This window comes from Cajanus cajan, chromosome 8 (assembly GCF_000230855.2).
Source record: "Cajanus cajan strain Asha chromosome 8, NIPB_CcT2T_4, whole genome shotgun sequence".
Classification (NCBI taxonomy): domain Eukaryota; kingdom Viridiplantae; phylum Streptophyta; class Magnoliopsida; order Fabales; family Fabaceae; genus Cajanus; species Cajanus cajan.
The window spans coordinates 14,869,595-14,941,683 of record NC_138524.1 but is presented as its reverse complement, the minus strand read 5'-3'; the positions used below and the strand labels follow the sequence as shown (position 1 = coordinate 14,941,683).

Sequence of the window (72,089 nt, the reverse complement as noted above, 5' to 3'; positions counted from 1 at the left end):
ATTATGTAAAATATCAATAGGAATTAAGTTTACAGGTTAATTCGGACAAATAACATACCTATCAGGTCATTCCACCAACGCGAAGACTCAACCAAGTTAATTAAAGACCTGGTCGGCAAGCGCCGAGGAAGACGAAGTAACAACTTCAAGTCCTCCCGTTCTTCGGTCGTCAGCATTTTCTTCGGCACTACGTCGTACGGCCGAGGGGCTCGAGTCCAGTACAGAGGAAACAAGGGCTTATCGTCCTTGTTAAAGAAAAAGCGTCGTCCATTAGGCCTGATGGTCACTCGGAAAAATCCAGCCTTGAAATTTTTGTACGACGAAGTGAAGCTATCCAACAGTAGTCGATCGCCTATTCGGCTTAAGGAATGCCACTTCGCCAGTATAGAAGGCCGGGACGAGTAGAAATATAGAAAGAGGAGCGGAGAAGGCTTAATGTTGACACACTTACACAAATGTTTAAAACCTTGCAATTGCGCCCAGCTGTTCGGGTGCAATTGGGTAGGGGCAACATTCAGCACCCTCAACACCCCCATAGTAAATTCATCAAACGACAGCTTGACTTTGAGATCCCGAATGAGGCAGTCGTACATATAAAACGATTCCATCTTTGCACCACTTTGATCAAGACAAACCGTATCCGGGTTCGGAAAGGCATTATTCCGGCATGACCGAACCCCAATCGGATAGGGTTCCTCGGCGGCGCCAAAATTCAAACATTTGGTGTAATCCAACAAGTTGGTAATCATGCCCGTGTCTCGGTAACGCGAGTAATAGGAGGTTACCTCCCCGTTTACCCACTCATAACCCGGCACTTCGGAAGGACCGTACCGCTGCCGATTCGATACGCGCTTTGTCTTTTGTTCGACCTCTTCGCTCCCACTAGTAGAAGTCTCTCCTGATGAAGAAGCACTTTTATCCGGCCTTTCAGCATCGGTAGGGGACCGAACCGTGCTAGAACGACTTGAGGCGTTGGACGAAGACCCCTCGGACGCAGACGACCGAGAGCTGCTGACCGAAGAGCTCGATGAAGTATTAGACATGACGATAAAAAACTTACCAATTTCTTCTCAAAACCACAATCGTTCTTCGGATCGGCTTCTCAAACCTTCAGCTACCACAATTCGGATGAGAGCAATACGTGCGAATGGCCCTACCACTCAACTTATTTATAAGCTCAAAAAGAGGCGGGAAAATTCAAGATTTAAGAGAAGATGTAACCGTTTGATCTCCGAGATCTAACGGTTACAATTACGCAACCGTTCACTTTACCCTGGCAACCCTCCTCGTTTTACCCTTGAAGAAAGCCTCACCTTCCTTCAAGGCTGGGGGGCAGTGTACGGGTAGGGGCGTTCGGCCACCTCTGGTCGGCCGCCGAATGGCAGTACTTGGTGGCCGAACGGCAATCGGCCACTAGGACCGAACTATCATTACTCATTGCTCTTAACCCATGATTAGGGGTTAATCAGATGATTAAGGTGTATTACCTGATACGGTAAATACGTTGTAGGGCCCATGGGGTCCAGGGCCCATAAATGTCAGTATAAATAGCTCAGGTCAAAAGGTAACGTCACTGTTCATTAATTACTCTCGATATTGGTGTTTGTCCTGACTTGAGCGTTGGAGTGCCTTTTGCAGGTACCAACTCTTACTCACATCGGATCGGAGCAAGACGTTCGGCCCTCAGCATACAAGAAGATCATTGGTGTATCCTCTTTACAGGTACATAAAACATTAATGAAGAATGAAACTGAAAGACAGCAATGTTCAAAAACAAGATTCACCTCTAAATAACATTATTTCATTCTTCATTTATTTCTCTATCCTTCTTTGTATTAACCCTATTGGTTTTGATTATCTTCAAAATTAACTGAATTTACTCTTATTCTATTTCACATCCTTCGGAAGTGTAGTTTTACGTTTAATTTGCAGTAAACTAAAAGTATCATAATCAAACTAAAAAGTCAAACTGAGACATAATAATACCACTATAAAAAGGATGCATGTACACAATTAACATACTTTACAAACACAATCGCATATAAATTTATTAATATGCATGCTGACCCAAACTTCCAAATATTTTCATGCATTAGTACATATGTGGCTAGTTTCTAACATCATCAGCCACCACCACATCCCCCACCACCACAACCGCCGCCACCACCGCAACCGCCACCGCCACCGCCACCGCAACCGCCACCGCGGCCCTTGGTACTTTTGTTGTCATCATCGCCACATGCAAATATGACCATTGAAATAATTGCAAGGGAAGTAAGAATCATGAGAAAGAAAAATAGAGGTCCAGAATGAAACACTTCATTTGACTCAGCTTCATCAACAAGAAACAAGTGTTTAGCCATCTTCTCACCTACAATTTTGGATAATATGAATCTATAAATGGATATAAATATAAACACTTGCGGTTATATCAAGGTGGAATATTCCTCAACTACAACCACGAAAATACTTGGAAGTTTCAATATTTGAATATTCAACCATAACTTATCTCTATCTTGAAGTTGACATTTGGGGCTCTCTTATTTATGTTATCTTCAAATCATTTGGGGTTATTTTATTTATGTTAATTTCAAATCATTTTTGATTTTGCTGATACTGGCTCAGCAACAAGCTATGCTTTGATATATGATATTCGTCTGATGCATGTTGCGTTTTTTGTACTTTGTTTGAGTTGATTAACCATGAAGATATTTCTCAAATCCATAAATAATATCAAAATGATTTTCAAATTTTGCAGATTTAATTTATATATTAAAAAATTTAAATTTAATAATTATATTATTAAAATTTAATATAAAATATAAATTATTTAATAAAGTAAATCAAAATAAATTCACTTTTAAAGTAAATAGATCATTCTTATATATATTATAAATTTTGAAATAAATTATAGACTTATTTATTTATTAATAATTTTAAATTGTTGAAATTAAACTTAAATTATATTATTAAATAATTTAAAGAGTAACTCTTAATAGTAATACATTGTTAAGAGTTGTTAATAATACATTAAATAATTGGAAGAGAAGTAAGAATCATGACAGAAAAAGATAGCTTCAAAATGAAACACGTGGTTATGTTGAAAGTTATATTATCGAGATCGAATTTTCGCCAAAACGCACGCAGATACCTCGAAGTTTTCAATCAGAAGCACGGAGACACTAATGAAAGTTATGAAACTACTAGGCAACTAGCTAGGCCCTAATTTTTTTTAAAGATTATACGTAACATATATAAAGATTATTATTTTTATTAAGGATATTTTAATGTCAAAATAATAACATTTTTAAGTATATTTATCTCTTTATTTATATATATTTTATTCATTTTTTATTATAAATATTTTCCTCTTTTCAAACAAATTTTGATTTTATTTTAACTAAATTATTATTTTTTTTTATTTTGATCATTTATTTTTTAAAATATTTATTTTAATCTTTTATCTTTTAAATTATAGTTGATTTGGTCTTTTTAATATAATGATTATTTTCAATTTTGAGACATGATTTTGAAACCATATCTTGACTGATTTAAAATTTAAAATTTGTTTCATTAGATCATTTATATAAAAACTATTGAACAACATGTGTATTTGAATAAAAAAGAGTCTTATATACGAAAAATTGTGTGAAAAGGAGCAGCAACTAAAAATTAAAAAAAAATGGCTTAAATATATTTTTAGTCTTTCAAATTTAGGATAAATTTATTTTTGGTTCTTTAAATTTAAAATTATTTTTAGTCCTATAATTTGAAAAAATCTTGTTTTAATTCCTCGAGTCACCAATAATATATGTAAAAGTAACAAATTTCAACAATTATGTAGTATCTACGAGGTTTAATGCGATATTTTCATTAACAAGGCATTAATAGATGAATTTTATGCGACAATATTTGACAAATTTCTTAACAAAATTTGAGTATAAGGATTAAAACAAGATTTTTTGAAATTACACGGATCAAATTAGTTTTAAATTTAAGAGACTAAAAGCAAATATACCTTAAATTTAAAGGACTAAAAACATATTTAAGTAAAAAAATTATTTCAAATTATTTTCTAATTGCTCGTGTGATCTTTATTGTGGAGATAATTGCAATTTTTCTATTTTAAAACAAATTATTAACTATAAATTATCAAATTTGATATATTAAAAATGAACTGTTATCTTGAACGAGAGTATTTTTATGAGCTTTTATTCGACAATAAGATTTATAGGAATTCTTTTAACTTCTTATATAATTCAGTCTTTATTTGTCATAATATTTATTGATTAAATATTAATATTTTAAAATAAATTATGAATAAATAAAAATAAATTTGTGATATAATATAAATTATAAATTATAAATTAAAATATAATTTGTGTGTTAAAAAATTATTTGTACAAAATTTTAAAATATGTATATATATATTAATTTATTATAAATTTTAATTATATATAATAAACATGTGCATTGTACATGCTAAAATACTAATTTTTTAATTATCTCTTTTCTTTAATTTATAATTTGTTATAGCAACTTTAAATATTCTAAATGACTAGAATCAATATATAGTAAAACAAAGAATTCTCTAAACAAACTATTCTTACTAAGAAAATTTTTGTTGCACCCTTTATCCCACATGCATCAAATCAATAAATATAATAAGAATTTTTTGAGTAATTTTATTAAATGAATTAAAAAACCTCGATGTAGAAGTATCACATTAAACTAAATTCAACAATAAACAAAACCAAATTCAAAATTGATTAAAAGGAAATCAAACTTAATACTAAAAAAAATTTTGTCTAATAGAATATAGGTGCCTAATGCAAATACTAATAGAAATAATTTTCTATCTATTGTCCTGATGTCACATTCTATCATAGTATTCCAAAGACAATATTTAAAACTCTTCTCCAACATTAGCATAATCAAATTCACCTATACTTATAGATCAACACAAACTACAAATGAAAGTGAAGTGAGAAACATTTCACCTCAACTACCAGTGTAAGTTGTGGTTAGATAGCGGCACACATACCAATAATAAATAATAGTATTAACTATTCCATACATCCAACATTATTCACATTTATAGTTCACAATAATCATGGCATAGTTAAACAACATACATTAACCATATGATACAACAAAGTCTATACTACACATCTCCACATTCATCAAGTTCATAACTTAAAAGCAATAAAGATGTTATGGTTATGTAATGGACAAGATTATCTAAGTTATATGCATGTGGCGCTTGTAAAATAACTTATCACAACTTGAAGGCATGAGTAGCCTAGGTGAACATGCCAGCTCACAACCATCACAATACTTTAGGAGGATATACACTAGTGGCGCGTTGAGATAGTTATGTCACACAAATTTCACCTCATACACATAAAGTTAAATATCTCCAAGGTCATGAATCTCCAAGCTTTTGCATTAGAGAGACGTTCCCTAATTCATCAGAAAAGCACATTAAACACATGATGCATATCATACAAAATTCAATGCGTATTTATATCAAGGTTATTCATCATCACATACTTTATTTCAACATCATAACAATCACATCCCGACTAGGCAATTTCGCTTAGACTTTTACATCGCTAAATTAGACTTAGACTTCACATCGTATGACTACCATCACAAGGTCTACACCCAAAACACCACATTATTATCATGCACACAAACACATCACATCACGATCACATATACCTTGATTAGTAAGTCCTGATATTTGAGATTAAATCTCAACTTACACACTCAACTCGTCACTTAATCATTCTCATAACACTATTAATATTATAAATCATGGTCCCAAGCCACACCACTAAAATACCCCAATTAGAATAAAACATTTAAAGGGTAAAGTCATTCATACGATTAAACACTTAAACAGTAAAACAATTCACTATCACTACTCACAAATTATATTTTTGTAACTTAATCTTCTATGACCTATTGTGGTTCGATCATGATATCTAGAGTTATATACATGCTATCAAGTTGATATTATTGTTTTATAAAGATAAAACAATTATCTACAATTTTTATGTCGACCTTAAGAGTTGATTTTGTCATCTACTATTTTTAAAATTATAAATCGTAACATTTCAACCGAAATCTAATAGCTTGATTTCCGCTCACTAATCCAATTAGAATAAAACACTTAAAGGGTTTAATCATTCATACGATCAAACACTTGAAAGGTAAAACATTTCACTATCACTACTCGCAAATTATATTTTTGTAACTTAATCTTCTATGACTATTGTGATTTGAACATGGTATCTAGAGTTATATACATGTTATCAAGTTGATATTATTGTTTTATAAAAATAAGACAATTATCTATGACTTCTATATTGACTTCAAGAGTTGATTTTGTCATCTACTATTTTTAAAATTATGAAACCACAATATTTTGATCTTCGCCCACTAATTTTATGAAGACCACAAAAGTCAATTTGAACTTTAATAGGGTGCATAACCCAACATAAATTTATAAATATTCACATATTAACGGGTTTATATCCATATATTAATGGAAAGAGTATAAATATTATAATACCGTATTTATAAATATTAAATTTATTTAAATTTATATGAATTTAATTTTATTTGAATTTATAATAATTAATTATTATACTTTATTATCTTTTATTTTTATTTATGTATAATTAAAATATTTTATTTAATAATTTTTGTTTGAATTTTAATATTATATAATTAAACGTTTAAAATTGGGTTTTTAAATTCACTTATTATTGTTAGTATAATCATGAAAAATATTGGAATTTTAATTTTATAATATTCAAAAAAATTATATAAATTATATTTAAATTTTGGTTATAATCTTTAAACTTTTTATGTAATTTTTTATAATTTAAAAAAAATTATTACAAATAATTAAAATATATGATTAAAATATTTTATTAAATACTTTTTTTAGTAAATATCCACAAATATTAAAAAAATATAAATACTCACTCAATAAATATCCACATGAATATGAGAATAAATACGAGACAAATAGTTATATCCAACTGAAAAAGTAACGAAAAATTATTACTCGTAACCATCAAACCCTATTAACATCCCTAAACATATATAATCTAAAATGCCACCTACAATTATATTTACACCCCCCCCCCCCCCTTTGTTAATATATAAAGAAAATAAAACTCTATATGACACCCAAAATTCATTTGCCCACCACCAGAATAAAAAGATCGTATGGTTTTGATTTTTAAAAGTCTACACATTAATATTTAAACTAAATCATTTAAATTGGAATTTTTTATATAAATCATTTAAATTGGTTTGAATTTAAAATTGAAATTCATGATTTTTTTTAAATAATTATAAACGGTTCTATAGTTCCAAATTAATTTAAAATTGAATTCAAAACTAATTTTAACCCATAACCAGTTTTAAATCAAAATCAATACTTTTTGTAGTAGACAAAGTATAAGGCTTGTTGAAAAACAATCAATTTCCCGTCCACTAACTGAGCCCAAAAGCCCACATGCACAACCAGAAAAGGAGCCCACATTCTATTCCTTTTGGGCCATACTATAGTAGGCCACATTATATAAAAGATTGCCACTGCTTCAGCTTAGATAGCAAATATCAATAGTATTTTGTTTGGTCAAGTAACAATATTTGCTCCAAAAACTAGCCGTTTGTCTAATTGTGTTTCTTTTCATGATTTTTTTTATTGTTATATTATCATAGTATATATATATACATATATAAGTATAAACTACGTATTAAATTGAACTAATTATTTAAATTGATTAATCATATTATTATATTATATATAGACTATTGATTCAATATATAACATTGAAAATATATATAAAACTGTGAAGGCCACAAATGCATCACAAGTTAGGAAGAGCATAATTATGGCTCACTCTTACCAAAATATGAGTTTGTTTCTTATGCTTTCATTTTATTTATTTCATCCATGTTGTAGCTTTAAAACTTGTTTGCTTTGACTTTGGAATTTTCACGTTGGGAATGGGGTGAAGACTGGAAAATTGCATTTCATCAATCACTAGGTGAGATCTGACTTCTTGAAGTTAAACAAATCCATTTATATCTTACCTTTGCTTCATCCTTCAATTTCAAACTATTATAATAATGAATATTCCCATAATTATTTATTAAAATATTTCTATAAATTCATCTTGGTCTTTGGTCTTCGCCTTTCTCAAATTCTCACCCTAAAAAGAAAGAGAATATGAAAAGAATGCTAATATAGGTTATAGCGTGGATGTGAACTCAAATGGGAAATGAACCACAATCATAGTTAATTATAAATTTATTGTTTGTTTATGTCAACAACTCCAGAAGTCCAGATGGGAGATATTACACAGAAAACATAAACAAAGCATGAGAAATCATGAAGTTAAAATGTGTCTACGTACGTCAAGGAAGCATCTCTATATATATTAAAATATCTTTCAGAAACCAAGTGTATATATGATATTTATTTGTCTGCCTCATATCATATGAACAAGCGGATAATGATCACAATTCTATATATTATATCTTAACTGTATTTATATTTACGAAATTATTAAATATAGTGATTTGTTTTTATGATGTATTCTAATTAGGATTATATTATATTATAAAAAATTATTAAGACAAATGATTCGTAATTTATGATATATTAGAATTCAATTCTTGATATGGGTGGATGTAGAATTGTAGTTAAATATATCACTTTATTTGTATAGAAATCAATGTTTAATGAGAAAGAAATATATTTATTTGTTAAAAGAAAAATTCTTAATTATTATCGATGAAGAAAATTTTGATTACATTTTAATTATATGTTTATTTTTAGATCATTAATCATATTGGTTTGCAGTCTGTTTTATTTTTTTTATTATCAAATTTTCAAATTAACGTGAGTAGGGCAATTATTTATACTTTCAAAGTTATTCTATTTATATGGTTATTTTGATTTATTAATTTTTCTACCTAAACTCTTCCTATATATAAATGATTTACATTGATATATCTATTTAAACATGTATGATAGATGGATATAATTTAGTGTTAAAGTTTAATTTTATACTTAAATTACTATTTTCTTTTTAAAATTATATTTTTAGTCCTTGTATAATATTAAATATATAATTTTGATTTATTTATATTTGATTTTACAATTTTAATTTCTTAATTTCATAAAATTGACTGCAATTTTAATTCTCTTGTCAAATGATTTTCATTAATTATTAAAATTATAATATTAGTGATAATGACATTAAATATTTTAAAAGTGTTTTATGTAATTTGATAATATCAAATACTTTTATATATAGATGTAGCATTCAAACAAGTTAAAATTTATTTACTTTTTCTGTAAAAAAAAAAACAATCTTTTTCATTTTAACAGAAATATAAATCAACTTCTGTCTATATAAGGATTTTTTTAAAATAAATTATTTTTTATAATTATTTATTTTAAGTTTAATCAAACAAGCTCAATTCTAAATTAGTGTAATTTGGTCAATCTTATGGAAAAATTAGGAAGTAATTGGTCTAATAAATTAAAGTGAACTATGACATATCGACAATGTGTGACAGATAATCTTGTCTCTTAAGCATATGGTCAAAAGATTGACTCATGGGTGTGTTTTATGAAAAAATATTTATTAATAAAAGATCAACTCTTTAAATAAATCTTAGTACACCAAATATTTAGATACCTTAATTTAAAAAAAAAGTGAATTAGTGACATAATAAGTTTTTTTAAGTAAATTGATGTGAAATAATTTTATTTTTAAAAAAAAAAATATTTTCAATATTATTTATAGTAATAAGTTTAATTTTATAATAATTTTTAATATGTCAAATTATACAATTTAACTAATAATTCAATATTCATCTATTCCAAATCCTAACCAAATCAATAACTTTCTCAAAACAAAATCAATAACCTGTGCGACATAACATTTTCTAGTGCTAAATTATACTTTTAGTATTTTTATTTATTTTTTAGATTTAATTTGATTTTATTATTGTTAAATTGTTCATTTTGGTCTTTTAATTTATTTATAATGTTCAATGTTATCTTTCTATTCAAATTGATACTAACAACGTTAATGCAATCGAAAGGAAGGACAACTTTGAAAATTAGATGAATAAATTAAATTTTTTAAAAATAGTGAGACCAAATTGAACATGTAAACAATGTACCTATAATAGGTTGGGTGAGTTGTGAGGGTCTCTGACTAAAGGTTCAATTGACCTAAAGAGGAAAGGTATATAAGATTTCTTTTGAGAGTTGAACCTTATAAACTCAATTTTTGAGAAACCTTAGAGAGAGAAACTAGAGTGAGAAGCTTTGAAGATTTTTGACTTCTTCTTCTTTCCTCTGGATTTCTCGGAGGCATGAGAGGTTCTTTTGAGCCTTGGGGTGGTGATCCGAGTTGTTGGAGTTGAGAATTCGGTGTGGAGCTCATGCTACCTTGGGCTCGGAGTGATTCTTCCTTCTCCTTCCTCTCTTTTGGTTTCGATTTCTTGGAGTAGAGGTAACAAGAGTGAGAACTTCTTGTTAAAAGATTGTTTGATGAATTATAGGCTTGGTTCTGAATTCAAACATGTGGTGATGGATGAACTTTTGATTTCCAAGTGGAGGGTTTGGGGCGTTGAGTGTTTTGGCTCATGGATGAGATGTTGCATGATTTTAGTTGATTTTGTGGTTACGTGTGTTGATTTAGCCTTATTTTAAGTTGTATATGATGTACATGTAGTGTTGGAGGCCTTACATGTCATGGATTTTTTGAGTTTCATATACTAAGGGTAATTTTTGTGATCTACATTGTGCAAAAATCATAGTCGTGTTGAAAGCGCTTTCATGACATCAAACATAGTTCCAACTAGAGGCCTTTGTCTCGGTCATACTAGGCATAAAATCAATGGTGTCGGACGTAGGATCGATGGTGTTGGGCCTGAGGAGAAAGACTCATCTCAGATTGGGATGTCGAGTGTGGTTTGAATGGAGTCAGACGTGATAATAGGGAGAGGTCTGTGACTTGGTCATGTCGAGCGCTATTGAAGTCATGTTAGACGTGAGTTAGGTAAAGACCCTCTACATGAGATGAGGCCAGACATGGGTTTTGTCACACTAGATGTGAGGTCCCAAGGGATCTCCACCTCAGTCATGCTAGGTGGGATTTGGATAGCGTCGAGCGAGAGCGAGGTAAACAGCTCCCTGCCTCAACGACATTGGGTGTAGGATGCTTGGATGATTGGTGTGTTTTGGAAGGTTGTATAATGAACATGAATAAATGTTTCGAGTTCTATTACATGTTATATGGTGTATAATTATTGTTTTATGTATGTTGATTGGATATAACATATATAAATGTTTGTATGGGGCTGGATGATGCTAAACGTAAGTATGCTTTATTTATGTGTGTATTGATGTTGTTGATCTCTATATGCATTGATTAGATGTGATATATATAGCTTATGTATGCGTGAGGTGTGGATGATGAAAATGTGGTATGACATTAAGGCATGATTGGCTAGCTTAGGACTTGAGAAGAGGAAATTATTTTTAAAACTGAAGATCCCATAAAGGGAATCTTGGAGTGGTGCTCGGGTAGGCCATTGTTTGGAAAACCCTCCATGATTAGGTGTATCTCTTGGAGTGGGTTTTGAGTCTCCTCTAGGTTCTTAGTTAGTGCTTGAGTTAGGTAAGAGGTTAAGAGTTACAACCCTTAACCAAGTATATAAAAAGGTTGCGTGGTTCCTTGAGGATGACCAGTGAACTAACTCTACATGTGACTTGGTAATGCATTATTGGATGTCATGTGTGACATGGTTTTGGATGAGATATATGTTAGCATTGAGGTGTTTGACTTTCATATATGTTTATAGTATGATGTTATATGTTATAAAATTACTTTCTATGCTCACATGTTTTTGAACTCTAGCTTATCCTTTTGTATTTTTGTGGTTTGATTGTGATGATCATACATTGTATGATGATAAATTAAGACTAAGTTGGAGGAGTTGTTGCTGCTTGGAGGTTGGCAATGCCTTTTTAGTTGGTGGCAGTGTTATTATGATAGTTTGTATAGTTGTGCTCAATCGGTACTAAGATATAAAATTATTTTTGGATTACTATCTACATGTATATGACTTGTTTATATTAGCTCGGGTGTTTTACTTTTATATTTAGGTTTTATATATGTATATGACATGTTTCCTACTTTAATCTTGTATGTTCTAGTAGTTTAGTTTTTGCTACTAGTTGTTGTGATTTTGTTTAATATAAGGATTGCAATGTGTCATTACAAAACATTCTAATAGAGGGACTAAATTAAACAAAAAATTATCTAACTTTTTTTATCTAGATAAATTTGAATTTATTTATTTATTTAATAATTTCTTTTATTAGATAATTCTTCATTTTGTAATTTTTTTTTAATTTTAAACACTAATTTGTTGTTATTTATGATCTTATTAAGGTAATTTTTTTTAATTTATCTAGATAAAAAAATAAATTTTTATTCAATTTAATCATACTATTTTTAAAATGTTTAATTTAGTTTTTTATTTTTTAAAGAAAAATTAATGTTATTCTTTTATTTAATTTTATTAACACTGCTAGTATTAATTTTGTATGAAAAGAAAATATTAAATATTTTTAAAAGATGAAAATTAAATTTTAAAAACAAACAGAAGAAATTAAAATAATCTAGCCCATTTTCTTGACTATAAAACTGATTCGACTCCATAACCATAGGAATCTATTCCTTCCAGTTAGCCCCCAAAAGCTCGGATAAATAAAATATTACTATCATCCTAACGTGGTCCTTATCATCATCATTATATATAACGTTGATTATTGCTTTTGCAATTATTTATTCCTACCAAATCTATTTCATATATGTTTTCACTAATTATTATGTGACTTGGTCTTACTCACCATCCGTACATATGTATGTGACACGATGCAGAACTTACCTACTATATTGTCATATTCTGCATTTCCAAAAATTAGAATAAATTTTGTTTGAATTGTTTTGTACTATCAAAGTGTAAGAATATAGCATAAAATTGAGAATTTTTTAGTTTAACTTACACGTGGAATTTTTTAAAAAATTGTATCAATGTTTTTCATTATTACAATAATAATAAATAGCAATCACATGATTAATTTTTCATGGTGGTATATTCCAATCTGGTGTACAAAATTAAACTTAAAGATTTTAATAAAAATAAATAAATAAACTTAAAGATGAAAGTTAAAGAAGGTGGAAGATGAGGAGACACGAGATTTGCGTGAATGCAGAAAATAAAGTGGAGTCCATATGTTAGCTAAGGTGATGGCTCAATAATTGAAGACGTAAAATAAAGTTGGGGATTTTTCTTGTCTTTCCATTAAAGCTGGTTTTCTTCCATTCAGATTTTGCATTTTGGAGGCACCTTTCATGGTCATTGCTACCTGGCTTGCCTTTCTCTACCTTCTTCTTCACATGATCCCACACCAAGTGGCCCCTTAAATAAATCTTCAACATTAAAATACACTCAACTAATCTAAACTATTCTTTATTTGTTTCTCCAACAAAACGCGGTGATGACGTATTATTTAATTATAAATTATATATAAGATAAATTTATTAGGATATATAAATAAAATTTAAACTATTATACCATATATTGGAATTCTTAACTTGCAAGAGAATTGGTTTAAAAAAAAGAAGACAAACTTGGCAAGTGAGTTCTTATTTTCTGGGTACTGTCGCTTAGAAGTTCTAGCACTATAACATGATGAATTGAGGTATCTAGTGGAGATTGCTTATAAGCAATTTCTTGTGTCACATCACTGCTACATCAGTTCTGTTCATTTTATGGATTGCTTAAATTTTAGTAAAGTTGTTTCTACAAGTAACTTTGCTAAAATTTAAACAACTCATAAAATGAGTCAGAATTGATGTAACAATGATGTGACACAGAAGATTATTTTTCCATTACAGATATTATTAGTACATGTTTGGTTTTTAATTCTAACGTAAATTTTCACGTTTGCTTAAAGCAAAAAAATTTTGCTTCCACGTAAAATTGATATCTAACGTGGAGAGAGAATGTAAAATCATGTTTTAAAAGCTAATCCAAACATGGACTTAGTCAACACTTATATACCATAAAAATCTATTTATCAGAAAATATCATGTTCGATTTTTTATTATGTGTGAAAATCTTTCAAGTTAATGTTGATGACAATACTGCAACCAGAATTTATCTTTAACTTTAGTGAATTGGGATACTCAATAAAAAAAAAAAAAAAAGAGATTTTTCAATAAATATATTTTTTCTTTGTGGGTATATTTCAGATGTTACTTTTGTAATTAGTGAAAAAAAATTACCTTTAACTATCTTAACCTATTTTCTTTTGATTTTTATTTGGATATTTAATTAAATTTCTGAAATATTTATTCATTTTAATTTGAAAATATAAGTTATATATTTAAAAAAAAATATTTATTTTAAAAAATAATTTAAAGATGCTTATTTATTTATTATAGATTACACTTATAATTATATACAATTAAGATAAATATTATCTCCTAAATGTAAGTACGTGAAATAAAATATCAATTATTATTAAATGAGGACAGATTCAGTTATTTTAAATTTATATCAAAATTTAATAATTTAACATTAAATTAAAAAAATTAATTTATAGTTGAATCAAGTTTATAATTTTTTTAAAATATAAAATTATTTAATATTTTATTTCATTAATTTAAATTAATAGATATTTATAAAAATATTTATTTATTGATTTGAACTTATATCTCAAAATATTATATAATTTTAAAAATCTGTAAATTTAATTTATATATTAAAAAATTAATTAAACAACTAATTTATTAAATTTGATATTAATATGAACAATGAAGTGAAATGCAAAAGTTATTCTTATAATGGATGGATAAATTGTAATAGAAATGAATGTGCATATTTGATATTTGCAGCGTAAGCTGGTAAGCTCAGTTCTGCTCAGCAGCCAACCAAGCAGCAACAAACACAAACGTACAACACCAATTCATTCTCAAACACTCTCTCTCTCTCTTTCTCTTTCTCTTTCATTCTTTCAAGCTTTCATCCACCAACTTTCTAGGCCAAGAAAGTCATTTGATTTCTTAGACTCAGGTTCGTTCTCACTTCTCACAATCTCTCTCTGTGTCGGTGTTTCTTGGATTTGGTGAGTGGCGGTGATGGTACAGTGGGGTTTCTATGTTTGGTCGGAAAACGTGAAAAAAAAAACATCTTTTACTTCGAGGGTGCCTTTCATTAAATTCAAAACTTCATGGACCCTTTTTCTTGTGTAATAAAGTGGCTTTAAGAAGAAAGATACTTAAATTAAATAAAAGAATTCAACCGACAGTCTTTGCTCTAGCTAATGAAAATCTACCTTTCTTTCTGATGAGTGCGCGTTCTTCTTCAACGTTGTCGCCTTTGGTTTGGTTGTGATTTGTGAGTTGGCTAGGAATATGATACTGTACTTCCAAATCTAGTGTTGAAAGCTTCTCCTTGCGTGATTACTTTTTTAATGCTTCCTATTGTGCCAAATGGGTTTTTTGCCCTTTGTTGAATGGTATTCCTTCAATTTACCGCTCCATGTAATGCTATTTGCTTGATTTTGTTCCTTCCCTCTTCCATTGGAGGAATCCGGTTTGTCAGAAAATCCATATGCATGAGTGTAACTTATGACTAAGGAATGATTATCTTTGAGAAGCTTATAGCTAAGAGTTGTTTCCATCTTGTAGAAAGCTAATGGGATAGCATCCAATTCTATCATATGCCAATTATGATTTACTAGGTAGTTCAGCCTGATAGTTCAATAGGTAGTATCAGATTAAACACAAAGATATGAAAAAACTTGAAAGCTACTACATCATTTAGATGGGGGCTCAAGTTTCTTATTGATTCAACTTTCAGTCATATTGGATCACTGTTGTATCATCCATAGTCAAATAGAATTCATGAGAACTGCCAGGCCGGCCTAGCGGTTGGGGGTTGGAGTAGATGCATAAAGACTTAAGTCTGATCTTTATTATTGTTGTTGTAATCTTTCCTATTGATAGAATTCGTGAACCATGCAGAGTTGGTTCTGGGTTCTGTTGTTCTATACGATATATTCATACACAAAGTGCAATGAGATTATCTCCTTCAGCTAAGTCAATTTGATGTTTCACTTGTAATTAGTAAACAATTGACTAATGCAAAAAATGACAGTTTGTTTTCCTGGTATGTGGTCCATGCATATGAAAATGTCAAGTTTGAGTTTTAATTTCGTTTGACTTTGGGGTTTTGCAGAAACCAATTACATGATACTAAAGACTCTAATGGAAGAAAAGCAGTTAGATTTTAATCAGCCTCTTTTATCAGTAAGACGATTCTCATCAACAGTGGCCTCAGAAAATGACAATAAGAGTAAACCTAAGAAGTCATTACCCAAACGACCTCCTCTTCCATTTTACAAATCAGAGTTAAAATCAGGTCCAGTGAGTAACCCTGGAACTGTCCCTTTTGTGTGGGAGAAGTCTCCTGGAAGGCCTAAGAATGAAAGCAAACTACAAACACAGGCCGTTGAACAATGCTCGATTGCTCCAAAGCTTCCACCTGGGAGGGTTTTAAAAGTTGAACAGCAAGATTCTGATAAAGTTACATCAGTTACTCAATCCAGAACAGGAAACAGTCTTTCAGATTCTCAACGTGCATTGTCTTTAGAAAATAAATCGACAAAACATGAAAGCCCCAAAGAAGTAATTGAGGAAAAGGCAAGTTCGGGTTCAGATGATGGGGATGAGACCTATCTAGATGCTCAAGATACACTTTCTAGAACTGAGTCATTCTTCATGAGCTGTAGTGTGAGTGGTTTGAGTGAATGGGATGAACAAGAGGTTCAACCATCTGGGAGTTTTTCAACAGATCAACAAGCGCGTGATTTCATGATTGGTAGGTTCTTGCCTGCAGCAAAAGCAATGGCTTCTGAAACACCTCAAATTCAACACAACACTAGGAAGCCGCTTGTTACACAAGAACAACCAAGACAGGTAAGGAAACTAGTAAGTGGAGCGAAACCCCGTCCAGTTGATCAGAAATGGCAAAAGGTTTTGCCACATTATGCTCAAGATGTTGATAGGGAAGAAAGTGAAGATGAAAGTGATGATAATGATGGATATGAAAACTATGCACCCAAAGTTTGTGGGTTATTTCCTCGGTTCTGCCTTTTGAATCCTGTTCCAGGATTAAGAATGGAGGATAGGATTCTTAGTTCTACAGTTCATGGAGTGCAGAGTAAATCTGTGGCTTCTCACAGAAGAAGCGAAAAAGAGGTATTAATTTGCCCCTACATACTTTTATTTTGTTTTGGTATTATTTCACTTTAGGCTTTATTATCATTTGGTTCGCCTTTTTCTTCTGCAGTATGGTAGAAGTAGAACTGCAAATCATGGGAAAAAGTCTGTAAATTCCCAATCTGCCTCTACAGATGAGAAAAATTTTCTGGGTACTGCAGAAAAATCTAAGCATGGTATTGATCCACATCGCAGAGGTTTCAGAAAACCATTAGCCTCTGAAAGTACTCAATTTGAATCAATCTGTGAAAGCCCTGTTGTCGAGAAAACTCTATATGTAGATTCTGTACATAAGGTCAAATCTTCATGTTCTTCGGACACTGGTATTGATAAAAATCTTTCTATAGATTCTTCAATTGAGGATCGCAAACACTGTGGCATCGTGGATGAGAAGGCAGTAGTACAACCTAAAAATTCAGCATCTCTTGATTCACTTCTGGTTTGTTCTGATCATTCAAATGATGATATGCTAATGGAAATGAAAAATCATTCCAACAAAATATGTCATGAAAAGCAAGACTTGACAAAGTCTGATTTCCAAGGAAGCAACTTAGATCATGAGTTGGTTGCAATGTCAAGTCCAGAAATGGTTGAATGCAAGAAAATTGAATCAGAAAGCAAAGCTTTTATTAAGGAAGGTTCTAATTGCTTAATTCCGAATTCTGTTTCGTGGAGAGACATGAAACTGGCTAGTCATTTGAAATTTGATTCAAAGGGCCAATTAGCCACCAAAATGGTTGATCAAGAAGGCACTCTTGGATATAGTAAGGATCCTAGAACCTTGGCTAGCTCAAAGGGGGTAGGTGACAGAAAGATCGCACAAGAAAGTCAATCGCGTATGAAGTTGGGCCATGGAGAGACATCAAATGCAAGCGCTTTGAAGCTTCCTCTTGCCCTTCCTTCACCAAAAGCTCCTTCAGAGTCTTGGCTTAAGCGCACTTTACCAGCGGTTTCCTCAAGGAATATAGCATTGAGGTCTAATCTTCCTGCCAACTTTCATGCACCAACTCAAACTCCCAATTGGGAAACTGTTGTTAGATCTTCTAAAGTTAATCATGGGCATCATCGTCAGTTTGCTGAGGTAATTTAGCAAATTTTGTGGATCATTTTGTATAACGTAGTATCAACATATGCTTATATTCCTTTATTATTTTTCAGGAACTACTTCCACCCATTCCAGAAGCATGAATGAGCAACATTTTTTTAATGTAATTATTTGTTCTCAGGATTCTAATTCTACAGTTTGGTCTCCCTTTTGCTTTTAATATATACATGAGATGGTATACTACTCAAAAGTGTAAATCACAGTTGCCCATTTTGTCTTGTAAATCAGTAAATGAAATAAGTTGTTTCAATATAAATTTATCATTGTAAATGACATCATCTTTAAGCGGATCTGTTCCTGTTATATGTAAGGGCGGGGCGAATGACCTTTTGCCCCAAAAATTGTTTCTTCGGAATATACTGCAAAGAATAATTTCGTAATGTTGATTATGGTGGTTCTGCTCTTCAATTATCTTCATGTGGAGTAAACTATTTTTAGCACTGATGCCTCATGAAAATCAAATGTTATAGACAATCCATGCCATTTTCTGTCAAAGTTATTGCTGTGCTATTGATTCTGAAAATTGGATTTGCTTCAGCAATGGCTAATCTAACATTAACCTTATGCACAGCTTTTAGAAGTGCTTCATGAGGCGAAAAAGGCCTGCTCCCTCAATTTCATATGGCAGCATAATTTTACCCAGACAATGTAGCCCAATTAGCTTGGAGACACACAAATATGATAAAAGGTAATAAGAATTGAAAATATGATCATATCCATGTCAGCAATTTGGTGGCATTTGAATGTCAACAATTGGAATGGCGTTACTGAGAACAAACAAAATAACAAATATATTTTTGCTAGTATCAATAGTAAACATGCGCATGTGTTACAAGCGTAATCTAAAGTCTAGACCTTAAAAATAAAAAGGATATAAGCCCAAAGTACAACATTTTTTTGGCAAAATATTTTTTATCATTTCTCTAAAATTTCTCAAATTCGATTTTAGTTCTTTAATACGTTTTTGTTCTATTTTAATTTCTCTAATTTGTAAATACACCACTTTTAGTTCTTAAAGCAGTTTAAATAATTTTTTATAACCATTTTTAAGCGTTATCTTAACCACTTTAAGAATTATAACTTATGCATTTTCAAGTTAGAGGGATGAATAGTTTTTGGTTACCATCATGCAAATGTTTGGCTACTTTAATTGTAGCCTTGATTTTCTTGCAATCTAGAGGTAAAAGTGGCAAAATAAGGTGTAGTTAATTTTTTTTTCTTCATCCCAATGTCCATTAGAGTTCCAATGTGTCATGTGGGTATAATAGGTCATTGTGTGAAAATTAGATCAAGTTAAATTTCTCACAAATCATAATTTTGTGGCCCTAGTCTAGCTCATCAGGCTAACTCAAATTGAACTATTTTCTTTTTTACTTACTTTTATATAAAATTTATACAAAAATATAATATATATATATATATAGAGAGTCAAATAGGTCAATTATGCTTCAGGCCAATATTTTTTGGTAGGTTAAGTTGACTTGAGTTTTTTTTTTTAATCTACAAAATTAAAGTTCAACCTCATGTTTTAATGAGTTGTTTATGTTTGACTCATTTTTTCAACTCTATGGTATTGGTACATACAAGTCACAAGAGTTGTAACTATGCTTTGAAAGATATATGATTTTGTTGAATATCCTAGGTTGATTTCTACATTTGTGAAATATGAAAATTAACTTAACAAACCTATGTTAATACTTAAGATTGCATAATAATACATGATTCCATAAAAATTTTATACATTGTGTGAAGAAAAGAAAGACACTAAAAGGGAATTAAATAGTATCAATCAAAAACTCATATTGCCTTTTCAAAATATTAAAGTAGTATCAAAATCTTAAGAGTTCAAAAAAAGAATCAAGAGCAAAAAACAAATAATATTTTTAGACTGGTTCGTTTCAACTACCAAGATTATATCAAGTTCTTGATCAATCTGGTCAATTTTCATTATCTTTGCAAAGATACAAGTATTATTTCAAAAATCTTTTTTGACTCAATCTAAGTATTCTTTGACTTTCCTCTTCAAACAATTATCTAAGTATTCTTTGAACAATGAACCAAGCTTCAACAACCAAATATTATTTTCAATAAAGTCTCTTCAAGTTTCAAGGTATAACACAAAGTTAAAGTTGAGAAATTATTATTATTTCATCTTATTCACAAGACATGATACAATCAATTTAAGTACAAGACTTACACACAAAAAAATCAAATGAATTTTTACAATTGTTATTCTCTCCTTTCAGTGTTTTTAAACTTCTTTATATATGTGTTTCATGAAGATGATCGTTGTAAATTCTTGAGTTTTTCTCACAAACTTGCTTCGTCTTTCTTCATCTTCCTTCCTTATAAAGTGAAACGTCTGTTGGTACATTAAATGCATTTCACCAAATAATCATTTCTTATCCGATCAAGGATATTATTTATCACCTTTAAGGTACAAAAGGGAGAAATTATTGCGTGTGTCAATTAGAAGTAATTTTATCTAAGACTTTGCACACTTCGAGATATCTCTTTATCCTTTCTCTGATGAAAAATAACCTTTGTTCCTTTTTGAAACTCAAGTGCCAAATAAACTTTTATTCCTTCAATTTGTTAAAAAAAAATAACATAAACAAATATTATTTGGTCATCAAACATCATAAATGATATATTTAGTGCATTCATCTTAAACAGACGAAATAATTCATCTAAAAGATTATATGTCATAGTAACTAATCATCTTTTTATATAATCTGAAAAACATATATTTATAAAAACATTCAAGTTTGTTAATATTAAAACTTACATCCTAAAAGATTTAAAGTCATCCTTTGATCTAACATATTGCAATAAAAAATCTCAACTTGATTATTCTTATTAATAGTTCCTTCAAGTTATAATGTGATAAAAATTTCATCTTTCTTGTATAACTAACTAAATATCAAAAGATTGTTTTAACAACTTTAAATTGTGTTTTTTCTAATATATGACTAAAATGTAGCATAAAAATACATTAAACATAATATTAGGTCTATAATATTGAACCAAACATACTTTTACAAGCCTTTTGATTTACTACTTTGTTTAATACATCATTATTTTGAAAGATTGAAGAACACATAGATGTCTTTGTGGAGTTTTGTTTCATTTATTTTGAACTTCCTAAGTGATTTTTAGTATACCTTTGTTGATAAATGAAGATACCATTTTCATCTTGTTTAATTTGTAGACATAAAAAGAACTTGAGTTCTTGTACTAAGATCATTTCAAATTCACTTTATATCAACTTATTGTTGATTATAGCCTCGACCACTAACTTTCTCTTGTTGCTTAAAACCTTGTCATATTCATTAAGTTATTTTTTATTCCAACTTATTTTAATAATTTTCTTGTGTGGCTATGATAGTATTTTTTTGAAAGACTTGAAGTTGTCTATACTTATTTTAAAGAGATAAAAAATAATGTTTATAAATTTTAGAAAGATAAAAAATATAAAAATAATTATAAAAACAAAAAATCAAAATTTTCTTATTTTATAAGGACTAAAAATATATTTAAACTTATAAAATATTAATTATATTTTGTGATGTCAATAAAACTAATGAAAGATATATAATAAAAATATATTCAAATTTAAATCTTAAATTTTTTTTTTCTGTTTGCGTTCTTTAAGACTTGTATTAATTTCCTATAAAATCTATTTTTGGTTGTGTGGTTCATGCCTTATTAGTAAAAATAAATAAAATAATTATTTGTAGAACTACTTGTAAGTAATTAAACAAATTTATTTTAGTGAGAATTTTGATTTCAGTAACATTAATTTAAAGACAAGTTTAGATATTAAATTCTCCACGTGTGTGGAAGATTGATGAAGTATTTCATTGGGTTGTTGGAGTCTATTGACATCTAGGGTCCACTAGTATGTACCAACTTGTACAAATTACTATTCATAGAGTGTTTGTTTTACTTTATAGTTGTCATTTAGTTATTATTTATTTATATTTGTCTTCTTTTAACATTAAGTTAGTTATCTTTTATGACTTTGAAGGTAATTTCAATGACTTTTATTATTATTATTATTATTATTTTTTATGTAACCTTTCCTTTTATAGTTTTGCAAGTTTACCTTGAGATGAATGACATATGATTTCAAGTAAAAAATAGTTTATCCGTATTTTAATTTAATGTAAAAACACAATTTAATTTGTTTATTTTTCTTACAATATCTGGTGCGTGCATGTTGTGTGTGAGTACCCTTAAACTTTTATTAAGGTAATAATTTTTATTTTTTCATATAAAATATAAAAGAATACTTAATTTGAGACACTCTATAATCACAATTTTGATTAATTAACGCACTGGTACACAGATTACCCCACAAATAAAAATAAATATATGGGATTTTTCAATATAATTTTAACATCTTCTTTATTATTATAAATTGATTATTTATATAATTGTAACTTACTCATATTGAAAGTGTTAAATTTAATAATCTGTTACAGAGAGGTTATTGTGATTTTTATATCACTAATAACAAATATATAATTTAATACTTTCTATATATTTTAAAAATATAATGCTAAATTTAATGAATGCTATAAAATATATATTTTCTGTAAAATATAATTTTTATTTATAAAAATTTGAAAATATTATTTATTAAATTTTTTCAAAAAAATATAAGAAAAGTTATTTTTTTTTTCAAAGTGTCATTTTAATTTAATATCTAATTTATGTAATATTATATCATTTATTAATGATTTTTAATATTAAAATGATGTTTGTCTTATAATAATAATTTATCTTCTTATTTTTACCATGATATTATATTATGATTAATTTTGATATAAGATAATATTTTGTTAATTTACATAAGATACACTTTAAATAAATTATCATAAATATTATATTATTATTTGAAAATAAATTGGACTTTATTTTTATAATTTTATAACTAATTTATTTATATTATAATGATTTTAATTTTTACAGTTTATTTCATATAAGTAAGTTTGCTTTACTTATACTTTTTCTCATTATCTATTAGTCAATTATAATATTCAAAAATATTTGACATTTTCATAAATGCAAGTCTGTTTTACTTGCCTATAGTTTTTTCTCATTCATTAATTAACATGTTTAGAAATACTTTATACCTTGAGCATGCCTACACAAATATGCACATGTATATATGTTATATAACTTTTAACATAAAATAAAAAATTCTTTGTAAAAAAAGATATTTATGGACACAATCTTTAATATAAAATAAGTTTTTAAATAACTTAAATTTCAAAAACGATCATGACAGATATGAAAGAAAACTTCTTATAAGTAACTGACCTTTTTATTTTAATTACATTATTAATATAAAATATTTACTATAACTGATATATGATTGAATACTTAAATTTTTATATTTAATAGAATCTCTATCTCAACAATATTTCTTTATACACGTCCTAAATTGATATTTTTTTGTTTTTTTTCCTAGTTGATTCAACATATTTTTATTTCTAATTACGTGAACACATATTTTAATTATATGCACAAAATAACAGTATACTTAAAATAATAATTTTACTTTTATTTTTTCTTATAATATTTTTTTATTTTAATATAATTTTTTTTGTAATCACTAATTGATCCCGACTAATTCTTTATTATTTATATTTTATTAAAACATACTAATATATAATTAAAAAAATGTACGAAAAAACATGAATGTTGAATGTGTAATTGTACCACTTATTTAATTAACTATTTTTTGTATATATATATAAAGTGTAAACTATTAATAATTTTTGTCTTGATATTTAATGTATAATGAATTCATCATTATTTTCTTATAGGAAATAGAAATATAGAAGAAAAAAAAATAATTCAGCTAGAAGTGAAGTCTAGAGAGAGTGCAAAGTGTATTCCTAATTACTATTAGCTAGCTGGCCAAAGCAGAGTGAGGTCCCAGATCTTTCTAACCTCTCTCTGCCACTCTCACGCACGTGACCTCTCTCCCAAACCCAAAGCTAAGTAAGCTAGCCCATCGCTTTCTTCTTCCGTCAATCCTAAACCCAAAACCATCAAATCCCTCTCTCTCTCTTTCTCTCTCATTTCATTTCCTCGTTTCCATCATCATCGCGCTTCGTTTCTGTCCTTTTCCCCGCGCCCTTATTACTGGCGTGTGTTTTGCGTGCGTGCGTTTAATGGCTCCGCTCCTCTATATAAAACGTCCACAGATTCATCAAGAGATATAAATGCTATTGGACGAGGCTTCGTGTTTGCGCTCAAATGCTTGGATCTCTCGCCGGTATTAACTGTTCCTTTCTCTTTTTGTCTCTTTCTTCTTCGTCAACGGCTTTCTTTAATTTTGGTCTTTATTGGCGCCAATTTGAATTTCCTTGTTACTGTTCTCTCAGCTTAGACCTCGTTGTTTTCTCTCGCTGTGCATTGCCGATGCTTTCTTTGGTATCTTAATCTATTATTCTTTTTTCTTTCTTTTTTTTGCTTGTTGCCGATTTGAATTTTAGAGTGAACAGTATGGAATGCAATGTAGATTTGTGTTCTTTTAGTTCTTGTTTTCTTTGTTTTTTTTTTTTTTCTTGAGCTGCTCTAATTTTTGGAATTGAGATTCTTTGTGTGGATTTGATTTGAAGTTCTTATGCTTGTTTTGAGATTTTCGCTGCTGCTGTTGTAATTGAGACTTGAGGAGGATCTTTAATGGTAGGAGGTTTCTGAATTCCACTATTGACATTGAAATAGGTATATGATGGAAAATATTTTATGGATACCTAGCTTAACTAGGAGCTAAATGACACCTATAGAGAAAGGGAAAAGACAGAGAAATCCAGGTATGATTGGTAATTGGAAGGAAAAAGAAGATAGAGTGAAAAATAATAGGTGTCCATGAAGTGAAGGTATTCACATATCATCATTGATACTGTAATAGTTTCTTTTATCATTGTGCAAATGTGATGTGTGCTGGATTAATAATAATATTTTGAATTTTGTTGTTATTGGGTGTACTGATTAATTGTATAAATATATTACTATTAATGAATGAATTGTAAAAGGATATTATTTAAATAAAAATCTGAATCTCTCTGTTTCATTGTGTGCCTAAAACATGTGAAGTCAGTTGAGGAGAGTAAAGTTGAGGGTGGAATGAGAAGAGTAGACTTAGAGAGACTTGAGTAGGGGATGGTTGGTTTAGATGGAAAAACGTTAAATAATAAAAATCAAAATGAAGATGTTTGAAAGAAGAGAGCCTAGGAGACAATCTTTACTTGACAAAAGGAATGGTATTTATATAAATAGATGTACTTTTGGTGATGTTAATTTTTTTCATAGATTTGCCTTTGGATGTGCAATGAATAAGATAACAAATACTTGTGATGAATGACAGTTGCTAGTGGTACTCATGACTGTATTCAATATCTCGATGTTTATGCCTGAGTGTTTGATACTAAGTAAAAAGGTTCCATCTTGCTTTAGTGAATTGTATCATACAAATTTTGCATAACATGCCTATACCTTGGTATTTGGTTTATGCAGGTTATGTGGCCTCCAGCTTGAAGCAGTTGGAGCTGCAAAAGTATGTTTTCCGATGATTTGTTGTTTTAGAGCTACCTTTGGCTTTCATATGTCTCTTATGGGTTAAGAATTGTGGCGAAATGGTTTTACATTCTAATTTTACGAAAACATGGAAGAGACAAGAGAAGATGCAGGACCATCAGAGCAAAGGCCATCCAACATGTCTTGGTGGCCTTCAGATTTTGTTCAAAAGTTTGAATCTGTTTCTTTGAGCTCTCAAGATGAGACCTTAAATAATAAAGAATCACCTAGACATTCTAACCAAGATGTCATGTCACCTCAGAAAGCGTCACAAATTCTCTGGCGCACTGGAATGCTTTCAGAACCAATACCCAATGGTTTTTATTCAATCATTCCAGTGAGTAGTTTTTTTTAATTATTTTTATTTTGTACTATCTTCTTCATCCTCTCTTGAGAATTATTTTTTAGTAAAATTGATAAAGAAAATGCCTCTGTGAAGCAGCCTTTTCTTTTAGGAAAAACCAGGGTTATACAAACTACAAACATTGAATATAACTAAGTAATCATATAAATTGTTGGAAGATCATTTGCAGCTACTTGCTATGAGTGGTGTAGCATGTACTGTGCTTGAAGTAATTAATGGAACTGGAATAGCAATGTGCATGCAAAAGCTCAAGTTGTTGCTTAATGGTACATACTTCGCCTGGTGCAGATTAGAGGCAAAGGATAAGACCATGTCTTTAGCATGTGCAACTGCAAAGTAGTTAGTGTTTATGGAATCGTACTTTGATTATAGGTGTAACTGATTGTTAAAGAAAGGATCATTTAGTTTTGCAGTAAGAGGTGAATTTTATTTAGTATACTCCAGAAGTTGTAGTCATGATACATATTAAATTGAAGTTTCCCTGTTGAAAATAATTGTATTTCAGCCTATTTTGTTTAATGTCTATATGTATTTTGTCAAGTTGTTATGGTTAAATAGATGTACAAACAATTTACTTAGTGGTGTAGTTTAAAATATTTTCCAGTGACTTTCTGCTCATTTATGCCATGTATTGTGTAGTTTATATGTAGTATCCCTGTTCTTCATGTGTAACTAAAATGTGCAGGAGAAAAGACTCAAGAAACTTTTTGATAGTATTCCTACCTTGGATGATCTTCAGGCTTTGGGTGGAGAAGGTTTTAGGGCTGATGTCATTGTTGTGGATGCAGAGAAAGATAGAAGGTTATCTATGTTGAAGCAACTAATTGTGGCATTAGTTAGAGGATTGAATTCAAATCCACCTGCGATGATTAAGAAGATAGCTGGATTAGTATGTACTATTATTGCATCTGATTTTGTAGCTTCTGTTTACTGTACACAGATTTTGTATATATTATTATTGCCATTGATATGATGAGATTTTTACAATGTAAAATACTTTCTGAAATAGTCCCAGTGTTAATTTTCAAGTAACTTTTTCACTTTAGTTGGCTGAGATATTCATGTTTTCTACTTTCTGATTTTAGCCAATTTCAGTTTTTTTTTATTGAATTGTTTTGCCTGAATTATCAATTACGAGTTTGTTGATAGGTATTGGCATCAATTATCTATTAGAACTTTCTATCTATTGCTTCTATTCATTTTTAAGAATAGTAAAAAGGTGCTTGACATTTATTTTGACCTCAATTTCTGCACAGGTTTCTGACTTTTATAAGCGACCAAATGTAGAAAGTCCAGCAAAAGCGGCACACGAGGAATCCTCACACATGTTTGAGAATCGTGGTGTCCAAATGCTAGGGCAAATAAGGCATGGTTCATGCCGTCCTCGTGCTATCTTGTTTAAAGTATTAGCAGATACTGTAGGTCTTGAAAGTAGGCTTATGATGGTAAGCTCTGATTTCTTTAGTTGTTTCCAATTGCAGTTATACTCTGCCCTACACATGACTACTTTACCAGTTTCAATCTAATATTCTAACGAACATATTAATAACAAAATTATCAATAATAAGTGTTCAATTTTGTTTACTTATTCTCCCTATGACTACTTTACCAGTTATTCTCTATCATGTCTAGTTACGAAGGATGTCTTGTTTTGCCATTCTGTTATCTTATCAGGGTTTTCCAAATGATGGGGCTGCTGAATGTGTTGACTCGTACAAGCATATGTCAGTGATTGTTGTATTAAACTCTGTGGAACTGCTGGTTGATCTTATGCGTTTTCCTGGCCAACTATTACCACGATCAACCAAATCAATTCTCATGACACACATTTCTGCCGCAGGAGAGAGTGATTCCGCAGAAAATGATTCCTGTGATTCACCTTTAGAACCAAATAGTCCTTTATATGGGGTTTCAGAGAGGTTAGATCCTGAGCTGTTTGGAAAATAGTTATTTTTTGTTTTGGCTTAATTACATTTTTATATCTTTTGATTCTCTTAAATTTGATTGTCCTCTAATTTTAATTGCAAAATATATCTGTCAAGTCCTCATAGTTTTCTTAAATCAGCCAATTAAGTCCTTGGATTGGTGATGTTGATATGGCACTTTGTTTCTTAGTGACATGTTGCCATATAGCCAAGTCAGCAAAGTCTATAAAACAGTTCCTCGCAATCAAGTTTTATGCCATGTTGGCAAAATGCCATCATTGCATCAGCAAAATGGTGCTATATCAGCATCAAACTGACAGGGTGGCTTTTATTTTATAAGTTTGAATTTTGAAAATTTTGATAACATTTCTGTGGTGCGGGTGCAGGTTGGGGGGGGGGGGGGGAGGTGGGGAGCTCAACCAAAACTGGACTTTAATAGAACTGGGAGGACCAGCATTGCTTTTTGCATTTATAGTTTTGATTGCAAATTCTGACTCTGCATTTCTCCAATAACTTTATGCTATCTGTTTTGTCAGTTACAAGAGTTGTCAACTGACCACTGTTAATTCTCTTGGTCCTCTTTGACAGTGTTGAAAAGGAGGAAAACCTCCAATTCCATAGACGATTTGAAGTGTCTTCAAATGTATCAGGCCTTCCCTTGCGAAATATGATGTTACGATCAAATACCAGTCTGGACAGGAATTTGAGGTAATACTTCCATTGGTTATCCTGAAATATTATGCATTGATCTTTTCACATTGTTTTTATTTTCAATTAGAGTTTTTCTTCTCTATCTTTTCCCATTTCACTTTAAAATGCCTTTTTTTATTATGATTTTTTAAATCTTTTGTGATGTAAAGTACCAACTATTTTTTGTTGAATGGTTTTTTCAATTCCGTCAGTTTTTCTCATAGTGAACCCAACATTGCAACTGCATTTGGTCGGCGTAGTCGGAGAAAGGTCATTGCTGAACAGAGGACTGCTAGTTCAAGGTTATTCACAGTTTCCTTGTGTTTTGGATTGATGAGTGTGCATGTTATGTTCAGCACAAATTGATATTTTTCATGAATTTGGCGCGTTACTTTAATGCTAATGGTGCTTATAAAGTTCTCTTGAATTTAATTTGCGTAGAGTCTTTAATTTTGATGGCCGGCATTATGGGTATTTTCTTGAATCTAAATTGACTGTCTGTGTCATTCATTAGGGGGAAGCCTAGAGTGTTTGACACCATGCGTAGCTTTTACTTGAATACTTGTGACAGCAAAAAAATTACTGTTGTAGCAGTATGAAGAAATGTACATTGAAATTATCCTGTACAATTTCTAGAATGATTTGGATATAGATATAAAATCATACTGTCTTCAAATTTATTTATTTTATTTAATAATATTGAATTTATCTAAATTTCAGCATATCTAATCTTTGATCCTCTAATGGTTTGATCGGAGAAAACCACATTAAACTAAAAGTTATTCATGATTAAACCAAGTATCAAATCTTCCAATCCTTATATACATGCCTGTGCCTGTATATCATCTATATATGCTATTGTGTTTTGCTTTCAGCATGTTTTCTGTTGATGAAAGATGACTTCTCTGTTGATGATATATATGGCAATTTTTTCTTTCTAATTGATCTGTGTATTATAAATTTTTTAACAAGTGGCAACTGTATCTAACAGATCTCCGAATTCTACTTGCTAAAATATCTTAGAATATTAAATATTATGCTGTCTTTGTTTTTTTTTTTTTTTTTGCTTCAAATATTTCTGGTTTTGCAGTCCGGAACATCCATCATTGCGAGCTCATGGACTGTCCAAGCTTAGTGGTGACAGGACTGCTTTTAGAGATTTTGCTGATGATCAGTCATCGAGGTATATGCCTCTATGGTCCCTTGACATTTTCTCCTGCAATTGGGTGTTGGCTACTTTATTTTTTCAGTTGCATTTTTATACTGGGCTCTTATTGAATGTATGAAAACCAACTTCTCCGTAAATCTTTAATATTTTTCTATCCAATTTTGGGTTACTTTGTCATGTTTTTTACTTATCATATATATGAAGCAATTTATCAGAACATGTATTTGATTTTTATGGGTTCTAAAGTTAATGATGTTGCATTTACTTATTGAAACTTTATGGCCTCACAAATCTTTAATAACTTAACCACTAGGGTTGACCTAGTGATTGGGGGATTGAGGTAGATGCAAGAAGACTTAGGTTTGATCTTCATCCCCATTGTTGTAATCTTTCCTATTGACTGATTAAAAGAAAACTCTAATAACTTAACATTCGGTGTCAGTTCAAGTTCTGATAAAAGCAATTATGTTGGCTAGCTGGGTTTCATACTGATATGACACAGCCTAAAATTAAGTCGCCAAGTAAATAATATATTCTCCTCATTCTAGTTGGTGCTGTATACCGGATACTTATAGATTATTTCCTTTACTAGTAACATTGATGTTGTGGGCATAATTTCATTATGGTTATAGGATGTCATTATGTAACTCTACGGAAGTATTTTCTTCATCACATTTTTAAACAGACAACTTTGTTCATTTTTAAGATCCAGCTATAAGTCAGATGGTGCATCCTCATCAGAAGCTCGTAGGATACGAAGGAGAAGTATCAGCATTACACCGGAGATTGGAGATGATATTGCAAGGTTGGTTGTTGCTCTATTGTGCTTCTGGCTTTTATATCCTAATTCCTAAGCACACTGTCCTTGGTATAGATAAATGTAAAATTGTTTATTGCATATTTAGTATTGATTACTTTATGCCAAAAAAACCAAAATATTGATCATTTTGAGCACAGGTTTTCCCCCCTTTGTGGTAAATAACTAATACAAAAAATGCATGATAATAGTGTACCCTACCTGTACTGCATTCTTAGTATTTACTCAACTTACTAATTTGATAGATTAATTTGCAGATTGCTAGAGGGTTGACTGTTGTAATTGGTTCCTACATTGTGGTAAATAACTAATGCAAAGAATGCATGATAATATTTGTACTTTGATCAAGTGAATTAATGATCCTTAATTTACAATTTTCATAGTGTATAATCATCTTTTATTTTAGTTAAATATGTAATGTATATAGTATGTCTATGTTGCTGATTCATAAGTTGTTTTAATACTGTGATAACTCAGGATCTAATCTCTGTAGGGCTGTACGGGCAATGAATGAGACGCTAAAGCAAAACCGACTTCTAAGAGAGCAAGGGGGTGATAGTTCATTGCCCCATTCTCCAAATGATAGAACTAGCAGTGCAGATCTTCATAAAAATGTATGTCTGCGTTGTTTTTTGTAACTATAGAGTACACTATTATTTAAGCCTTCATTCTCTGCCTGTGGCATCTTTCAGCATACTTATGCATCATAGCTATGGTTTTATTTCATCACTCTCTAAAAGAAATCAATATGCTGTCATGACTCATGTCGGATATTTTTCTTAAAAAAATAAAACATTACAACTACGTAATTTTGCTGATGGCTATAGTACAAATTTTAATTTTCAGTAATTTGGAATAGAATCGTCGCTCTATAATGTGTTTCATTATTGATAATTATGGTAACGTGTGAATCATATATAAAAAAAATTGGATTAGCTTCCATTTTAAAACATGAAGTTCGTCACACTTGATTCGTGTGATGTGATATCACAGGTGTCAAATTTCCATCTTGATGGCCATGAGAGGTCCCCCTTATATTCGCCACACCGTGATGCTGTCATGTCTCAGAAGGCAATGTCCTTGCCCTCTTCTCCACATGATTATAGAGGACAAGCTTCTGAGAGAAGTGGGACGTCAGAATATGCCATGAATAATGAACTGGAGTCTACTTGGAATAAAGTCCTGGAATCACCAATGTTCAGTGATAGACCTCTGTTACCATATGAAGAATGGAATATCAAGTTCTCAGAATTGACTGTTGGAACTCGTGTTGGGATTGGTAAGTTTCAGCTCATAGCTATCGAAATCATGATTTATGATTTTTGCAGTGTGATTCAGTATCACTCTTGACTTAAGCATGACTGAATTTCTGAAATGACTGCAAATCAGTTTCTGGCTGAATCACTTGACTCCAAATATTTCATGAGGTTGGATTTCTACATATTTGTGCTTGATTGTGACAGATCTAGGCAGATCTGGGTCAGATCTGTTACATCCAACTGGAATTTTTCCTAGTTTTTTCATTGTCTGGTTTTTAAATTTAAGATGATGCCTGAAAAGACCTTCAATTAATTTTACTTCTCCAGTTCCCCCCTGGAAAAAAAATGGATGGTTCCTTTTAATTCCCTCTTTTCTTGTTTCATGTTCAACAATTTCAAGTTTTGGGGTTGTTTGAGTGTGAGATATTTAAAGGAAAAACTATATGTGAGTTTGCAGCCAAAGAAGTAGTACTCGTGGAAGGTGGAAAGAAATTGAATGATAAAAAGATTACTAAAGAAATCTAAACTAATAATTATTAATTGAGGAACCCAAAATCAATCAAACATGATAAGGAAAAAAATCGAACTCTTGGAACTTATAAAACTATCAGAACTGGTCTCATTATTTCAGGGGAACGACAAAATTAGATACCGTGCTATTATTATTGAATTTGTGTTTGCTTTGTTAATTAAATTTTTTTAATTTCTCACCAACTCAATTTGATACCATGGATGATTCAGAAACTATGCTTTAAATTCATGATTTGAACTGCCCTGAGAAAAACTTGCTTCATATAAATGTATCAAACTTGGTTGCTCTTTTCTTTTCCAGGATTCTTTGGTGAAGTTTTCCGTGGCATATGGAATGGCACAGATGTTGCAATCAAGGTGTTCCTAGAGCAAGATTTAACTGCTGAAAACATGGAAGATTTCTGCAATGAGATATCCATTCTCAGGTATTTTACGTTGATTTGCTGTTTGTCAGCAATTTTTTGATTGCATCCAACATTTGCTGACTTCCAGTCTCTTCTTCTGTGTGTTTCTTTCCTCCTCCAGCCGGCTCCGACATCCAAATGGTAGTCTCTAACATCCTTACTAGTTATTTATATGGGTCTTTTCACTAATTGATATTGTACTCTGTCTACTAGATATTTTTGACAACTGAAATTATTACCAAATTCCTCCTTGCTCAAAATTCTAAGAGTGATGTTGTGCATATATGGTCGTAAAAATATATCTTATGTAGCGCGATTTCTTTTGGAGTAAGTTATTTATTGGGTGATTAAATTTTATGCAGTTATCTTATTTCTTGGAGCATGCACAAAGCCCCCACGCTTGTCAATGGTGACTGAATACATGGAGATGGGGTCTTTGTTTTACTTGATCCATGTAAGCGGTCAAAAGAAGAGGCTTAGCTGGCGGAGAAGGCTAAAGATGTTGCGGGACATATGCCGGTAAGTATATAAGCGCTCAATTCTGGTTATGCTTAACTTTTATAAAACCTTCTCTTCATTAAACACTTAATGTATGTATTATCTCAGTTATTATCAAGTGCCATATGACCTTGCATTTCAGTCAAATGTATTTGTTATCAAGATTGCCTTCGATCTGCTAACATTGACGAGAAAACCTTTGTGGTGACTAGGGGCCTAATGCACATACATCGTATGAAGATTATACACCGTGATGTGAAAAGTGCAAATTGTCTTGTGGATAGGCATTGGACAGTGAAAATATGTGATTTTGGACTATCAAGAATAGTAACAGATTCCCCCATGAGAGATTCTTCGCCAGCTGGAACCCCAGAATGGATGGCTCCTGAACTTATTCGAAGTGAACCATTCACCGAAAAATGTGATATCTTTAGCCTTGGGGTGATAATGTGGGAGCTCTGCACCTTAAATAGGCCATGGGAAGGCGTTCCTCCGGAGAGGGTATGTGTAATAGACGATTTGATCATCTTCCGTGAAGATTTGTTTTTCCGTTATGCTTCTTTGTTTAAAATTTTGGGTCCTCAAATTGTAATGATTTATTTATGTTGGACACTCTTTTATCTGCTGATTAGGTGGTTTATGCTGTTGCTAATGAGGGTTCCCGATTGGATATTCCTGAAGGCCCTCTAGGCAGGCTGATTTCAGGTCTGCAACTGTCAAAATATTCAATACTTGATTCGAGGCCTTTTTTACGTCGATGGTATTATTTTTTTATTCAGATTCCATAAAGTTTAACTGGTTACTTTCTGTATGCAGAGTGTTGGGCGGAACCGCGCGAGCGGCCAAGTTGTGAGGAGATCCTCTCTCGTTTGGTGGACATCGAGTACTCAATGAGTTGATGTAGTGTTTTTCTTTTGTACATAGTGAACTTTTGGTAGAGTTGATACTGTGTTCTCGGCTGATGTAAACTATGAATTTTGTTCTTTATCTCAAATCATAATGAAACCATGCATCGGTGCGTTCTTAACATAGTCTCATGTGGGGCAATGGGAGATGGTTAATCTATATCACGCGCATCTTCTATGCGATGAAAAAAATAATTTATTTCTCTAGTGGGGTAATGAAAGATGGTTAATCTATCATTCACATATTCTGTGCGATGAAAATAATAATATTCTTCTAATCTGTATAGAATGATTTATTCTTGACTAAAAAACATTGCACAAGAGTCTCGTTGTTACAGTATATAAATAGGGAAAGAAACAGAATAAACTAAAGACAGGCATGATGTTAATAATCAAAAGAAACTCCAAAACGTAACTTTCTACATCCAAGCAATTTCCATAGTCAGGGTCTGACTAACGTTACAAGTCAATCACAGATTCGACGCCTATTCAGTGCATCTTCAAAGCGGCTGCACGAACCTACCCTCATCTCTGTACTCATGTCGTTCTCAGGCGCAGGATAATAATCCTCTCTCAGCTGTACATCCCTTAGGTTTGGTATCTTGAGGAAAAAATTCATGAAATGCTCATGAGTTGTCCCGTGAATGAAGAGCTTCCTCAAAGTGTAACATTCCTGTAGCAAGCCAGCAGCTGGAAGAGACAAACTCCTCTGGTTCACATCCTCATCTTGCGGCGGCCAGTAATGAAGCTCATTCAGACTCAAACTGCCAATGCCATTCAGAAAGAACCTCTCCCACAGGCTCAAGTCCATTTGCCCCGATGGTGCTGTGAGAACATAACCTTTAGTATCACCACAATCCAGCTGCATCTTCAACAGCTGAGGATAACAAGCCAGAATGCTCAGACCAAATTCGCGCTCTGCTGGCTTCTGCTGCCCCCTGCAATCTCCTTCCACCTTGATGCGAATCTCTTCCAAACTTGGACAATCCTCCAACCCTGCCACTGGCAATGGAGTCAAAAGATCACCAACTTTTATCCAAAGTGAAAGATACTGCAGCTTGTCCCAGCTCTTGCCATAGAAACCATTGCCATTGCTCTCCAGAAAGGAATCATGAACCCCCAGTTCATTGTTGCATCTCTGCCTCTTCCTTTTGCCTGTGTTCTCAAATTCTCCACCCCCAAAGTAATCCATAAACTCACCACCATCACCCAGCTCATCCAATCTATTCAGATCAAAATTAAGAAACCCTTGTCCTAGGCTGTCACTTTCCTTCAACCCATTCCACACACAATCCACATGGAGCCGCTCAATCCGGTCCCGAATCGGCTCCAAAGCCCTGAGAGTCGCGGCGGTGTCGAGGTTTACACAACAAGAAACCTTGACATCAACCAGAGTCCTGCCAAGCAAACAAGCCATGGTCTTGAGCCCTTTCTCCGTGACAAGCTTGCAACCCTGAAGTTCAAATCTAACCAACATGCAACACCCTCTAGCAATCTCAATCAACCCCATGTCATCAAGGTCCGCGCAGTTAGCAACAGACAAGGATTGAAGCCCGTGGCAGAGGGCAATTCCGTCAAGGCGAGAGTCAAGGGCCAAGCAAATCCCTTGAAACTGACCCAACTTCAGAACCCTCAAATTAGGGCACTTGGAACTCAAAACCTCCAAGGCAAAGCTACTCTCCCTGACATTTTTACAAACATCTAAAACCAGCTCTTCCAAAAGAGGAAGCCCGGAGAACAACGCCACAAGCGTGGCGCGGCTAACCCTAGCGTCTTCTCCGCCAAAACCCTCGTCCTCTCTCCGGTTCGAAAACGACGACGTATCGGCGAGGTGAAGCAAAGAGAGCTTAGGGCAATTGGAAGGGATAGCCAACAGAGTGTCATCCCCAACGAACCCTATATATCTCGGATCGAAGGTGCAGGCCACGAGAAAGTGCTCCAAATTAGGGCACGAGGCACTGATGGATTCGATTTCGTGAGACTTGAATCCCTCCGTGAAGGAAGTTGTTAAGAGGTTGAGGCGGCGGAGCGAGGCGGCGGAGGCAGGGTTGGCGGCAAGCACCGGCGGGAGGTCCTCCGGCCAGTGGTAGAAAGACGAGAGGTCGAGCGAGGCGAGGGAGGGGCAGTGAGAGAAGAGCGCGGCGAAGTCGGATCCCGGCAGCGATGTCGGCGGGCGCTGGTGCCAGCGGACGAGCTTGACGCGGCGGAGGTCCGGCCAGGGGGAGAGGAGGAGGAGGTGGAGCGTGGCGGGGGTCGCGCGCGTAGACGGCGAGCGAGGTGACGCGCGGGAAGGCGTCGCGGAGGCGGAGGGCGAGGAGGCGGGGGTCGACAGCGGCGGCGGCGGAGGAGCAGAAGAGCGCGTGACCCCACGGCGAGAGGAAGGAGAGGTCGAGGTGCGTGACGTGCGTGAAGGAGGCCGGGATGAGGTGCAGGTCACGCGCGTTGCCGCGGAGCGTGAGCGATGTCCGCGTCTTGCGCTCCAGGCGGAAGAAGCTGTGGCACACAAGGGAGAGCGAGTTCCGCGTGCGCGTGTCGGAGACCGCCGCGAACACCTTGTGCAGGATCTCCTCCGGCAGGTGGGCCACGGTGGTGCCGTCTCCCATTCTCCGGTAAGACAATTGGAATTGGAATTTATATTTTGAGCAAAATAAAAAATAAAAAGGCAGAGACTGGGTGTGTGATGTTAGAAATAAGTGAATAAGGGGATGGTGGTATTAATGGGTGGAGACCAAAGAGTAGTACTACTAAGAGGAGAGGGGTTTTGTTAGGAGCATGCAGACCCACGTGAGAGAGAGTGAAAACGAGGGATAGATTGGTTTCTAGTGAAAGCCAGCCAAGAGAATGGCTTACCAAATCTGTCTGCACCTTACCAAGGAATACAGACAACACCATACAGGTTTCATTGGATGGGTTGGACTTGGGTGAGGGTCCACACTCCACACACCATCCTTCACTTCTACTTCTACTAATATATCCACTTACTTTCTCCTTTTTTTTCCCTTTACTACTCTCTTTATTTTTCTCCTTTCGAATCTTGCCCACCTTTTTTCCTATTTGGCTAAGGCCTAATCTAATACAATACCTAATGCTTTTCTATATTTGCTCTTTCCACTACTTATCAACACTCACCCCAGTTCCACTTCCACCTCTTACTTACTTCTCATCCCTAATTTTTCATTTAATACTCTACTTTATTTTTTCCACAAAACCAAAAAAAAAAGACTTGTACCTGGTTATATATTATTAAATTTAAAGTAAATCTTAAAGATAATTCTTTTAAAATTAATAATAACATTTTTTTATAAAAATATATTTTAGAGATGAATCTTAAAAAATTAATTATATTTGCATATCTTTTAAAGATAAATATTTTAAAATAAATTTTTAAAAATGAAAGTGACTTTTAAATTATAAAATTTTAAAATAATTATATAAAGATTAATATATTTTTTTAAAAAAATCGAAAACAATAATTTTGTTGACCCTAGTCAATAAGAAGCAGGGTCTCTTTTTGTGAGGTAATAGATGAGTCCACGTTGGTTTGGTTGGTTGTGTGCCGAAATATTTTGTTATGATCCACAGGGTGGAGAGAGAGAAGTGATGGTTGGTATTTGGCTACACGTGAAACTGCAACCTACCGACCAACCTTGCATGCTTGCCTTCTTCCAGTTTCTTCACTGACACAAACTCTATCAAAGTCCAAAAGAAATCCAATCTTTTCTCGAGTCTTACTCACCAAACATTAATCAATAAATTAATAAATAAAATATCTTCCTAATAAAATAGGTGATTTTACTATTAGTAAGAAATTTACTAGAAGTAAAAAAAATTAAATAAAAAATAGTAAGAAAAAGATTTGAAAGTTGTTGTACAAATAATTGTTCAAAAATTATATATATAAAAGGTGATTATCTTTATATATTATTATAGATTTAAATATTATAGTAAATATAATATACATTAATAAATTAATATTCGTTGATTTAACTAGTATTGTAGTTAGGTATGACAATGGGGCGGGGCGGGGGCAGGTTTTACGTTCCCCGCTCCTGCTCCCGGCAGGGTTCGGGTTTCCCCGCCTTGCTCTCGTCCCCACTCTTATTTTTTTTTCTTTTTCTTTTAAATAAATATGAATAAATTTAAAAAAAAATAAAAAAAGTAAATAATATAAATTTTTACATATAAATAATTTTAATTTTGGTTTATATATATATATATATATATATATTTAATTATATTATTAAGCGGGGAGGGGGCAGGGAGGGAACGGGGCGGGTATTAACATCTTCGTCCCGCCTCCGATTTTATCAATCGGGAAAAATTCGAACCCGAACCCGATAAACACTGGTTTTCCCCGTCCAAATCGGGGCGGGTTCCGGCAGGTACTTCCGAGGCGGGTTAGATTGTCATGCCTAATTGTAGTTGATCCTCAAATCTTAAGACCTCATATTTGAATCTTGAATTTAATAAAAAAATGATTCTGAAACAGATAATATTAATACAGTTAAGACTTCGAAGGAGACTAATTTTCAACAAAGTCAATAGATACTCCGCTAATATTATAGTACCAAAAAATATACATTAATAATATTTTAATTAAAATTACCTTTTATTTTTACTTAGTATTTTAAAAATATTTATTTTCATTTTTAATTATTATAGCTTTTAGTTACACGACATTTACTACTTTTCTTTATAATAGTTTTTATATTTAAATATTAAATGATTCAAACTATATTTAACAAGCTAAAAAACAGATACATTTTGTTGAAAAAAAATAATTAGATAGTTTAGAAGTGTTAAGAGTGAAATTCACAATGCTGGCAGAAAAGAGAATAAAATCTTGAATAAAAAATAATGAAGGAGAAAGAGTAATTTGGAGGTAATTAGTTACAAGATCCATAATTATTTATTTTTCTTATAGTAAAAATAGTATATAGGAGATGATACTTAATGATTATCGGTTAAGGATCAATAATATCTATAATGATTGTACTAAAAATGTATCTTAATTTATTTTATTCTATTTTATATTTTCACAAAATTTTAAGCAACTTGTTACTCGCATTTTTAAATTTTCTTATATGTATTTATCAAGTCTAAACAATTTTTCTTATTATTATAAGCAATTATATCTTAAGATACTATTCTTAAAATTAAGTAACTAAACAACATGTTACCTAAATCATCTCCAATTAGAAAAAATAAATAAATTACAGTTGCTTAAATTTAATATATTCTTAAAATACAATCATACAATTATTGTAGATGCTTTTACAAGAAAAAAATAGTCTTAAAAAATATATAAATAAAGAAGGTATATCACAAAATTTATTATATATATAAATATAGATATATTAGTTGAGATAAAAAGATACTAGAAGGAGTTGAATAATGTCTATTAAAAACTCAACATTTTTTTGAAACACTAAAATAGTAATAAAACAGTAAAAGAGTAGATAAAGATCAAGCTAAGAAGAACACAATGTTTTTACATTGATTTATCTCAACCACCGAGTTTACGCCTAATTTTTTATCAACATGATCAAGTTTCACTATCTTTTATGAAGATACAAATCTTCTTTCATAAGATACTTTTGGTTCAACCTAAGTATTCTTTGACTTGTTTCTTCAAACAACTATCCAAATATTATTTTAACACAAAGTTTCTCCAAATTTCAACAATCAAATATTCTTTTACAATGAAACCTTTCCGAACTTTAACAATCAAGTATTAGTTTACCGTTAAGTCTCTTCAAACTCTATCAATCAAATATTCTTTTACAATCAAGTCTCTCCAAGCTCAAAGCAATAACACAAAATTAGATTTGGGTAAGCTAACAATGTTATTTCATCTTAATATCAAGACGTGATATAATCAGTGAAGTATAGAATTTTTTACAAAAAAAATGTACAATGATGTTTGTGTAAATATCTCTCTCTTCTTCATCACATCTTTATGAATTTTCAAGCTTATTTATATGGGTGTTTTATGAAGTTGATTGTTGCAAATTCTTAAACATCTCACATATACTTGTTTTGCTTGTCTTCATCTTTGTTCAGTGTAGAGAAAAGTATTTGTTGGTGCATTAAATGATTGCATTAAATGTACTTTACTAAATTATCACTTTTTATTTGATCGATGAAGCTACTTATCACATTTTAAGTACAAAAAAAAAAAGGAATTATGCGTGTGTCAATTTGATGCAACTTTTTCTTTTAGTTTTTTTTTGTGTTTTACGAGATATGTTATTGCTTTTTCTGACACAAAACATGTCTTTATTTAGTTTCTTTAATGAATTGTAAATATCAAATAAATTTTTTTCTATTTGATTTGTTAAGGAATTATGTAGAGAAAGAAAGATGATTTTATTATCAAATATCATAAATTATATTTATACAAAGCATTTGTCTTATAGATGAAGTGTTTCGTGTATGAGACTTAATGTCCTAATAACTAATTGTCTTCATAAATCGTCTTACTTTTATTCATTTTAAAGCTTGATCTGAAAAACTCTTCTCTCATAAAAACTTCCATGCTTATTATCATAAAAACTTAAGGCTTGAGAGGTATAATATTGTCTTTTAAAAATGAGTCATGGCAAATTAAGTTTTTATAGAATTAGAAAATTATTCGATATTTCATTTCATTAATTCAAATTAACGTATAATATATTTTTATAAAAAAATATTTAATTTGAATTAATATAATGAAATATCAAATAGTTTTAAAACAACCACTAGAGCCTAGTGGTTGGGTGGGGAGGGATTGGGATAGTTAGAAACATGAGAACTTAGGTTCAATCTTCATTGCGACATCTTTGTAATCTTTCCTATCTTTACAAAAAATAAAATAGTTTTAAAATTTTGTAAACATTTGTAAATTTGATATATTTATTAAATACTTTTGGTTAACGGTTGAATTGTTAAAATTTAATGTAGACTATAAATTATTGAGTAGAGTAAGTGGATTAGTCCTCATATATATATAAAGGAGGGATCAAAATACTCCAAAAGCAACTTGGTAAAGTTACTTTATTCAATAACTCATAATGTATGTTGAATTTCAATTATCTAATTGTTTAATTAAAAATTTTCAACGTATAAATCAAGTTAACAAATTTTTAATAAATTTGAAAACCATATGATATTTAATTATAAAAATTCAAATCAACATATAAAAGACTTTATGATTATATATCAATTTAAATTAATGAAACCAAGTATGAAATAATTATTAATTTTTTTAAAAATTTTATTAATTTAATTTATGCATTCAAGTATAAAAGACTCATAATATATGTTAAATTTTAATGAGCTAACTATTAAATTAAAAAATTTCAATATATTGATCCGGTTTACAAATTATAAAATTATTTAAAAAATACTTAATATTTTATTCCATTAATTTAAACTAATAAATAATCATAAAAATATTTATATATTCTATATAAAGAAATATAATATAATTTTTAAATTTTTTAAAAATGTGTAGAAAAAGAACATGAAACACACTTTTTATTATACAAAAGAGTATAATATCATATTTTTTTTGGAATTGCTAATCTTCAAATTTTTTATGTGAAAACGGTATACTTTTTACATTTTAATTAAAAATAATTATATATTGGATTACTAAATATTATTTAATATTTTAATAATTCAAAATTATTAAATTTAATAAAAGAATATAATCCTTCGTAACTTCACATTATATGAATTAGAATTCCTTTGTATATTAAATTAGAGTAGCTATATGACCAAATTAAAGTATTTTTAGGTATCATTCTTTAATAATAGTTGTTTTTCTTCAATAAGGATAAATTTTTTTTTAGTTTTTTCATGACTTCTTATTTTTAATAATATATCATTTTCATCTAAATTCAACATTACTTCCAAATAAATTATCAATAATTTTATCTATTTAAACTTATATAATTTATAGAATAATTTAAACAAAAGCAATTTTATGACCCATAGAGATTGTAGAGTCACAATTTACCTTTTCCCTTATAGAGAGAACTTTTAAAATCACTTATTCCTTTATATGTATCCTTTTCATTTTTATTTTAAAATTAAATTTCAATACTTTTAAAATAAAATTATTATTATTATTTAATTATCCTTAATTATTTTATAATTTTTATCTATAAATATAAATGTTGTAAATTGTCTCTTTTTCTCTCTTTTACGATCATGACAAAAAATATCTATCTATTATTGTTATTCTCTCTTCCCACATTAATTAATTAGTTAAAAAGTAATTACGGTGGGAAAAAGTAAAATAGTTAGTTCAAATTATTTTAAGAATAATTTAAAAAAATAATTATAATTATAGACAAGTTAAATATTACTAACTAAATTAACTATAGCTATTTCTTTATATGATGTTATTTATTTCACCCGTCCTCAAATGTAAGACACTTTTGAATGATTTATGTTTATTAAAAATTATTTAATATAATTAATGGCATTAAATTTGTTAACAATTTTATTAATTTTTAAAAAATAGAATATATAATCTCATTCTTTTCACTTAATTGATCATTAATTATTATTCTACTTATCTTTTAAAGTAAAATCTCTTCTTTTTATAAAAGTCAAATCCTTAATTAATATGTGTAAGACATGTTTACTAACCCTCCTCTCATTAGTTAATGAATTTATCTCATTACAGTATAACATTTATCGTAAATTAATTAAGATATTTTAGTCAAAACATAATTAACGCAAGAAACGATGTGACGTCTTATATAAAAGGAAAGCAAATATAAAAAAAAATGTCTAACAAATAGAGACCGAGGGAGTATATAAAACAACTGTTCGATGAAAATAAAAGTATACACAGTTCATAAATTTTTTAAAATAAAATATTATATTTATTATTTATAAAAATAAACGTTTTGTAAAGTCATCTTATAAACTATGTACAAAAAATATCTTATAAAGTTTTAATGTTCACAATTTCTTTTAAAAAGTTGTAATTTTATCACTTTTGTTAAATAAACATGGTCAATTTTTCTGTATATAAATTATTTAAATAAAGTATTATGTTTCTTGACTAAATAACTCTATTATTCTTTTTCATTAAATTTAATAATTTTAAATTGTCAAAATATTTTTATAATTAAGTAGTTTTATCAAAAAGAGTTTTTAATAAAAATTGTAACGACTCGCCATGACCGTCACACTACAAAATAACACTACACACTACTGAAATATATATAATAAAGTAGTATAATAAAATATTTACAACACAAGTTGTTAATCAAACAACTAACGACAACCAATTATATACAACAAAATATGCTACTATAAGATAGCCTACAAAAAAAAATCTATCTCTAGGCACCTCCTGTGACCTCTAGCAGCTATCTCCAGTCTATCTCTGCCCTGCTCTCATACAACGTATGATCATCGCAATCCAAACCACATGGAAACATGCAAGGGTAAGCTAGAGACAATAAACAACTCATAATAATTTAATATGCAACATAACAACTATATAATCATCTTCCTCAATAAGGTCAACATACAACACAATCACAACTTAACCACACAACAACAAATATACAACTCATATCAACAATAAATCAACTCATCAACAACTTATGCGTCGTCACACATTTCAACTCGGAGATCTCCTACAACTTGGTGAATAGTCTAAGTGGTTAGGTTCTACCGAACCGACAACACAGCAAATTTTGATATCAATCCACAACACGATAATGGTTTCTTAGACTTTGCCACTTAAATAAGGAAGTATAGTACTCGATTAGGAACTAAGTTCCCGACTTCGTACTTGACTCAAATTGGCCGCTTATAATCAGTATAGCTCGACCTTGCCCCTATACCGTGGTCGTTTTATAATCGGTATAGCTTGACCTTGCCCCTATACCGTGGTCGCTTTGTAATCGGTATAGCTCGACCTTGCCCCTATACCGTGGTCGCTTTATAATCGGTATATCTCGACCTTGCCCCTATACCGTGGTCGCTTTATACACGTGTGCCTCGACCTTGCCCACACACGGGACCAACTAAGTCCTAGAGGAGAACAACACAACGTCCACTCCAAGGGAAAACTTTCCAAGGAGGGTTTTCAACAAATTGGGCTCTTAGAGCACCACAACTATCTCAATCTGCACAATGGGATGAGCAACTTCGAAAATATCTCCCCTAGTTTTAGTGTTCAACAACTTATCATCATAGCTTAATCAACTTACAACTCAACAGCACAGCTCAGCTTAAAAACTTAATCAACACAAAACTTTCAACTCATCATCTCAATCAACTTTCAACTTAAACAACACACAACTTTTAACTCATCATCTCAATCAACTTTCAACTTAAACAACATACAACTTTCAACTCATCATCTTAATCAACTTTCAACTTAAACAACATGGTATATCAGCACAACAACTCATCAATGCTGTTTATCAACACAATTATCATCTCATCAACTAAACTATTAGCTCTTGTCAACTTTATAACTCAACCATCACAAATTAGTATCTTTTCAACAGATAATACAACATACAACTCTCATCTAACAACTTAGCAACATGGTCTACTAATAAATTTTGTATAAATCTCAACACGTCTACACCTTTCACATCATGTTTCTCACAACTCACAACATAATCATGTCCACGCATAACATATAGCAACTTTATCAACTTAATTTCAACATGCTTCAACAATATCATAGATCAACACACAACTTGTAAACAACTTCACAACTTAACTACAACATGCATCTCATTTACATCTCATCTTCATCATGAAAGCATCACCAACAACATCCTTAATAAATATTTAATCATATATTAGCAACACACAACATTTTCACCACATAACACAACTCATACTACATATTTACAACCTATCTATTATGCCAACTTACACACCCAAACAATACTAATCAACCTAAGCACCCAAATGAGTTCTCAACTCACATACAACCAACAACTTTACAATCTAGCTTCCCTTACCTGAAGATTGGCTCTAAAAGCCAAGAATCTGAAAGGAAGAAGAAGAAGAAGAAATATCCTCCAAAACTTGACTCTTGAACTTCAACTCTCCAAAAATAGCTTTCTAATCTAGAGTCTTTCTCTCTAGAACTTCTCTCTAAAATCTCTTCTCCTTCTCCTCAACTGCACAACCTCTATTTATAGAAGTCTGAAGTGGCCAGAACGCCCCGTTTCAAATTTGGAACAACCCGTTTCAAATTTGGAACGGCCCGTTCTGGGCTCCTTCATCATGTGTAAAATTCACATATAGAACGGTCTGTTCTGAAACCAGAACAGTCCGTTCTAGCACGTCTAGAACGACCCGTTCTAAAATCGGAACGACTCGTTCTAGAGTGGAATTTAACTCACAATGACCATTTTGAAACGGCTCGTTCCAGTCCAAGATTCATAGGCCTATTTAGTAGTTTGGAACGACCTGTTCCAGTTTGGGAACGACCCGTTCTAGGCTACTAAATCACCCTTATTTTAGTAGTTTGGAACGACCCGTTCCAATCTGGGAATGCCCCGTTCCAGTCTACTAACTACGTTACAAAAATAAATATAAAACTATTAACATCTATTTAAAATTATAAAATTAATAATTTTTATATATGTATATAAAAATAAGTAGATATATTTAATAAGATTTCATTAAAAATAGTCAACTAATTTTTCAATGAATATGCATGATTTCATCTATGAATATTTCATACTAATAATATAATAAAATAAAATAAAAAAATAAAATTGAACAGATATAATAAGGCTTAAGTGATATTTATTGGTTTTCTTTAGATGGTGGAGAAGATAGCCAACAGATATATACCACTTTATAAATGATTATATTGGTCGAAGATGATGTGTGTAGTTTGGTGTAATTAGTAGGTATAAGCCACTTTATTGGGATTTCCCGCTAAGTGATGGCATCCTAGCTTGCATGAACTTAAGATGAAGAGCAAGGGAGAGGACGCCTACTCCAAGGATCAAGTCCTCCAAGGGTGATGCGTGATTTAGAGAAGGAATAAGGTGGAATGGACGAAAATGGAGAGTGTGGGTGAAGTGTTTGATGAAAGGTTTGAGAGGGCACTCTAGGGTTTGGCTCACTTCAAGGTAGATGAAGGTCACTTCTAGGGTTTTGATCTCAAGGTGCAGATAAGATGGGTGGTGGCCGGATTTAGCCAAGGGTGACTAAGGATGATATAAAGGCAAAAATGCTCTCTTTATATTCAATTTCTAAAGTATTTACATGATGCATAGCCTAGGGTATTTATATGAGTGAGAGGCATCTAGGGTTGCATTTGGAGAGTGCATGGCCGAAATTCACAAGCCAAATGCACACCAAATGAAATCCAAATTAACCCTAGATGCAACTTGGTGGCCAATGATGGAATCTTTGACCTTTGCCCTCCACTTGGGCCTAAGCCTTTCTAACACCAAAAATAGGTCCAATAGCCATAAAAGTACGTCTAAGTTTTTGTTCCCACCCTAATCAAATACCTTAGCCCAAAAATAAAATCCTATGATCTAAAACACCCCATAATACAAGGGTAAAATGAGAAATACAAAAGAAAACAAATCCTATGACTAAAATACCCAAAATACAAGGGTAAATTTGGAAATACAAGTAAAATAGATCCTATGTCTAAAATACCCCAAAATACAAGGGTAAAAATGGAAAATCAAAGACAAGAGAAAAATAAGAATAAAAATAAATGCTATGCTAATAAAAACTTAGGAGCTAAGGTCCAAAAGTGGCCTCACTCCTCCTATGATTTTTCAACACTAACCCATTCCTTTTGCTTCCTTCAATACATCACCTCTTGGACTTCTTGGCCTTAATGTTATTCCATCACTAAGATCATTGTCTTGTACACATATTAAGGTTGGAACGTAGTTTCTGATAACCTTTGAGTGCGTGTTTGGAAACGCGTTAAAAACATGAAAATCACGTAATTCATCCTAGAAAACGTGGAAGCTATAGTTATTAACTTCTGATTCAACGTGAAAAATCGTGTTCAAAACGTGAAAGCAAACACGCTCTGAGTATTTGCTTTCTTTAATGTCTAAAAAGTCGTCATTCCCAGTTTAGTTTGAATAATTTAGAAGTTTACAATGTTATATATATATAGTTAATCATCCATACACTGTCAGTGTAAAATTTTTTATATTGATAACCAATCATATCTTTTAAATTATTTTATTTTATTAAATAAGCAACTGACATGACAGTATTAAAAAATATAATTGGTTGCCAGTGTTAAAAAACTTTACACTGACAGTGTATAAGTGATTAACTCATATATATATATATATATATATATATATATATATATATATATATATATTTATAAATAATATCTGCTACATTTGCTAGTAAGTTTGGAAAAATGAGTTGAGGATTTTCTCATACCAGTCACTTGGATTTAGGGATATATGTTATAATGCATGGTTCAGAAAATTAAGAGAAAAGAGGAAAAAAAAATGAACCATACAATACAATCTATTGAAAATGATAATGTATTATTACAGTATGATTGTGAAAACTTTTATATAGGTTAACTACTCATTATAAATTATATCTCTAATAACTTCTCCTAATCTAGAAGGTATTTATAACACTTACAACTTGAGATGAATAATACAAGTATATATCTTATCAAAACAATTACAATAAAAAATGCTGAAAATACAACAATTGAAAATTACACGAATAAAATTTAATTACCATAATAAGTAGAAACTAAAATCATCAAAACGTACTATAAGACAAAAGCTTAACTATAAAGTAAAAGGCATATAACATAAGATTTAACCACTTAACACAAATAAATATGCTTAATTAACTTAAAGACATAAGAAAAATAAAGATAAAGTCATCTTAATGTTAACCATTCTTGCCGAAAGCTCATAATAAGGCTTAACCACGATACACAGGAACTAACGACAACAAAATATACAAAGTATCAAAGAAGTAAAATACCGTATAGTTGGAGTGGACAAAATCAACAAAGAAAGGCAAAACCACCAAGAAATAAGTCACACAAACGCAGAATAAAGACCTAAATTACAAGACCATTTGTAGCTACTGTGCTAGATGTAAGAATAACAGCCTTGGCCCACATGTAATCACTCAGCACATTGTCCAACAATTCTTAACCAGTTATCAGACCAAGTTGCTTTTAGGAAAGTGTACTAAAAAGTTCCTTCTTGGTAAAATTGAGTATTATAAAATCAGGAAAATAAAATAAATCAAACATTGAAAAAAAGGAAAAACCAAGAAATTGAGTTGTACTGTCTTCACCAACATATAATATTCAAGAAATAAATGCGAAAAAAAAAAACTCCAAGAAGAGGATTTGATGTCGTTGTTCTTAAACCAGATTGTGAATCACCTAGGCTTACGATTCTTGTTCCTCCCATTCAAAGAAATATAAGATGAGCTGAAAAATATAATCTATTAAAAATGAATAATATATTTATAATATGACAGTCAAAACCTTTACATAGGCCAACTGATTACAAATTACATCTCTAATAATAATAATAATATATCTAAGAGTTAATGTAATTTGATTGAATTCCTTGTACTTATTATTTTTTTTATCATGAATTTTAACTATAGATTTATTAATTAGAAGCCTAACTAAAACAAGATTTGATAATTAACCAAGAGGGAGGATAGCTTTTCAATTTACTTGAATGATTCGAGGTTGGATTAAAATGTTATTGCATGAGTTTATGAAAGGAAAAAAAAAAAAAAAAAGGAAAAGGGAAAAGAAACAAAAACGAAAATAAACGCAACTGATTCCTGAAGCTACAAAAAGCCCAACAACACGAACCCTATGTTCAGTATTCAGTCCTGCAAGCAAATAAACCACACAAGGCTGATCATATATACACCTCCATTTTTTTTATATATACACTTTTTTTTAAAAAAAATATTAAATTCTTAAATTATCTTTAATATTATTTAGAATAAAAATTTTTCTATTTTGGAAGGTGTTTTTTTGAAAGTGTGTTTGTACGTAATTTTGGAAAGTACTTTCCAAAATACTAAAATTACTATTTCGGAAAGAAATTTTTGTCAGAATAATTCTAAAAAGTACTTTCTAAAACAATAAAATTACTATTTCGCAAAGTTTTTTTTTGAATTATTATAACAAGTACACACATTATTAATGTTCCGGAAAAAAGTTAATGGAATTATGTAAGAAACTCACATAAAGTTATTTCCAAAATAAAAATTTTCTAATTCTAAAAAGTAATTTCGGTAACACTAAAATCTCCTGAGTTTCTTTTTCGAAAGTATGAATAAGAAGAAGAAAGTAACAAATTGAAAGTTGAAAGTGTAAAATTAAATTTTTTTTAAAAAAATAATATTTTATAAAAAAAATTTAAAAGAAAGAGGTGTACTTATTAAAAAAAAAAAAAGTGTATATATCATGAGCCCATTTCGTATCATACGTCGGCCCATTTCAAGCCCATACCAATCCGCTTCTTGAAAAGCCCTAAAGCAATATTAAACGGCCCAAGAGCCGACCAGACCGCAAAAAAAATCTTAAAAAAAAAAGAAGAAGAGAGAAATAGAAGAAAGAACAATGCAATGTTTATGTGTTTAGTCTTTTCCCGCACGGTAAACGACTACCGTCGTACTCGTTCGCAAAGCAGCTTCCTCACTCGCCCTCCCTCACCAAACGCCAAATATCCGAAACGCCACCGCCGCCGCCGCCGCCGCTCATGGACTCCGTCGCCGGAGACCCGTCCTCCACCGCCCCCGCGGCGGCGCGCCCCCCGCCGTCGTTCCCCCGCCGCGAGGACTGCTGGAGCGAGGAGGCGACGTTCACGCTCATCGAGGCGTGGGGCGAGCGCTACCTGGAGCTCAACCGCGGCAACCTCCGCCAGAAGCACTGGCAGGAGGTGGCCGACGCCGTCAACGGCCTCCACGTCGGCGTCGCCGGCAAGAAACCGTTCCGCACCGACGTCCAGTGCAAGAACCGCATCGACACGCTCAAGAAGAAGTACAAGATCGAGAAGGCTAGGGTTTCCGATTCCGACGCCGGCTACCGCAGCCCCTGGCCTTTCTTCCCCCGCCTCGACGCCCTCATCGGCGACACTTTCCCGCTCAGAAAAATCTCCCCGCCGGCTGCCGCCAAACCGCCGCCGCCGGCCTGGATGATTTCCTCCCACCCCGTCGGCCCCCGATCCGTCACGCAGAAACGGCCGGCGCCGGTCGTCACGCCGGCCGCCAGAGATGACTCCTCTTTCCGCCGGAATTTCTCCGCCTTCGCTGCCGCCGCCGCCGCTGCGGCGGAGGCCGACAGCGGCGATTCGGAGGGGTGGAGGTCGAGTAGCGGCACCGGGAGTGGAAAAAAAGGGAGAGAGAGTGAAAAGGAATTTGAATTTGGGTATAGAGAACTTGCTCAAGCAATTGAGAGGTTCGGTGAGATATATGAGAGAGTGGAGGGTATGAAACAGAGACAAATGGTGGAGTTGGAGAAGCAGAGGATGCAGTTCGCTAAGGATTTGGAATACCAGAGGATGCAACTCTTCATGGAAACGCAGGTTCAGCTTCAGAAACTCAAGCGCACCAAGCATTCTTCTGGAGCTGGTGAGCATCATTTTCTTTCTTTCCTTTTGTATTTTTATTTTAATTTTATTAAACAATTAAACACCCATATGTTATTATTTCTTGAAACTAAGAAAATGCACTTTCATATTAGTATAGAAATTGTCTAAATGTCATACAAGAACATAAATTTAACTATTTATTGTCATTTTGATATGAATATATGTCAATATTATTATTTTAATCACACAGTTTTTTTAGTTTTGGACTAATATGATTGTTAATTTAAATTTTTAGAGACTTATATGATAATTTCTCAGTTCCAAGGGGACTAATATCACAATGTCATCCAAATTTAAAGACGAAAGTGGGTGGTTACTTTTTTTTTTTTTTGTACTTTCATTGTTCCTGTTATGTATAGCATTTTTTGTATGCAATAAAAGTAGTAGAATGGGGAGACACCTAAAGCAAAACCCTGAGGAACTACTGTCAGGGAAATGCATAACTTTTATATTATTATGTGTGTTTGCATTTTTCATGCTTTGTTTCTGGTGGTTTAAAGGTTCTTTGTTATGGTGTTGTCGGTGGATTGTTATGCTTGGATTTGGCTTACAGTGGTGCGTGTTTATTATTAGGGGTTTGTGAATCGTGTTGTGGGGGGTGGAGTTGGGAATTTAATGTTGGCAGTGATGGTGAAGTAATGATGGGTAGTGTCTTTTTTGGCTCGGATGGATGTGTGATTGTGGTCGAGTTTGAGATATTATGTGTAGGTTATTTACTAGTGGAAGAAGTGCATAGGTTGATATTGTTGGTGTTTGTTGTATTGATATGGATTAGCTTTTAGGTATTGGTATGATGCACCGATATTTAGGTTGCATGAGTTCGTAATCAAGCTAATTCGATGTCTAAAAGAGTTCATTTTTTATATACAAACTTGTTTTACTCTAGTTAAAGGCAATATTTTTATTATTATTTTTCTATATATGTTTCCCTTTGGAGTTTGGATTGTGATAGAAAGAAGTTTGTTTCATTTTTCTCATTTTCTTTACAAAAACAGCTTTATTCTGAAAAAAAATTGTTTGCTGAGGTTTTAGTGGCCCCACTTATATTTGCTGCACGCTTGGATTTGACTAGTTTGAAGATCCACTTGTGTTTTGATACTTATTTTTGGCTTGTTTCTTTAATGATATACATTTATTGATTTATATTTAATGCCTCTAAGTACTTGAGTTCAACTTTTTTTTGGCATTACAAACAATTGCAAAGCTCATGGTTATGCAAGATTCTAGTTAATTGCATTTTTTCTATTAACTTTTGCATGGTTGATTCATTGCAGTTTGACAAAATCATGGAATTCCACATAATCTCACAATATATATTGGTTTTTTTCATTTTTATTATTAAAAATACAAGACATAAACATAAAATACAAGACTTGTCTTTTGATATTTGATTTTTGTTTCCTATTAAGTGTGCTCTTTTTTTAATTTAGAAGAAGAGTTTTATTATGTATGTAAGATATGAAAATATGATAAAGCCAATTGAGTGGGTCTTCTTAGTTGCATATGGTCAAACATTATCCAAATTCCTTGACATTTAATTAAAATTTGATTGGACTCAACTTTTACGAGGCAAAAACTGAATTTTTTCTCATACAGCTTGCTATCAGTCATTTTGTTCTTTTTCCCTAGACAAACATGTTGCAGGAGTACTGAATTGTGCAACTGCAAGATATATACTCCATTCTCAAAACTAACCAAAAAAAAAAATCTCATTTTTTCAAATACCTGACCTCCACATTCAGTAATGGCAACATATTTTATGTCAGAAAAGGAAAAGTAGGATGTTATTAGGTATTACAGTCTCTGATTGACATTAAGTTTGTTGAAAAGAAAGGTATATAACTGTTGTTTTAGACACTTTAAATAATTAAAGCATTAAGTTTAAGGAGAAAATTCAGACATAAATTGAGATGTTGAGGTGTACACTAATATTACTACTATAAGTAAATAATTAAATTTATTATTTGACAATTGAGGGTTAGCTTTTAGTTGATGTCTCATTTATGTTTTAGTAATCAAACCATTCACCAACTCCTTTGTCTTAAAAACAGCTGCAATCTGCATATTTATGTTGGAATAATTTTCATTGCATAATTCATACAATTGTTTATTTGACACCTTATTTTATAATTATCATAAAATTTGTTGCTGGTGGTTCAAATTTTTATCTCTTTTATTATGCACGTATGAGTGATATTTCATATATATGTACCAGAATTTGTGCACTCTAGTATATTCTTTTGTTTCTCTTGGTGAACAAAAGAATGTAGATGAAATATGAATCAGCAGAAATATTTTTTGTTGTCTCTATATTTTAATTTTTTTAAAATAATAATAAATAATAGTTATAATTCAGTTTCTATGGAAGTGATAAAGATAAATATTGTTTCTAATTTTTTTTTTTCAGTGTATTTTCGGTTTTCTTTGACTTTTTGACCTTTATTCATTACGCAATATCAACCAATTTAATCAGACAAATAACACATTTGTAATTATTAATTGTTGGATATTTTTTTCTTCAAATCTTGAATAGTTTCAGATGATTTCAATATTTCTGTATTCTTTCTCATATGTATACATTTTTCTTTCTTCAAACAGACAGTTTCTCATAGCAAGTGGTGATAGAGAATCCTCTTGAAAAGAATAGATAGATTTTAGCTTGGAACAATGAAAGGATATATAGTCCCCTTTTGGCAATGAAAAAAGATAATTTAGGAAGCATATTTCAGAGTGAGATTCAGGTATGGTTGTATTTATAGTGTATTGTTTTTGTGAAGTAAATTATGTTTCTTTTATCACCTTTGAGGAACACTGGAAGGTAAATATGAACGAAGAGATTGTGGATACTTACTCAATTGGATCTTACATCTCGTTAAACTCACTTAGATTTTTAGTGATAATTTAAATTATTAATTTTATGTTTGTATCCTAGTTTGTTACTTGTTCCTAAATATATCGTAAAATCGGATCCAAGAGCATGGTATTCAAGTTATTCATTAGACAAGAAATGAATTAGTATGGAAAATTCTAAAAAGAAAATATAATAAAACTATTCAAATAAGTTAATAGCTTTGTTTGGTTTTCATCGAGGGAGAAATTGTTTCTTTTTAAAGCTCTGTTGCTGAATATTTAATTATAAGTTATTTTGATAAATTAATATATGGACACCAACTTGTTCTTTCTCAGAAAATATAATCAATTTTCACTATATAATTTGAGGAAATATATAGTTCCATTGCACCTAACTAGCTTTTTTTTTCATTTTACTTTCTGTCTTCATTGCAAGAAGAAATAAAATATCTTTTTTTTTTTTTTTTTTTTTTTTTTTTTTTTTTTTTTATGAACAATGTGGAATACATATGAAGTTAGGTTCTTTCCACTTATGGTAGAAAAACTAATAGTCGTAAAATATCACCTAGAGATTATAGAATAAGAGGCCAGTTGTTTATACGCAACTTCATTAAAAAAAAAAAAAACCTTTGAAAGAATTAATCCAAACAAAATTGTGGTATCTTTGATTCTATTTTTAATATATGTGAAATCAATTTTGTAGCATTCATGATGACTAGAATATGTTTGTTATATGTTTGACTATTATTAAAATTAATTTCAAGATGTTCAAATTTATTTTGAAACAACTATCAGTAGTTTCTTTATTAAATAAAATCAGTTTTAAAATTTTATCTATTCAGATTTATAATTATGTACTTAAAATCAATTTTGATAATTCAGATTTATAATTATATACTCAAAATTAATTTTAAAAAAGTTTTCAAATAACATTCAATAAGAAAATCAAGTTCATATTTTTTTTTTGTCATCCAAACAAAAATTGTAGTACTTTTAACTCAAGTTTAATCAAAATTAATTCTATAAATTTATACCGATCCTAAATCAGTTATAGCAATGCATATTCAAACACACACCAAATTATAGATTAACATGAAAATTGTTATTAAATAGAATTTATTTCAATCAATTTGTATCACATGATCAAAACCATGCGTTTTTGTTTAGCCTACTATCTTAATTGGTCAACCTAATTATGAAACATCAAGATTTGTGGGATTGAGTGTTGAGTCTAGACATTTGAACAATGGTCCAAATAATTTGTCATGCATGTGTTGTTATACATTGATCAACAACATAGAAAGAGAATGAAAACATGGATGATCATAGATAGATAAGAGAGTGGTTGTGAGAGGAGTGAGTAAATACCTAGTTTGAAGTGAAAAGTGATGAAAAGGGTGAGGGAAGATCCTAGTTTGAAGCATAAAAGGATGGTGGCAGTGGAAGGAGTGGTGAAGAGAATGGGGGATATAAGACTTCGTTAATGAATTTTTTTTACCCGACATTGATTTGAAATATTTATTGTTGGAAATAGTGACTAGAACGATCCAATATGATCATTAGGGGTGGGTAGATGGATTCGGGTCCGCGGACCGGTCCGTAAATTTGCGGATTTCGCGGATAACGGACCCATTTTTTTCAAATTCTTATGACTATGTTTAATTTTTGAGCCCAGCCCATGAAGTTCGCGGACTTGCGGATTTAATCCGCCGGCTCGCGGGCTAGTCCGTGGACTTTACTAATTAATATTTTTAAATATTACGATTTTAATATTAAGTTGTGTATTTAATTTTTTTAAATTATTATGACATTAAAATTATGTTTAGTTAGTATGTATTTGTCATTTGAATTATTTTTATGACATTTTGATGCTTTTATTATTGAAAGTTTGGTACTATTATTTAAGTATTTGTAATTATTTTTATTTTAATATTTTAATATTTAGTATTTTAAATCATTTTAACTATTGATAAATTTTAGTATGATAAAATTTAGCTTATAAATAAAAAATATTATTTTTTCTTCTAATTTTATGTATTTTTATTTTTTAAAAATTTATTTTTTTGAATGATTATTTAGGCTCGCGGACTGGTATGTTATTCACAGATTTTGGCAGGTCGGATACGAACTTAAAAAATAAGTCCATTTATTTTACGGATCGGACTTATCCACCCATATAAAACGCAGGTTTTACGGATCAGGTCTTAAACGGGCCGGATCCACCCCTAATAAATACCTAGTTTGAAGTGAAACTATCTCATACTAAAAGGTTTATACTCGAAATATTGGATATGCACACTATAACATGTACATGAATGCAAGCTACTAAAAATAACTCTACAATTATATACACGGTATATACAATTATCACATGGAGTAGCCCAAAAGATCCAAAAGTACCGTCATTCATCATATGGCCTCCATTGTTCTGTCAACTTATCCCTGCCTTGCTCCTGTACAAATTATGAGTATCACAGTCTATCTACATGAAAAATACACAAGGGTAGGTTAGATTTCAAAAACATAGAAGTATATAAAGAAACATTTATACTCAACATCATCATGTTGACCAAGCAATCTCACCACAAGATCTGCATCCCACGACAATATGCTCATCCAATGCATATGAACAACAATAACAACTCATGCCACATTATATGTATACTTAACAACTAATGATTCGTCACACATTCACCTATGAAGATCTCCTATTACACCTGAACAATCTAAGTGGCTTAATCTTATCAAATCAAGCATGATCTCTTTCACACCCTATGCGTCTACCGGATCCACAACTAAAATGGGATACTAATCCCTTCTATTCCACTATCATGACTATTATAGTTAGGTATAGGCGTATCATAACCTTGACATACATTAACAAATCACTTATGGAGTTAGTCCACTAACTATCTACAAGGAACCACATAACTTTTCCAATAATTAGTTAGGATTATAGCTTTCGGCTTCATACTTTACTCCACATTGATTAAGAGCTTAGAGAAAACTAACAAAATTCACTCCAAGAGTTTAACATCTACTCAAGAAGAGTTTTCAACAATTGGCTTCCTAAAGCGTTAAAACAAGATTCCCTATGTGGGATCTTCAGCTTTCTAAATAACATTCTCTCGTCTTGTCCTAAGTCAATCAACATGTTTTAATTCCCACATCATTCTTAGCATCAACACCTTAACATCATCTTCTATATACATTTTCCTAGGTCAATGCATATAGAGATCAAATCACACCAATCATGTATAGCGCTTAATACCTCAACCAAGAACAACATATTGATGCTTAACATGTAACTCAATTATAACATACCAATGCTTACCAACTCATCAAAGTATGATATATCAATCATACGTAGCATATTAATACTCATCACCATTTCAATTACACAAATATAACATACCAATGCTTATTGTCATCATTCTACATCACACAAAATGTAATAGGCTTAAGCATTATTCATGTTCACCATACATCATGTACTCATTAACAATTAAATCATCATCATACATTATCCTAAGACAATGCATAATCAACATACAAGGTATTAAAGTAAACCTTCATTCTACTTCATACAACACCTAACTCATACAACTAAGAAGGAACTCAACGCTTCAAGTGTTCAAGATTTTTGCTTTAAGCAACATAATTTCGCTCTTGGAGCAAGCCTAGACAAAGAGCACCCTTGGAGTCTCACTCTAGTCGCTTCAAGCGACATCACCTTCGTTTTGAGTAACCAAATTTTCTCAAAGTGCTCCTTAATTCACTTTAAGCAAGCAAAGTTAGGGGCTATCCGTGAACTTCCACTTTTACTCAGTTGAGTGAGCCAAGTTAGAGGCCATTCCTAACCTAGTCACACCTACTCATTCTGAGTGACCCCTATGGGTGCTTTGAGTAAGAAGACCCATAAACCTACATATTCAAAGCTAAAAAACATCAACCCAACAACCATCTTAGCCATTGCAAATCCAATCAACCCGTACCACCATATAAGCATGCACAACCACAATTCATAATATACATCTACAATTCCTTGTGCACCATCATCTTAACATGTAACAAAAAATTCAATCTAGATCATCAAAATCATCTTAGCAACCCCAAGAACAACTGAAACCCATCCCTCCATCATCCAATTAGGAAAATTTCCAACTATACACTCATACATAATCCAAACCAGCAACATACAATTCAATCATCTCATACACAATCAATCCTAGCTTTCCTTATCTCAACTTCGAGTTACCGGGAACGAAAAAGGGAAGAAGGAAGAAATTGAGCTTTGTACTCACATAGTCCTTAGCTCCATCACTTCAAATCACAACCAATGCAAGGTACTACAACTCCCGAAAAATTTAGAAAAAAAAAGGAAGAGTTCAGCAATGTGCCTCACACACTAGAGCAACTACACTAAAGCAATCGGGAGAAAGGAGGATGAAAGGCTTCTTCTCTCTCAAGACTTACGTACGTAGGCACCAAACCCGTCACCAAACAGTAACTAATCTTCGTCTGAGACTATAAATGTGCAAATAGTGAGTAATTTTATTTCAACATAATATATTTCATATTCAAGAGTAAAAGACATAGTGAAAAGGTGGTAGTAGTGATAGAGAATCTTGTGTTCAAGAGAAGGCAGTTCAGAAATGTATGAAAGGAGAAGACGTTAATTTATTTATAAATATCATTTGTTAAATCTCATGATTACAAATATGATAAAAGAATTTTATAAAAGCTTATTTAAACCTCGCATCATAAGCTAACTTTTGTTTAATTTAGAAGTACTTAATATTGAATATATGATAATTTTTATGAGTTCTTTGATTTAATTCTTTTTCTTATAAAAAGTACATTTTCAATAAATAAATAGAAAAGTTTTTTTTTATGAAACAAATTTTATCTATTTCTTAAAAAATGTTTTTTAAGAAGGATTTTTTTTATAATATTGTTGAAAAATTTAAATAAATTGTCCGTTATCTCAATTTTGGGTGGGGTCTGAGACAAGTTTAGAAGCTGACTTGTATCTTTTTAGGATGTTCAGAAGTCAAATAAATCTCTCTAATATCACAATGCATGATTTGAACAAATTAAAAAATAGTTTGAAATACATTTGTAATATGCACAATGGAAATTAAGATGGAGACTAAGATAAGTAATAATATCATTAATTAAAATATAAAATTTTAATTTTAATGTATTATTTAAATATATGAATTTTCACGTGTAGGTGTAAATTAAAAATATATAATTAAGAAAGTAATTGTTAAAAAAACTTATTAGTAGTACCTATATATGGCTAAATTAAAATATTCATGAAAACTTATTCTTTTTTTTTTTAGAATTTTATTATTAAATGATTAATAGTAGGACTATATATAAGTAATTATTACCAGATTTAATACCTATATATATGTGTATATTAACATCTTCATAAAAACTTATATTTTATTTTTAATTTTGAAATCTTGATTATTAAACAATTGATAGAAGGACTGATTTAGTCTATAAAATTATTGGGAAATTATTGTCTTGATTATTTTTCTGCAAAATGACTAGGTTAAGTAAAAAAAAAAATCTAGAAAAATCTAGAGTATATATATAGGTGTTACTCCAGTACAACATATATGTCTCAAATATTATAAATATCAAAGCGTTGCGAAAAAAATGTTGGAAACCAATTTATACAACATACCTTCTAAAGCTACCAATTCAAATATATAACACTTTACCTTATGCCATGCAATGAGTTTAATTATAGTTTTTTTTAGGTTAAATTATATTTTTAATCGCTATTTATTTTTAGGATTAAATTTAGTTTTATTATTTTTAAAAAATTTAATTTACTTTTTTAAGTTTTAAAAAAAGTGTAATAAATATTATTCTGTTGTCTAAATTGATACTAATAATGTTAATGAAATTAGATAAAAATAATAATATTAAATATTTTTTAAAAATTAGTATATCAAATTGAACATTTTAAAAATAATAGATTAAATTAAATATTTTATAAATGGTAGGACCAAATTGAATAAAAATTTATCTAATATTTCTTTGTCTAGATAAATTTGAATTTTCTTTTATTTACCTTAACAAAGTTATGAATGACAACAAGTTGAGTATTTAAAATTAAAAAAATGATCACGAAATGAAAGAGTTATCTAATAAAAGAAATTATTAAATAAGTAAAAAAAAATACAAATTTATATAAAACAACAAATGTTAAATACTTTTTTTGTTCAACTTAGTCCCCTATGGAGTGTCCAATTTAGTTTCACTATCTTTAAATTATTCAATTTGATATTCTAATTTTTAAACGGTATTTAATGTTGTCCTTCCGTTTGATTTCAATAATATCATTAATTTTAATTTGGACGAAAGGATAACATTGAACATTTAAAAAAAGATTAAAAGACGAAATTAAACTATTTAAAAATAATAAGATCAAATTGAATTTTAAAAATAATAAAGAGATTAAAAATATAATTTAACCTAATTTTTATCATTAGAATGTGTTAATAAAAATTGAACTTAAGACATATGTTCTTTCTAATATAATACCTTCAAGGATTTGTCTTCTCTTCTGTAAGATCACTTTTCCACTAAGGAGGAAAGGTGAAGAAAATTAGAAGTGGAGGACGAATAGAAAGTGAAGGTGCTACCACTTCATGTAGAAGATAAGCCAAAGTTTTATAACTCTACAAGAAGAAGTTCCTTGATAAGAGTGCTTATGGAGTCACACTCTAAAAAGAGAGAACTTAAAAGATTTTTGAGAAAAAAATTCAAAATCTAAACCCAAACATATATTCATCAAAAGTGATTACAAGAAGTGAGAAAAAAACTTTATATATAAGATTTAGTTGGCATGTTGTTAAAGCTAGCCAAACTATGTTTAAGTATACTATGATTTGATTTGCTTGTGTAGAACAAGCTAACCCAATCTTGGTTTACCCCTCCTTGGACGTTCAAAATGCTACTCATAATTAAGTTAGGAAATACAAAAAATGTGACCTAGCATGAAAGGTGTGATGAGGGGAATTGTGTAATAATAAGAAAGGGAGGTGAAGTAGTAGTCACACAAAAAGTGTGACCTAACATGAAAGGGAAGTGGAATATTAGTCACTTGGGAGGTGTGATTAGGGGGTTGTGAGTAGGGGTGTGCATGATTCAGTTTATCAAAACACATCGAATTGCATCACACCAATTTGTTAAATTGAGTCGATTTATGAACCATTTGAACAACATTAATAAAGTTAAAACCAAATCACTTTTATAAACAGATTTAAATTGGTTTAAAATCAGTTTCAGAATCAAACTAATTCCAAACTGATTTTAAGAACTTAATCAATTTTAAATCGATTTTCTTAAGAATTTTATTCTTTCAAAATTGTAAACAAAGTCATAATTAATACACTCTTTATCGATAAATTAAAAACCTTTTACTAGCTAGACATTTAACTTGGATACTAATTAAATAGACAAACACATCATACAAGGTAAAAGAAATTGCTTATTTTATTAAAAAGTAATTTTTAAAAGAAAAAATTTACTCAAACAAACTCATAAAAGTCAACTCAAAAGCATTGAAGAACTATAATTATCATGTGAGAAATTAATTATGAACTATGATTTGATAATTGACTTTTACTTTAATAATCTAAAGACAATCAAAAAATTTAAAAAATAAAAATAAAAAGCATATTGACCATAAGTAATATTCAAAAAAAATTTGTGATACCGTAAATTACTAAATCATGAGATATGAGAAGTATAAATAAATTATTTTTTATTTTATTTTATTTTATTATTTAAAAGTGGTGCATCGAACCTAATTACTAACATGATTCGGTTTTTAAAATCCATTTTATATAACCAATATAGTTTGATTTTTTTTCAAATTTAGTTATGCTTTTTTTTAACCGTGAGGTTTGGTTTTAAATTCAAACAAGTTCATTTAGTTTTTTTTTCACACCCCTAATTGTGAGAAAGAGAATCACATGAAGGAGGTGTAGGATGCACCAAACTAGACACGCCCCCTTTTACTTCTCACAAGCCTACTTGCATTTTTCATTTTTTAGATGCACTCCAAAAATACAAAATACACCTCTAAATGAAAAAATTATAAAAAAAAATCCATATTTTAATGACACATATATAGTATAAGGTTAAAATAAAAGAAATACTTACAATAAAGAAGACATAGACTAATTATTGTTAACCTAAAGGGATGTTCGATAGCGGAAATTTTTTTTTTCATACATGAAAATTATGAGAATTACAAATCTTGAGAATTATTGCTGAAAATGACTAAAATCTATTTGGTTGTTCATAAAGATTCCTATATATATAAGTTTCCTAGATAATAAATATTCTTACGTTTGATTACAATATTACATTTTTTGGTTATATAAATATTTTTTACAAAAGAAATTGAGTTGCTTCTTTCTTGTAAAGTGTAAGTGTATCATAATCTAACATAAAAAAATTATATTTAACTTAAAATAACAAATCAATAATTTATATATGATTAAATTATACACAAAACCACATTAAACCAAAGTGTAAAATATAGTTTTCATGATTTATTATAATAAAAAAAATATTAACAATCAAAATAACGATTAAAATTAAAATATAAGTAAGCTAAATAATAATAATAATAATATATAGCGTTATTTTGCTTAAATAATTTATTAAATTTAAAATCTAAAAATTGTAATAAGAAATTAATAATATAGTTTTATAATTTATAAATTTTAAATAATTATAAAATATCATATCTTATGAAAATTATATAAGTGTTTGATTTTTATTATTAAATTAACGAGAAAAGTGATAAAAATAAATATTAATTCCTACCTAATAACAATAAGATATTTTGTAATAAAAAACGCAATAAAATAATTTATTAAAATTTTATACATGAAATATTGCCCTGATTTACTTTTTTCTTAAAAAAATATAATTAAAAATGATAAAAAAAATAATACGTCTAATGAATTATTTAATTTTATTTATATTTTAGTTAGTAATAAAATTAATATATTTTTTTTTCAAGTAACAATGAATAAAAAAATATTAATTACGTTTTCTGCTTTAAAAAAGCATATTTTAATCTTTTTATACACATAAAACTTTCTCCTAATTTAGAAAAGTTGGATTCTCACTCCTATAATAATATTTTTTTTTTAAGAAAGTGGGATAAAAATGATTTTTGATAAACTATATTTCCTAGAATTTTATTTTAAAAAAATAGCTACCAAACATTAAAAGCTTAAGATTTTTGATTTAACAATTTCAGGAAAGTAACAATGTTTCACATACCAAACTCCCCTTAAAGGTCAACATAAACATAGACATTCCTTCTACATTCTTAGCCCACTCCTCTTAATTCTTTTAAACATATTTTTTCATGATTTCCATCATATTCTAATATCCTATTTACATTTTTTTTTGTACATATTTCCCATTTTTCGTGGTACATTTTTATAATACACACTCTTGAAAAAAAGAATTTTATTTCTATTTTTTTTTACAAAAACTAAAAGATTTTAATTTAAAAAGTATGATCTTAGGTAGATCGAATTACTCTTGCAATTGTATATTACTCTCATTCTTTTTAAACCCATATATAGATAGAAGAAAAAGCCTACATTATACTTTTATCTTTATTTATTTTTTAAATTTAATTTACTTCTACTATTTTTAAATTATTTAACTTGGTCTTTTAATTTTTTTTAAAATGTTCAATGTCATTTTTCTGACTAAATTGACATTAACAACATTAACAAAATTAAACAAAAAGATGATATCGAATAACATTTAAAAATTAGAAAGTCAAATTGAATCTCTGAATAATAGAGGGAATAAATTGAACATTCCATACATTAAAGCATTAAGTTGAACAAAAAATTATCCCACATTTTTTTTTGTCTAAATAAATTTAAATTTTCTTTGATCTTGTAATAATCTCTTTTATTAGATAACTCATTCATTTTGTGATATTTTTTAATTCCAAATACTTAATTTATTGTCATTGATGATTTTGTTAAGGTAAACAATATAAAATTCATATTTATTTAAAAAAAATGTTAGACAAATTTATATTTAATTTGATTTTACTATTTTTAAAATATTCAATTTTGTCTCACTATTTTTAAAATGTTCATTTGATCTTTTAATTTTTAAAAAATGTCCAATATTATCTTCTTCTTTTTTATCTAAGTTTATTAATGATGTTAGTGTCAATATGAAAGAAATGACAAAATTGAATATTTTTAAGATTTAAAAGACTAAATTGAACATTTTTAAAATAATGAGACTTGAATCCTAAAAATAAATAGAAGAACTTAAAATTATAATTTAGAAAAAAAAAACACTTATCATTATATTCTTACTTTTTTCTTTCTCTCCTAGTTTTTCCACCCAACCAGGATATGTTGAATTTACATTCTAAACCATTATTGACATAAAAAGCAAGCCATGCATAGGAGGAATTCTATCAAGAAAAGAGCAAGTTAAAAACAGATTCTTTGTTCCATGCAAAAGTAACATATAACGTCAATATGATCTGTGTTGATATTTCTTCTAGCAAAGTTTTGTTTACCATAAACCTTTAGAGGAGAGAAGGAAGGTTGAAGAATTCATCTATAGTACATTTTTTTTTTGGTAGAAATCTATAGTACATGTCTTTAGTTTAACAACAAACAATAGTCAATAAATTTAGAGGAATAAGCACCGGAACTTTTTAATTACTTTCAACTACATTGATCTTGATTATTTTGATGCAGAAAGACTGAGTTAAGTAAAAACAAGAATCTAGTATAAGTCTTCTCCCCAACTAAATAGAAAATCCTGCCTTGACCTAATTAAATTTAAATATATATATATATATATATATATATATATAAATCTATTTAGCATATTGACCTATTATTCTCCAGTACTAATTTTTTTTTCTTCCAGAAATAGAATGAAGTTTGTTGTATAAAATACATTGATTACACACAGAGATACATTGATGATCTAAAAAAAATAAAAATTATATGAATAAATGTTTTTAAACTTCAATAGTTAGATTTAAAAAACCATAAAAGTTATAAATAAATTCAAATTAGAATATAAATCTCATTAGATTAATGCATGTTTTTATACCATGTTTATTATTATATATTCAATGAGGTATTTTTCTCTAAAATTCAATTCCTATTTATTTGAAAAATAAAAAGTATAAAAATATTAAAAAAATGAAACATAATATAAACAAGAGAAGTCAAAATCAATAAAAAAAATGAAAAAATAACTTAAGATAAATAAGAAAATATGCAAAAACAAAATTCTCATTAAAATTAGCTGGTAAAATAACTTTTTATATGATATATATAAATATAAATTAAGGGAATGTATGAATCTTACCTTGCTACTCTCAATTAATTAATCAATTCAGAATGTTTTAAGAACGTAATCGAAATATTATTCAGATAATTAAACCACTATTAATTAATTATAAATTTAATTGGACTCTCAAAGAGGAAAAAAATAAATTTAATTGGGTTAAAAAGGAAGACATTTTTTAGAAAAGAAAAATGGGCATTAAGAGCCGCATGATCCCGCGCTCCAAAGTTTCATTTTTTACCTCTTTTATTCACAAATTAACAAAAACAACCGCCATCAACAAATTTGCAGACATGAAAATTCTTAAATTTTTCTAGTATTCCCTCTTTCTAGTTTCATTGAAGAATGAATATATACCAACACCAAATCCCCCACAATCTATGTTCTATATCTCTCCCCTTAATCCTAATCCTAAACAAAAAGAACAACCTTTGTTTACAAAACAAATGGACGGTAGTAACAGTGCCCTCACAATCTATGCTCTATCTCTCTCCCTAATCCTAATCCTAAACAAAAACAACCTTTGTTTACAAAACAAATGGAAGGTAGTAACAGTGCCACTTTCATTTTCGACCACAGTAACAAGGAGAGTGTCCCACCAACATGTAACAAGAAAGAAAATATCCCATTTCCTCACCATTTCCTCACATCATGCCCACATCTTTCATGAACAAGAAGCATGTCAAGCCAATGCCCAAGACGGTTCCTCTAGCTGACATCACAAAACTCTTCAACAATTCTGCTACAACATTCCCTCTTCTCCAACAACAACAAATTCGAGTTTTTGCCCTTCCTAGGAGAACGTGTACACCTAGTTGCTCCAAAACATTAAGGATGGCATTCAGATAGTCATTACTTCATATCAATTAATTTTGGAGTTGGAAAATGCTGCCATATTTATGATCTCGGCTACTTTTCTTTCACTGCTGCTCCTCTTCAATCTGCAATTTCCTCCCTGAAGATGGCCGAGGAAAATTTATTATTAATTGGGAATGGACGCAAAGAATTGCATTATGTAACATGCTAGATCTGAATATACGTACTCCCCCATGTAATATATATAATACATCATATTTATGTAATTTATATATACACTAGGAATAACACACTTTACACCTGCACTGTATTAATAGAAAACAAAATATTTTTATGAATAATTATTCATGAGTAGGTTTAGAATAAAATAAATAATTAAGAAATATTGATATAGGAGAAAGTGATTTTAGGAAGTTAAAGTAAATAAACAAATGTTAAAATAATGGTATAGATATTATATAACATTTTCACAAAATAATTGGTTCAAATCTCTAAGAAGGCTCAAAATAATTGGTTCAAAATAATTGATATAAAGAGGCTCAAATGTTGAGTAGTTTATATTAGAAAAAATTCAAGTCTCATATCGACTAGAAATAAGATAATTAAAAGAATATATAAGTGAAGAACAATTCTTACTTTATAAGTCGATTTTGTAGAGTTGAGTTAGACTCAAATTTACTATTCTAAGATAGTATCAGAGTTATCTAGATCCATTTTAAATGGGTCAACCACCATTGATACATGCATCATGGGCGTGAGGGGTGTATTGAGAAAAATTCAAGTCCCGTTAATCTTAAATCATTAAAAGGATCACCTACCATTTATTCACGTACCTAGCTTAATAATACTAGACATAAGGGGATATATTGAAAAAAACCCAAGTCCCATGTTAACTAGAGATAAGACAATTAAAAAAGTATATAAGTGAAATGCAATTCTTACCTTATAAATCGATTTTGTATGCATGAATTAAATTCAAATCTACTATTCTAAGAGCCGAAACAATGTGAAACTTCTTTTGAAAAAAATAAGCATATGCATCGGTTCTTTGCTCATTCTCTTCTCCATCAAGCACCATAGCTTTCCCCCTCTTTCTCTTACCGTAAAGCTTCACAACGACATTGGTGGCGCTATGATAACTCATTGGATTCATGGCTTAGCAATTTCGTCATATGAACTATACCATGACTTGCACACGAGCAAGATTTCAGCATCATGAAGGAACCTTGTCCCCCACACTCAAAGCACTTAATTTTTGACTTTGTATATAATTTCGATGATTTTTCTTCGAATGAGTTTTTTTCTGGTTTAACTATGTTTTGACGTGAAACCTTGCAAATAGCCGCATCAAATGATGCAGGTTTTACGCTTACATGAAATGCGAACTTAAATGCATCATCACTATTAGGAAGAACTGTGCATTGAAGCCATTGGAGGGTTAGGAATAACAATAAAATATTTAAGACTAAATGAATATATACTAACGAACCATCTCCTCCGTTTTCGTTAAAATCAGGAGTCAGAGAAGCCACTAATGTGGTGGTGGGGGAATGGGTAAGAGGCAACAGAGATGAAGAGAAAAATGAATACATCAGGGGTCTTGTCCAGTACCATGATATTTCATCTAAGGTCCAACGCCCTAAAACTAAAAGCAAGTTTCAAATACAAAAGCAAGTCCAACACTTGCATGTTTTATGAAAATTAGCTTCACACTTGAGTGCTTTAGTATATATTTGAAACTGAAAAAATAAGCATGTTATATTATCACCAACTCTTAATTAATATATCAAATTTATTTTAATATTACCTTATTTGTGTATAAGTGCAATATTTGATCAAAAGTGCACTACCATTGAGGCTTTGTAAAAAGGTTAAACACAAGAAATTTTCAAACATGGTAGGACTTGATTCAGCAAAGGTCAACCCCTTTTGAAGCAAAACTTCGATTTTATCACTCTAACCATGCTGAATTATCAGAAAAATCAAGATGTGTGTTTGTTTTAATTGAGAAATATCCTTTGCATTAAAGATGAAGACAAAATAAAGTTGTTTGTGTAGACCTCTATATCTCTCATCAAACATCTTGAAGAGGCTATAAATACAAGATCTCATGAAGATCTAAAGAAGAGAACACAGAAAAAACTTAGTTGTGTCAAAACTCTGTTGAATTGCTTTCTCATCTTCATGTAAAATCTTTTATGTTATTGTCCAATGGACAAATACTATACAATACAATCTTACATAATCTTATCCTTGTCTTAATAAGTTATCATATTTTGGTTAAAACTAACATATCCTCTCTATGATACCAACCCTTTCATTTGGTTGTCAACCTCGAAGAGACTTATTGTAAAGAATTCTGATAAACAATTGCTTACTATTTTGGCCAACAATGACATAAAGAGTACTATGTAGCTAGAAGCAACAGTAGGAATACTTTAACCTTTTATAGTTAATAAAACCCTTTTGATTAATTTGAATGTAACTGGATGTAATTTAAATTGTGTGAACCATAAAATTGAACCAATATTTATTACGGTATCTTTCATATATTTTTTTTTGGACGAAACATCTCATGAACTTATAATTATTACTTTTGTCCTTTGTGAAAAGCTTGTGAAAAATATCAATCCAAAACCTCTTGTTCTTCTGTATGCTTATTTCTTTTCATTTTTTTTTTGTCTCTCACTCCTTCTTTCATCATTAACATTTTATTTGTTTGTAAGGAAGTAGGAAGGATGAATTTAGAGAGGATGGAATGAAAGTGGAAATATATAATTTCCATCGTTTAAAGGGAAGAAGGAAGATGTAAAATTTAGGCAGGACCTGGTAGAAATTGCTCCCACTCTTTAGTGTCATGAAACTAAATCCCCTTATAAGTGTAACATAAATGAAATTGTTTATTCCATTTATACTCTTTGTTTGCAACTAATTTTGCTTTATTCATGATGTATCGTATTAAACTTTTCCATTTAAAATTTTACGGTTACAGTGGTGGGTATATTACTTTGGATACGCGAGTTGTTTTGCTCTTTCTTTTTTTTAGTTTTATTTTATTATTTTACTTTTTTATGAGTATTTTATTATTTTACTTTAAATATTGATATATTTATCATTTAAATATTGTATTCAATTGCAATACAAAGGATAAAATTTATATACTCATACTTTTATTTATTTTTCTTTTATTTTACTTTTTAATTTAATAAATTAATTTTAAAATATCATTTTTCTTAATTTCTTCCTAATTCTATTCATTCAAATAACATTAAAATTTCACTTTAATTCATTCCGATTTCTATATTTTTTTAATTACTTTCTTTTCTATTTCAATTAATTGTTATCCTGTGTGTAAATGTGAAGTTGAATTATTATTGAATAGGTATTGTTATACATATATTTGTGTTGCTAATATTGGGAACGTGGGATAAGTTTCTTCATGTCCCTCTTTTTCCTATTTGTAATTTTAGAAGAAAAATATATTATTTTCCGATTTTGTCCTTACTGGACTTTAGATATGTATATGTCTAGACCTAAATTTATAAATAGTATAACTCTCTTCCCAACAAAATAGAAATTCATGCCTTGACCTAAATTTATAAATCCATTTTGTATAATGACCTATTACTCTCGTACCAACATGACAAACTCTTATATATATATATATATATATATATATATATATATATATATATATATATATATATATTCAGAAATAGAATGAAGTTTTATTGTATAAAATACATTGATTACACACACAAATACATTGATCTACAACTAGTAAAATAAATTTTTATATGATATATAAATATAAATTAAGCGATCGAATGTATGAATTTTACCTCCCCGGTCTCAATTAATTAATCCATTCAGAATGTTTTAAGCACAGAATCGAAATACTCAAATTCTTATCTCATTCTATTTATAAAAACCCTAACTCAAATTCATCTTTTACATATATATATATATATATATATATATATATATTAATTTTAGCTTTCACATTTCCTTTTCTTGACGCGTATTATAAAAAAAGTTAAAATTTCAAGTGTTTTATGTGTTATATAACTGAGGAACAATCTCAATTAAATAGACCAAAATAGAGCAAGTCATTAAAGAAAACAGAGAGAAAAATAGAGCAAGTTAATGACACTATCATTTACATATAGAAGTTTTACTAAATAGGAGAATGAAATGAGAACAATAGTACAATATTATATACAAGTAATAGTGTAGTATTATTAACAAGAGAAAAAAATGGAAAAGACATGAACATAAAAAAAAAGATGAAAAACTCACTTAGAAATTCTTGAAGCACTTGAAAAGTCACTTCAAACAATCTTCCAAAATCTTATGGGTTTGGATGTGATTGTTTTATGAATTTGGTATTTATAGATACCACTAAAAAGTCCAGCAAAATCCCTTTAATACAACAATCCTTTAAAATCCCTATATTTTTGAATACTAATGGATTGTTTTTAAGTTGTAAAAAAGTCTCAAATGAATACCAATGGATTTTAATGGACTCTTTAAAAAATCTTGAAAATCCTAATTGAATACAACTTGATTGTTTTTAAGTGACAAAATCCTGATTGAATACCAATAGATTTTTTTACTCAAAAAGTCTTTTAAAATCTTATGAAATCCTAAACCAATACACCCTCCTAATACATTACACCTCTATTTATCATAAATTCAATCGGACTCTCAAAAAGGTAAAAAAAAATATAAATTTAATTGGGTTAAAAAGAAAAACAATTTTTCAAAAGAAAAATGGTCTCTCTTTCGGTTTCTGACACTTCGCCCATGGCCACCTGAATTGTGATTTATCCAACCACACCGTTCCACAGTTTCATTTTTGGCTCTATCTTTTATTCGCAAATTAACCAAAAAAAAAAAAAAAAAAAACCGCCATCAACAAATTTGCAGGCATGAAAATTCTAAAAATATTCAATCTTCACTCTCTCTATTCCATTAAGAATGAATATATACCAACATCACACCACACCACCCACACGATTAATATTTTATCTTCTATATCTCTTTCCCTAATCCTAATCCTAAACAAAAACAACAATTAACCTCTTTGTGTTTACAAAACAAATATACATATGGAGGGTAGTAGTTGCACTGCCACTTTCATTTCCGAGCATAGAAACAAGGAGAATGTTCCTCCAACATGTAACAAGGCCAAGACCCCAATTCCTCACATGATGTCCATATCTTTCAAGAACAAGAAGCAAGTTAATAGAATGACCAAGAGGGTTCCTCTTGCTGACATCACAAATATCTTCAACAATAACTCTCCTACTCTTTCACACCAACAACAAATTGGTATTCCTAGGAGGACATGCACACCTCGTTGCTCCAAAACATTAAGGATGACATTTAGATAGCTAGTCATTATATCATACCAATTTTCCATTTCTTTCCTTTTGCACTTCACATCAATTACAATCGTTATGATCTTGAAAATGCTGCCATTATGATCTTGGCTACTTTTCTTTCACCGCTACTCTTCGATCTGCAATTTTCCCCCTTGAAGATTGCTTGTTCGAGGAAAATTTATTTTTAATTTGGAACACATGCAAAGAATTGCATTATTTAATATGCTATATCCGAATTGTACACCTCCCATGTAATGCAATACATCGTATTTATGTAAAAAAATAATAATTATGTTATTATATGTTTTCTCTCTCAATCATTT

At 30.4% G+C, this 72,089-nt stretch overlaps 4 protein-coding genes across 9 annotated transcripts; 3 read left to right on the top strand and 1 right to left on the bottom strand.

Moving 5' to 3' along the window:
• The first annotated feature begins 14,999 nt into the window (after positions 1-14,999).
• Positions 15,000-18,924, top strand: LOC109815951 (uncharacterized). Of its 2 annotated transcripts, none has more exons than XM_020380779.3 (4): positions 15,000-15,201; positions 16,369-17,390; positions 17,482-18,492; positions 18,570-18,924. In XM_020380779.3, exons 2-4 carry the CDS (start codon positions 16,380-16,382, stop codon positions 18,597-18,599), a joined length of 2,052 nt encoding a protein of 683 aa, XP_020236368.1. In that variant the 5' UTR covers positions 15,000-15,201; positions 16,369-16,379; the 3' UTR covers positions 18,600-18,924. The 2 variants fall into 2 exon arrangements, with proteins under 2 accessions (XP_020236368.1, XP_020236369.1); XM_020380780.3 differs by lacking the exon at positions 15,000-15,201 and adding an exon at positions 15,239-15,646.
• A 5,534-nt stretch (positions 18,925-24,458) lies between these two features.
• On the top strand, positions 24,459-34,795 carry LOC109815947 (Mitogen activated protein kinase kinase kinase-like protein). Of its 5 annotated transcripts, none has more exons than XM_020380774.3 (17): positions 24,459-24,808; positions 26,053-26,449; positions 27,162-27,365; positions 27,733-27,921; positions 28,151-28,395; positions 28,990-29,109; positions 29,316-29,393; positions 30,182-30,274; positions 30,966-31,064; positions 31,570-31,690; positions 32,070-32,355; positions 33,168-33,291; positions 33,392-33,411; positions 33,633-33,789; positions 33,981-34,269; positions 34,401-34,473; positions 34,585-34,795. In XM_020380774.3, the coding sequence occupies exons 2-17, from the start codon at positions 26,201-26,203 to the stop codon at positions 34,665-34,667; spliced, it is 2,430 nt and encodes an 809-aa protein (XP_020236363.2). In that variant the 5' UTR covers positions 24,459-24,808; positions 26,053-26,200; the 3' UTR covers positions 34,668-34,795. The 5 variants fall into 5 exon arrangements, with proteins under 5 accessions (XP_020236363.2, XP_020236362.2, XP_020236360.2 ...); XM_020380773.3 differs by having other exon boundaries at positions 29,304-29,393; positions 30,972-31,064; XM_020380771.3 differs by having other exon boundaries at positions 29,304-29,393.
• Positions 34,796-34,942: 147 nt separating this feature from the next.
• On the bottom strand, positions 34,943-37,689 carry MAX2 (RNI-like superfamily protein). The gene is given in 2 exon segments (XM_020380775.3): positions 34,943-36,927; positions 36,929-37,689. Coding segments are annotated over 2 exon segments (2,136 nt in total). The 5' UTR covers positions 37,277-37,689; the 3' UTR covers positions 34,943-35,139.
• A 12,580-nt stretch (positions 37,690-50,269) lies between these two features.
• LOC109815939 (trihelix transcription factor ENAP2) lies at positions 50,270-54,239 on the top strand. Its single transcript, XM_020380762.3, has 2 exons — positions 50,270-51,293; positions 53,912-54,239. Exons 1-2 carry the CDS (start codon positions 50,423-50,425, stop codon positions 53,923-53,925), a joined length of 885 nt encoding a protein of 294 aa, XP_020236351.1. The 5' UTR covers positions 50,270-50,422; the 3' UTR covers positions 53,926-54,239.
• Positions 54,240-72,089: the final 17,850 nt, after the last annotated feature.

Coding starts and splice junctions, on each gene's coding strand:
- LOC109815951 (XM_020380779.3), top strand. CDS start 16,380: ATGATACTAAAGACTCTAATGGAAGAAAAGCAGTTAGATTTTAATCAG. Junction 17,391..17,481: donor ACAGAAGAAGCGAAAAAGAG/GTATTAATTTGC, acceptor TTTCTTCTGCAG/TATGGTAGAAGTAGAACTGC. Junction 18,493..18,569: donor ATCATCGTCAGTTTGCTGAG/GTAATTTAGCAA, acceptor ATTATTTTTCAG/GAACTACTTCCACCCATTCC.
- LOC109815947 (XM_020380771.3), top strand. CDS start 26,201: ATGGAAGAGACAAGAGAAGATGCAGGACCATCAGAGCAAAGGCCATCC. Junction 29,110..29,303: donor AGTCTGGACAGGAATTTGAG/GTAATACTTCCA, acceptor CAATTCCGTCAG/TTTTTCTCATAGTGAACCCA. Junction 32,356..33,167: donor TGGAACTCGTGTTGGGATTG/GTAAGTTTCAGC, acceptor TTTCTTTTCCAG/GATTCTTTGGTGAAGTTTTC.
- LOC109815939 (XM_020380762.3), top strand. CDS start 50,423: ATGGACTCCGTCGCCGGAGACCCGTCCTCCACCGCCCCCGCGGCGGCG.